We start from the raw sequence: 64,484 nt of genomic DNA on the forward strand, positions 1-64,484 counted from the left end.
AGTGTCGTCACACTGGGAAAATAAAGGGCTAGTTTCCTAACTCGGGGCGCTGATCGAAATACAGGAATGTGTACTTCAGAAGCCACATCCAAAATATATGCAACTGGTGAAGGAAGGATTTGTGGTTGCTAAGCAGAGGCTGAGCATGTTTCGTTCTGTAACTTAGGATGTTGACTTAAGTTCAGGAATGTAAGCCTGATAGAATAAGCAGAATTTTCATTGTGCGGCTCACCTGGGGGAGGGGAGTTTTCCTTGTGAAGGGAAGCCCTAGATTTCCCATTACTCCTTCCTGTTGCTGTAGGTTATTTTATTGACCTTGTACCCAAAAAGATTTTTTAAGGTTTTGGTTTTTTTTAAAAAGGACTCCCTATGCCTGGTTTGTGTGCTCCTTTGCCAAAAAAACAAAACACCTCATTACTTTACATGGATTGTGTCTGCACCATTTGAATGGTTCTATTCATAAATCAGGAAACTTTTTCTGTTGCTTCTAGGGACATTTAATGGGTTTTAATCCAACGTTTCAATCCCAGTATCAAACATAAATGAACAAATTAACTTTTCGAGCTCGTGTGCAGTTGGGAAACTCTTATATTTCACGGCTACCACTGAAACGTTTCGGTTTCTCATCACACCGGGCCCATTCTTTTTCAGAAAACCATGAGCTAACATCTCCTTTCACACCAATTCCAGTGGTTTCTGCTGCAAAATTAGGTTGAACAACGGTCAGGAGAAGGACGTGTCTATTCACTCAAGTAGGTGATGTGAGATATAATCAATTCACACTGGGAAAGCCAAAATGAGCTAATATGCGGAGTACTAAGATACTGATATCCTAATCCATAAACACTGCATTAAAACAATATTATCGAGGGCCAGTTTTGAAAGGAGAGAGAACCAAGTCTTTCTAGGTTGAACAAAGAAAAGCACGGGGATAATCTTGAGAATGCTGGTACATTTCCCTAACGCCACCTGAGCACGGTGTGCTCAGCCTTTCAGAGTTTTAAGGATAGTTTAATTCACTTTTTATTAGGAGGCCTAGAGTGACTCCTGCTGGCAAACATTCAGTTTATTCCTGCAATTACTAGTTCATTGGGTCAACTTAAAAAACAAAATGCAGGGGTCTCGAGCCTGGAAACAATTATTGCAACCATTATTCTTGTTGCTTTCAGGACGATTTTAGTCACAAAATTCCTAAGATTGTGATTATGGCAAGCTCCTTTGCTGTAAAAAGCCTCCCTTCCAACCTAAAGCGGCCCGTTTTTCTGGTTCCAAGACTTTCTTAACAGTGTCCAGAACTGAAATACCTGTTTAAGGAGCTGTGCTACTATCCAATGAATAGCCACTTCTCATTTACTTATTTTGACTCTCCAGATGCTAAAAATATATACATTAAGGCCTGTGTCACTTAACCTTCCATACTATAAACTCTTATCACATGATGTAGTCCTATAGATATAACACAACCTCCCTCTCTAGGGCTGTACTACATAGTTCTTTACGATAAAAAATCCTATCCAAAAGGTTGTATGTTAGAGTTTTGCTCAATTCAGAAGAATAAATATAAACTCAATTGAATTCTGGATTTAAAACAATGTAAGTGACAATCGGGAGAATGGAGGGAAACTATCTACCTTTGTTCAATCCTAAAAGGTCAAAACCAAATCAAAACCCGATTTATGGCACAACTAGACACCTAAACACAAATTCATAGGCCAATTTAAGAATAAATTCATAAGTAATCCAAAAATGATCACTTGTAACTCTTCCATTACTACTAACACTAGTCTGGTTAAACCACAGAACACCCTGGGAAATATGAAACGTAGGGATTACATAGTCTCACTCCAAGACCAGTTATAAAACCCAGGGATAAAACACGGCAATTCTCCCCCTCCTCGCTCTCCTTGAAGCAGAACTACCAAATGAAGGAATGCTCGTGTGTATGGTATGCATCACATGTCCACTCAAAACTGCCTGGGATTTAAACAGTATCATTCTATAAAAAGAGCTCTCCCCTTCCAAGTTTAAAGCTCTTAAGCAACAGAAGACAAAAAGGGTGTATTTTATTAAGAAAGGGTGTGACCAACTATAACTTGTATCAACAAGCTAATAAAAGTATTCACCTAAGCACATTTGTGCAGAGGAGGGTAAAGGTTGGGTTGTGATATGCACTAAGGCGTGGCCTAGGTAGTTAGTTAATGGGTGTTTTATTTTTGTGCCTTTAGAACCAGATAAACGGTTCAAACAAGGAGCTAAGCTTTGAAGTTGGAGTAAGGACCAGTCAATGGGTTGTTTTTCCCATCAAATTTATCTGTGCCTAAGGTTCGAAAAAGAGCTCACCACTAAAAAATGATAAGCTAGTTTGTCTCTGAGAATAACATATTATTCTTTTTAGACTAACAAAGTGAGACAAACATCAACTGTGTTCTACACTGAACCCAAAGCAGGATGCAGATGTGTGTGTATTAAGTCCTTTATTCAGCCTCCAAAAGGCGCTGCCTCTTTGTCACAAGTATTGTATTAAAAGCCAGTCATTCACATTTCACACTATTCTTTCTACATCTGAAAAGATCTTTTTTAAAAAACAGAACCTTTTTAAATTTCTTATAATAGATGACAGGAAGACAGACAACACCAAGATCACCTGAAGCATTTTCAAAGAGACTGGCTACTGAAAACAAGTTAGCAAAATACACTTTGGAAACTATGGAAAGTCTTGATTATAGACGGAAGGCAAAAATCAGAACTTACTACAGGAGCTATTTTCTTACGTGGACCTTGTTAAAAAAAAAAAAAAAAAAAGGTTCTGTATTTGTTCCCACATCGATGATCCAGGTACAACTAACAGCCCTATGTACATAAGCATGTTATAACACACTAATCCTTCTTGTTTTTTTCCCTGTTCTAAAACCTTTCCACTGATGAAAATGAGTTATAGCTATCTGGCCAGAATCTATCTATCTATCTAATCTCCATATCCCATATATATACACACACACATTTCATAAGAGGTACTTTGGTTCCTGAAGACAAAGTTACTTTTCGATTCAAGAACTAAATAAAACAAATTTCTTTTCATTGAAAAATAACCACTGCAGTAAATTTAATGGTACCAATCTCACTCCTTCGATACAAAGTGAGAGTTGAAGCAGCTTGAAGGGGAATGCCTATTGAAATCAGCGCATGTGAATCTGCACAGCTTTGTAACCAAATGTCTAGCATCGCAGAGGTATGAAGCCCGCCAGCTGGGGCGGCATTGTGCACCACAAAGTCGGGGTTGTAAGCCTGCGTCCTGAGCACAAACCCTGGTTCCCAAGTTGGCAGGTGCTGAAAACACAGCAAATGTCACGCTTGCAACTCACTGGATGGAAGAGCTCTGGGTAAAGTAAGCTAAAAAGAACAGAGCAACAGTTAAGACTTAGTTCATTATTACTTTTTTTTATTGCAAAGTTAATAGTAGCTATTGGTGTGAGATGCTACAAGAAAACACAAGCCATAAAAAAACAGACACTAAAAAGTTTATGCATGATAAATAAGCAAAAATAAATATAACGAAGGCTTCTCATTATCTACATTCAAAGTTACTGGCATATGTAAAACTTATCCAACCTATACCATTTTAAAACTGAGATTCAAAAGCATAATTAATTCCTGGCCTTTCCTTGATCTTTTATGATCCTGGCTAATTAGTATCACTATAACATGGTTACTCACCCATAACGTAGTTTGCCTCAGTTACTCCACCAAAAATATAACTAAAAACAAGTTCCAATATTTTCATATTGCTATACATTGAATTTAATCTAGAAAATATTTCAACGGCACACCCAGACTGAATGTGTTATTATCTTCAAATGAAAACAATTTCCATTTTTTTTTAAATATTCTTTAATGGAATTCAGATTTCATTATTTGAGATACAAGCCCAAAATTTAATTTTTCTCTTCTGTCAACTATCTGCCATATAAGTCACTGCCTCAAGAAAAATCTATTTTTAACTTGTCCCTTGTGATATGCTCAAAGCTACTGCTATCCTGCCTATCCCCATAAAAATGAAACCAAATGAATTTCATTTTCATTAGGTAGTGAGGAAACTGTTAAACTACATACAGTTTATGATTTCGCAGTTTAAACACCCAGTCTGGAGACTGAATCTTTTGAATTTGAAATATCAAGAAAAAAAACTAGTCTCGGGCTCCAATGGCTAGAATGTTTCTGGGCGCGGTATGTAAAGCACGTGCCCTACATACTACATTAGCCTGCGAGTTTCTTACCTCCCCTCAGCAGTTTGTCAACCTTCGATATTAACCAAAAGCAGAGATGTCTTATCGTACCTATTACCGTCTAAGAGGGAGTAGCCTTGCCTGTTTTGCATGGGCATACCCTGCAGCTAACCTGACACCGAAAAAAATTAATATAAAGGAGAAGCTGGCTTCCTATTTTAAATACTACTTTACAGCTCTTCTTAACATGGAACAAAAAAATAACAAAAAACTTGATCAAAACAATGTTATTTAACCATTGTACTGTTAAAGTACCTAATTTAAAGTAGTGAAGCTTCGATTATGTTCTGTCGTGACAACATACATTATCATATTGACCTCATCTCATCCGCAGAACTTTCTTAAAATGGTTCAAAGACTTAAGCCTTTGAGGTCAGCCAGCATTCCTACAGTCATACTAAGCACTCCAGGAATTGAGATATTACCACTTAACCACCAATAAAAAGGTTAAATAAACAAATCTGAAAACCAAATGTTTTCTAGACTATCATAAACAACTGATTCACTGTATTTTCCATACTAAATTGTCAGTTCCAGTACAAATGAAGGTCAAATCAGATAAACTATGTAAAGTATTACCCAACGTTACATTTTAAAATGCCATTGTGAATGACATTGTTACCGTAACTTAGAACAAGGAAAATAAACACGACTCACTGATCAAAGAAATCAAATCTAGATAACACAAGGTGGAAATCAGTGGTAAAATCTTAGCCCCCAGCTTCCTAAATCGGTAAAAGATCCAAACCCAACTCCACAACTTTCATTAACCTGACGCCAGTCATTTAGGGGACCTGCGTTCAGTTTCCTTGTCAGATGTCTCTGGAAATGCCTGGGCATTCAGACTTAATGAAGAAAGGTGGACCACAGCCTTGGCATTTGTTTTCAGTTCAAACGCACCCACATTTAATATTTTCCCCATCACATCTATCTTTACTACTAAATAATTACCAAACAGACGACGATCTTAGATTTGCGGGGAATCTTAGAGTCTGCTGAAATGCAGCATAAAGGCAATTCATGAAAATCTGGCATTGTGATTTCTGGTTCATTTCCTAAATAGAAAGGTGCTTCATGACCAGTCCGATCTAGAGACGAAGGAAGAAGCTCCACAGGACGACTTTTTGAAGAGGTTGTGAAAGGCCCCCCAGTCCAAACTTCCCCTCTCACTCACTTATCCAGCACTCCGCTCTTCACTCATCTAATCCCTCCCGGAATATACACGCCTTACAAGGAAACGAAATGCATTAACTCCGTGACACTGAGGATTAAAGTCCTGAACAATTCAATGTATTAACTCCAGTGGGAAGAAGGGTCCTCGGAGAAAAGAATATTTGTTTGGCGTTGGTGTGTGCTAGGTATCCTGCTAAAGCCGCTTTCCATTTATTTTTCTCATTTAATATTCACCCATTTACACAGAGTCTACACAATTGCTTCTATCTCCATGATATCGAACCACTTCAAATAAAAGTACTGAAGGGAAAGCAAGTTTAAAGAAGTATCTACTACACATTAGGCACTTTGCTAGCACTTTTACTATACTTAACTTCACTGAGGAGATAAGCAGGATAGGACGGAGAGGGACAAGGCTCAAGAGGGGCAGACCCAGGAACTATACTCAGCGTGGGTCTCTATGTGACTTGAGAAGGTAAAAGTCTCTAAGCACTGGGACGTTAGCGTGGTAAATCAGGTCACCTGTGAGTGTGCAGTCTGTGTTGTGTGTGGGGAAGAATTAACTTAGGGAGATCCTTCAGATCATCACAATTTTGCTTAGGCCCAACGTTGATCTCAATCTTTCTAAACATAAAATAGAAGGTGACTTAACAATTACATGTATTTTTTTGAGTTTCTTGGATAAAACATCTCTATAGTCAAATAATACCAACTGAATTATCAAATATATATCAATCAATACTCAAATCTAAAGTTTACCAATGAATGCATGACATTTTTAGATTGAAAAATACTCACGTGATTGTTCCAAGTGTTTTATTATATGTACATCTATTTTTTCATATACATGGATACCTTGGTTTAAAAGAACCATGAAGTGACCTAACAACTGATATTTAGCTAATGGAGTATTTATACTCCCCAGATATAAAGGAAACCTATTTTGTAGACCTTTCTCTAAACCTCAGATCAGTTTCAGCGGTTATTATGGACTGAATATGTCTCCTCAAAATTCATATGTTCAAGCCCTAAGCCCCAATGTGGTGGTGTGTGAAGACAGGGCTTTGGGAGGAGGTCGGGGTTAGGTGGGATGGCAAGGGTGGGTTCCTCACGATGGGATTCGTGCCCATATAGGAAGGGACACCAGAGAGGCCTACCAGAGTGCTCACTCTCTCTGCAGACTCACACGAAGGAGTCATGTGAACACAGAGATGGCAGCTACCCACGAGCCAAGACAAGAGGCCACGGAATGGAACCTACCTTGCTGGCACCTTAATCTCCAGACTTTAAAGAATAAATTTCTATAATTTAATCCACCCAGTCTACGACAGCCCAAGCTGACTAATTTACGAGTAGAGAAGAACTTGAACTATCACCCACTGCGCCCACTGCAGCAGTACATATACTGTTCCACCTACTGAATACCCTTGTTTTAGAGCAAAAAACTAAAGCCAGAAAAGGAAAGTGACTTGCCCAGGTTCCAGACACCATTTTCTCCAAAATTTAGTATGTAAAAAATACAATTTCTCTTTGATATTTATTCTATTACTTAACGGATTTTAAATACAAATTATCTCTTACTATAAAATAAAAAGAACCAAAATAAACTTCATGTTGAGAAAACAATCTGATATGGTATTTGCTGAAAATTAAATCATTAAGCAAATGGACTTCATAGCAACACAATCTTACTTCTGGATAGATTAAGTCTATCATCCAGGCAGAACCAGAGGAAGCTTCAGCTCACTAAATGAACGAACCTTCACTGGAGAAGGTAGGCTTATTTCGCAATGAGGTCCAGTATACGGAATTCCCCTCACAGTTTAATCCAGTTAATTATTTTTTAATTAAAATAATAACCACAACGATTGGCACTTCCATCTACAAAGCCCTATGGAAAATTCTGTCCTATCTCTCATAGAAATTATATTTTCAATGGTTTGACCTGACTGGCTCTCTTGATGGAATCGGAGCTTTCCTTCCCGACTTGTTATTTCCAGACAGAATAAACTGACTTGTGTGCCTTGCTTTTGACTGCTTCTCAAAAATCAGCAAATACTATTCTCATTCAAAACAACAGGAGTTTCAAAGTAAAAGCAGTTTCACTGAATCACAAATAGACCTCAAAGGTTCCACTAACAAATAACACAGCACGTAGTTTTCACTCCCAGTGTCAGGCCTTTCTTCCGAAACTTGCATACAGCTCTTTAATTCAGCCCAGTTTATTTTATTAAATACCATATTATGATTTTGCCCATTCAGATTCCAACTAGGCTTCTTGTTGAGGACATGGGAGGAAAACCTAATTATTGCTGCTTCAGTGCATCTAAATTTATTTCATTAGCAAAGTCAACAGAGTCGGGCTGGATGCTGAGGCAGGAAGGCCAGACGCGGGATGTAAACCGCTTTCCTCCACTCTCCCCCTCCCGCCGCCCCCCCTCCAAGTCCCATGGTTGGAAATCATCCCAACGTTTTACATCCTAACATTTTTTTTTAGCCAGGATGTACTAAAATTAGATGGGAACAAAGGACTGACATTTTCATATTAGAGGAGGGGTTAGGAGGAAAATGCGAAGCGGCAGCACCCACTCGCTTCCCCATTTAGCCTGCTCCTCCCGACGGCTCCCCCATCCCTGGAGCGGCAGGGGAGCTCCAACCTCCCAGTCCCAGAGACGCTTCTGTCTGCCCCAATCACAGATGATAATAAACTGCTTCATCTGTATCTTAATGAAGAATGAGAAACACAGTCCAGGGTCCCCTTATGCAACCAGAGTACTTTCATATTTCTTTCTAAGCTCCTCAGATTATATCCAGGATATGCTGACTGCTGGTTTCACGTGTAAATTTTCAGGTATTTGGGAAAACAAATGTATTACGCTAGCTTTTCTTAAAAAGCTCTTCACCAGCTAGCATGCACAATAAAGATCACTCAGTAACATACTTATCATTTCCTGATGCAGTACTAACAATACATGTTTAAAAATAGAAATACGTATTTAAAAATAAACAGAAGAATTTATCATTTCTTCAGAATGGGCCATGTGAAAAATGAAAAAAGTCAATTTTGGTTTTTTATATCTTCCTCTAATGAACTAGGCAAGAAATCTGCGAATATTTCAAGGCCCAATGGATCGCTTGGGTGTCCTCCTTGAGGCAGTATGGGCATGAGACTGTGCCCTCCGCAGCCTCTACAGCCTAGTTTTTGAAGTTCTCCACAAAATCAGGATAGTGATATATTCATGTCTTGGGAATTAGTCCTATCGTTTTAATTTGGTTTTCCTGGGCCTAACTACAGGGCCACACAGTGACAGCTCCAGATTCGGTCAGAGAAGCCCTTTCAACGACTAGTCAGTCTAACGTGCTGTGTTGTAAAGATTTTGAAAACTCAGTAAGTACCAACTCGAGCTCTTTTTTCCTGGTTACTGGAGCCCATCTTGACATCTAAGCTGGAAATGAATGATCTTTCAACAACACTCCAGGGGATTTGCTAAGGTCATATTCAATCATTCATTAGGCTTCTTACCCCTCGCTTTTCAGAGTCCCATTGCAGAGCTGATTTTATTCAGCATTTATGTAGCCTGTGGGCTTGGGTATTTGTCTGCTTAACGTTGAGTTTCATTTCTATGCCCCTAACATAGGAATCCATCAATCGACCAAAGAATTTCAAACTATTCTTTTACTTTTCTAACAAATTGCATGGTGTGTATGAAGAATAAATTAGCATTAATTTTCTTGAATTAACTGTTAATAAAACATGCTCGTGTGCTCCCCTTCTTCTAAGGACAGCTCTGTTTCCTGCCTAACCGAGAGAAATGACAAGTTTCCTAATTTTTTCCCACTATGCAATTGTCCTTCCATCTGCCATGCTCCTCGTCTCCCACAGTCAAGCCCTAGGTAACGGGCAGCCTCCTTCCAGTGAAGTGTCCCAGACAAGACGCCTTTCAGAGCCCATCAACGACCCCCGCACACAATTAGCTGAAGAGGTCACTACAGTGGGACACACGACACTTGGCCTCTTGCTCTCACAGAAAGCTGTCTCTGGAGCGCACACTCTCTAGCTCACAGTGCCTGACACAGGAAATCAAACCCAGGTCTCCCCGCAGCAGTAGGAGGCTGGCCTGGAGAACAACTGACTTTTCATATTTGTGCATTTTTTCTTTGCAGGCTACCAGACACATGCACACAAACATAAATATATAAAATAAAATTATTTAAGAGAACATGAATCAAAGTCCATTAACATAAGCAGGGATACTCGACTTCTTTGCATGTTAATTTGAGGAAAATTATTTCAAAGCCATATAAAACTTAATTACTAATATAGATTCCTTAAAAATTATGGTTTCTATTATACTCTGGATGAATATGAATTAAGGTCGACATACAGTACTGCATTACAGTACCACAGAAATTTAAAAATAAGTGAATTGAAACACACTATTCATATAAAGACTAAAAATCTTTTGGACACATTTACCTCCCTTCCCTCCCCCACCAAATAAATGGGAAACTGCACGCACATCACAGCTGAAGAAGAAAGGCAAACTCCCTGCTACTACAATGGGAGAAAAATCATTAAAGGGCAGTTTGTGCTTATTTTAAAATGGCTTTGGTCAAGCTGCCAAGAGTAGTGTCAGGTTTGATTCTCATATGCATAAATGCCAGTCCCAAAAAGCAACTCTAACTTGTGCACCTGGCTTAAAACAAAATGTTCGGAAAACTTTGTTTGTTAATTGGTGTAACCGCCCATTCAGGCCTCAAATCCCTTTGGACTTGCATACATACTTCCTACCAACAGAAGTGGCCTGCTATGCAGTAATATCATAATGAAAAGCAACAATTCTGTGCAGGCTCCAAAGAGAAATCTCGTTTGCATTTCAAACAAGTTTCCTCAAAATAAGTGTCTTTTGGTGAAATAAAATTACATTCCCAACTTCTTATCCAGAGAAAACAGCGCTCACTACATAACCTGCTACTCTTTTATAACTGCGTAATTTCTTTCACAGTTAACCACATATTCCTGTGATTTAACAAAACTAAGTTTGTTGACTTGCTTCAGTGACTTGGGGCATTTACTACTGGCCTGGTTTTTAAAGCAGAGTATTATTTGAATATACTAATTTATTGTTAGCATTTATGGACCTTCCATTTGTTCTGATTTCAACCTCCAAAAGGCAGGCTTCCAGCAGGATTAAACTGATAAGAAGAGATGACAACTCCCTTTTCCTGACCTTATCAACAGCTCCAGGATTTCTTAAAAAAAAAAAAAATCCTTCATCTTTACAAACTGAACATACCCAGGTGACAGTCGGTGACCCGAGGAGGGTCTCGACAAAGCCGAATCCAAGCTATCAGTGAATCGAACCCAATGTGTCTCAGTCTGTTAGCCTGGTGCTTTAACACAGCACATGCCTAACAACGCGCGATCCAAAAGAGCACCCACACACCAGTATCATATTCGAATTCAAGGAAGAGTTCTGTGGAAAACAACAAAGACCAGATCTCGATAAATCAGAAAACCATTTATGTTTCCATGACGTAAGATTCCATGTCTAGTTTGTAAAGTCGACACAATATTTTAAAAAGTTTAATCACACATTTTTTACTTTCTCACTTTTTACATGTTAAAAATTAAAGCTTTTCTAAAATGTTACCTGTGTTGAAAGTTTATATAAATGTCTTCAGTTATTTTGTGCAAGGCAGGCAGTAATCTTAATGGCTGATTAATGTTGATCTAAATCGAATCACCCTCCCTGCCTCCACTATGGGGCAAAAATGAAAATAAAAGCATGCCATGCCACACTTATCATTTGAGTACATTTGTCAAACGGAAATTCTGTTCATTCAGTAACCCAACAGGCCTAAAAGTTAAAAATCATCAAAAAATATATCACTTTTTAAAAAACTCATACTGTGCCTCCAGCATTAAAATATTACCCCAAATACAAAACAGCATTAAATATTAATATACCTTATCTTTTCAAAAACAGCATTAAATATTAATATACCTTATCTTTTCAAAAACTGTTTCTCTTACTAATTAGCTCCTAACTAGAACATCTTGGTCCCCATATCCCTTGGGGCTCACACAGATATATATGGGTGTAGATATAGATATAACTTATACCACCCTTTCACAGAAGAATGACACAATTCAGTTCCGGAGTAGACAAGTCTTCTAAGACAAGCAGGGAGATGGTGAAAGAACGCAGGGTGGCCCACTGTCCTCACAGTCCTCAGATCGACACCATCGCAAGGGGCTGCAGTGCTCCTAACGACTGCCCCACTCCTCTACCAGGATTTCCTAAATGCCAGTTGTAGTTCTGATTGAACTATAAAAGCCATAAATGCACACTCAGCATCTGGGAGGCAGATTATCTAGGGGAAGAGAATGGGCTTTAGAGTCAGACCCAGAGAAAAATCCTGGTTTCATCCTGTCCTAGCTGTTCGATACGCAAAAACAGGAGTAAGCCATGCATACCTGGAGAGGGTACTGGGAGGATCAGTAAGACAGTGTCACTGGACATAACACTAACGTTAACAGTATCTCTCAGTTGTCTTTCTTTCTACTTTATTTATCCTCATGGTGTGTAAACTGCCATCAGCCACAAAATACAAGCTCAATTATTTGTCGACTGATATATTTATCTGATTCTGTTTAATTATTTACAAAGTTGGAGGATTTTCTCACATATTAAATAATTTTTTTAAAATAACCACCACTGAACCAAAAATAGCATGCTTATTATGTTTCATAAATGCTCTAATAAAACACTAAGAAAGTCATTTTGCTTATTATTCTGACCCTGGGATAGTTTGGTCAAATCTTAATAAAGAGCTATATCCAATTCAATTTTACCAAGGCATAAAAATGAGGAATACATGCTTTCTGTAAATTCATTTACTGCTTTAAAGTTTTCCACTGTTCAGCAGTTACAGGAAATTTTTTAACCAAAAAGAAAAATATTTACATTTCAAATACAAAAGAAAATTTAAATTACTCCTGGTTGATCTCTAGAACCCCACCACTTACATGCTCGTGACCATTTTTACCAGCCCTTTGTCTCAACACGTGCTTCCTGTGTACTTACTAAGCATCTATTTGCACTTGCATTTTCCGTGTCAGGTGCACTTTGATGTAGAGCTGCTTTAAAAAGCTAACTGAATGTGTCCAAGGAGAAGCCTCACGTTTTCTGGAAAACCAACGCCGCCACACTGCTCCCGGATCCACCTCCGAAGCTGAATGTGGGTGTTGGCAGCTCTTCGAGAAGTTCAAATCCTGTCAGACAAAATTAAAATACTCTTATTAGAGATTAGATCTCACTGTTAAGAAACATTGTATTAACAATATACTTTTGAACCCTTTATAAAACTATGTGATTCCAAACTCTGATTTGTGACTGAATTCTATTTTTCAATTCTACTGTACTTGCACATAATGTGTGCACCCCAAAACACTGTGAACTGAACAAGAAACAGACAAGACCAAAAACGAACTGCAGAAAAGAGGCCTTCTTTCCATCCATGCCCCGTTTCCTCCCCGCCCCGTTTACCACCTCTGCACCCCTGCACCTCCTTGGGCCTCCTCCACCAGCTCGTTGGTGGGAAGCGGCCATCATGTTCCCACCAGGTACCAGGCACTGCTGAGGGCTTTGTATGCAGCAACGCCGCTGACCCCATCACATACGAAAGCACTTAATACAGAAAGGTTAATAACGCGGAAGTAACAATAAATCTGTAAAATGAAAAGTTCTGGAGATGGCTGGTGGTGACGGTTGCACAACAATGTGAATGTACTTAAAGCCACAGAACTGTGCACTAAAAAATGATTAGATGGAAAATTTGATGGTATGTATATTTTACCACAATAAAAGAATTTGTAACCAAAGAGCAAAACTCAAACTGAACTAATGAAGGATCTGGGAAGACAAGGAACTAGTAACCTTCAAAGTAAAATAGTGTGGTTTAAAAATAAATAAATAACTTGTATTCGAAAGTCCTGGGTTCAAGTCCCAGCTCTACCACTTACTAGGTGAAAGATATGCCAGTCAAGTGACCTTAACCAGGATCCTCAGTTCCTACACAAGGATGTTACAGATACCAATGCCCCATCTAACTTACAGCAATTCTGTAAAGATCAAAATGAGATAATGTGGCGTTTTCCTAAACTATAAAATAAAATGGAAATGTTTTATTATTTTGTTTTAAAAAATAAGATAAGGCTAGAAGGTCACCGTTATTAACCATGTTTCCCACAGTAATGGACTTTTAGTTTGGGAATTTTTTTTCCTTTAGGGGGTGTCTACATTTTCTAACTTTCTATGCTTTGAGCTTGAGGCTCAAATAACTCTTGTAAACAGAAAAAACTGTTAAAAGGGATATGTATTATTTCATCACTTGGTCTTTCATACTTTCATTATACATTCTAATTCATATTCTTAATCAAACCACTAAATCTTAACAAATAACTAAATGCTAACTGTTCATTAAAAACTGATCATAGAAAAGTTTTCCAAAAGAAAGGTCTTTTAATAACACAATATATTTTAACCTGAAAAATGGAGCCATTGTGGTGGGTACATGGGTACAACACCCATATTTGTTTCTGAAATTTTACTTATGCTTAAAATATGTCATCACAAAAATTTTCAAGAGAAAATGAAACTGTGAATTTTCTACTACTAATTTTTTAACTCCCTGGACTACCTCTACAGAACTGAAATTATTACATTTCAACAGATAATACACTAAAATATTAAAAATGGTTGTATTCCAGAGATAAGATAACAAATGATTTTAATTATTTTAATCTCTATGCTTATGTGTTGGGGTTGACATTTTTCAATATTTTTCATAATGAATCTGGATTACTTTTGCAGTAAAATAGGATTTGGCAGTTTAATTCAGTAGTTGTAAGAAAGTCAAGTTCCTTGGACGTCAAATGAGAACACCCTAATATCTGGCAAATGTTTCAAGTAATCCTCACCAAAACATATGACAACACAAAATGTTTATACAAAAGGGGCTATAAAGGAAAAGTGCAAGCTTCATTTCAACAGTTTCACGAATACTTATGTTTCAGACAAGGAAAGAAGCAATGAACCTTAACAGATTGGTGAAGTGAGCTTTATTCTATGCAAAAGAGACCATGGAAGCCAATCTTGAGACGATAGTGACAAGACCCTCAGCAGGGATGCGTGGCAGTGTACTCTGTCAGCGTCCTGTGCCTAACTCCAAAAACCACTCTAAGAGAGGCATGCCTCAAAGTATCCTAGTGTATGGAATTATTTCTTTACCATTCCTTGCCGTAACTTTTCACTTATTTAAATTGTTTTAAGCTCTAAAACTGAACATGAGTCAAAGAATTTACTCAGTAGTTCTCAGACACAGACACATTTTTAAGCACTCTTTACCAGGCTAAAGTCTGTTCTTCATTATCAAAGACAGACAAATATGTTTTTGTCTGGTGGTTCCAGGAGTAAGAGAGAACACCTGTATTTAAAAACCAGGAAAGGAACTTGCTCTATGCAGTGCAACTCTGAGCATTTATTAAAAGTGTCAAGCTTCAGGAAGAAGGAAAGACTATTGACATGGGGCCTCGACAGTTCTAAAGGAAACAAATTTAACATGGAAGATAATAAAATTAATGGCATGAAATAAAAGACAATAAATCACATATAATTCCAGTTTTCCAGAGGCAACAGTAATGAAGCCCCAGGCTCCCATTTCAAGCCTCAAACTCTTCAGGTTTTACATTCTGTAACCTGCCAAAGCCACTGCATGCACACAAAAGGGCGTGTGTTAAGGGTTCTCCCTCCTACTGCCTGGTCCCTTATTACCAGCAAAAAAACAAACTAAGATAAAATATATGCAGTATGGTTATAAATTCATTTCCCATCAGCTTGCGACAAGTGAAGTTCAAAATTTAACCACAAATTTAGTACCATATCATTTATCAACACTCCACCCTGAAAATTCCTCTCAGTCCTTTAAATAACTTAATCCTAATCTGAAAAGGATTCTAAGGAAAAAACAAGCAAATATCTAGTTATAAATTCTCAAAATACTTTCCCAGAAATGCCTGTACACTGCACAAATAAACTGGCAGGTAGAATGTTCCTTAAAACATGCGAGGAACAGTATGGCAAAGAACTCAAACTATGTGTGTACAGATTATCGATTCTCAATTCTCACAAATTCCTCACTGTGTAGACACAGCACCTATTATATTTTACTCATGGCACAGAAGAGGATCCTGTCTTGGCACCAAAAATCTTGAAAAAGGTAGAGATTTCCTCAAGAATAGAATTTCTATTATCGAGCCCCTACATTTTGTTTTTGTGCAGTGAATCGTTCCATATACACTGAAAAGACAAATCCTAAATATCTAAATGACCACTAGCAAGATGAAGTATCTATAAAATTAAAATTCTCGGGAGCGGCTCCATAGCGTAGCAGTTAGCATGTCTGCTTTACACGCAGAAGGTCCTGGGTTCGTGCCCCAGGTGGAGCCACGGGCCAGGCCCCGGGTGCGCCAGGCCCCGAGTGCGCCGGATGCATGCCGCAAGCGTGGGGGGAGAGACGCCCCGCCTTCAGAGATCCAGCTCTTAAAAAAAAGAGACAGCAACATCCATAGGTCATGGGTGGAAGTAGGAGGGGATTAAAGAGGGGGAAAATAATTAAAATTCTCATCCTATAAGACTTTAAAAAATACTACTTTCACATTTGCATTATTACTGGTTACTACTATTACTGATTACTAGTATATACTGTGCACTAAAGTCAAAAGCACAATATATGCATTTTCTTTGTTTGATTCTCTAATAGATTATACAGTTTAAATGAACTTAATTTTTATAGACTCATAAATTTTAGTACTTAACTGCCAGGATTTCTTGGAAATTTTTAAAAAGGAATTTGGATCTCAACCAATATTATTTCTTTGAGCTTTGCATATACAGTAAAAAGTATTACAAAGGATATTAATAGAGATGAAAAGCAGACAATTCCTACAAACAGGAAAGTAAAACACTACATAACACCAAGAAAAAAATACCTACTTAAGTGCATTAAACCTGAGGTAGGTGCACATTTAAACAACATATAGCCAGTTACCTTCACTGAATTCATCTAGCAACTCCTCCTTGGTCCAATTACATGAGGTTATTAGAAAAAAGCCTTTCACATTCAACACCCTGGAGAGAGATTTCACATACTGCTTCCTCTTCTCAGCTGCCCCGTCAGGATTAAGGCTTATGGCATCAAATGTCCCTTTGTCAATGCAAACATGAAATCCAGACAGCTTTGTGGAAAGATTCAAAAAGTCTTCTACCTATATTAAAAATCAATGTCTATGTGAGAACAATTAACACACGATCTTTACTGAATTTAAGCGACAATCTGTAAAAAGTTATAGATAAAAGGAGCCATTCATTACGATGGCATTTTACATGTAATAAACATATTTTCAACTTTATAGCTAATTTTATGTGCTTCATTCCAAGATCATTAAAGCTAAGATTAGTAAGACTGACAGAGTTTCCTGGACATTCCAAATCTCTACAAATTAGGAAACAAATCAAAGCCAGGTGTGCTGCCTAACAATACCGGCACGTAACAGAGCTCACAGGCCTGGCTTATGGAAAAGTTCTTTCTGTCAAAAAGCAGAGTATTTGATCTATTCTTAAAAACGGCAAAAATTATCTGGAACTCAAACGGGTCACTGGAAATTAGATGATTCTCACCTGACATTACTCGTTGTGTGATCTGAATAAATGAGGCGGATAACAGTTCTTTTGCATTGACTCAGCAGCTTACAAAGCGACTGATGTAATGAATGAGAAATCAAAGACTGTTTACACTGCAATTACTTAACTTTATAAATATCATTCACTTTAGAATTTAGAAAGTCATACATCAGCATCTCATTCATTTTTCTTTTTTCACGCATTTTCAATAACCTACTGATAACATTATAACAATCTGAAATAGTTCGCTGCCTCAATTTCATAAAAGTCAAAATAATTTGCCAATAATATTAATTCTGAAACGCTACCTTGAGAAAGTACACAATTAGCTGATGATTATTCACATGAACTTAATAAAGTAACCGTAAACAGTGTATTATCTGAAAATCTCTCATCGAGGTGGCTCTTACATTCACATCCACTGGAACGTGTGTTTCCCCCTTCCCCACACCCTAGTACTCATCACACCGGAAGTAAATCATGCCTACCGCTCTCAAGAGCATAGTTTGGAAGAGTTCCTATCCTAAAAGCCTGTGTGAAAGTACACATTTATTCAACAAATATTTTGTAGACACCTATTATATGCAGGGACTTTTCAGGCTCCAATAATATAACGGCAATATAACAGTTGTATCGTGTATTCTCTAAAGGGAGAAGCAAATAATAAATCAGCTAAACAAATAATCTCAGATAAAGTGCTATGAAGAAAATAAAAACAGAATAATGAAGACAGTGACTGGGAAGAGAAAAGTCTTAGAAAGGTAATCAGAAAAGGCCTACGACGGTAACGTCTGAGCAGAGATCTGACAGATGAGGATGGCCAAACAGGCTAAGATCTGAGGCGAGACTGACTGCTTCATGCTGAGAACAGCACAGAGACTGGAGAACAACAGGCTTGACGTGTGTCAGGGACAGAAAGCAAGCCGTGTAACTGCAGCGTTCGTGACAGAGAGGGCGAGAGGAAAGCAACGAAGGCTCCGTAAGGCTGGGTGGGTTCAGATTCCACTCTGGATGCAGTGCGGAAGCCCTTGGAGGCAGGTGAGCAAGGTAGTCCCAGGAGCTGATTCACATTTTAAAAGAGAGAAGTCTGACTGCCCTGTGGTAATGGACGTGGGAGTGGGAAGAGTGGGAATGGGAGGCCAAGTAAGAGGCTACTGCAGCTGTCTAGGCAGGAAAGGGTGGTGGCTTGGACTTGGGAGGTAGTAGTGATATCAAGGAATGATCATGTTCCTCCTATGCTTTCAAAATAAAACCAACACAAATGGATATAAGATTTAAAGGAAAGAGAAGGATCAAGGATGACTTCTTGGGTTTGGGTGAATGTCACTGGTGAATGAATGGTGATCTCATTAACAGACATGGGGAATAGGTGGGAGATGAGGGTTTAAGGAGGAAACCGGGAGTTTCATTTTGGATTGAGAGACTATCAGCTATCTAAGGGGAACTATATAAAAACTATATAAAATATAGTTTTATAAAGTATATATTAATTTGCTGACATCTATATAAATTGCTGACAAACTATATAAAATATAGTTTTTATATAAATCTAGAGGAGGAGAAGCCTAAGCTAGAAATATAAATGCAAGAGACATCATCTCCTTACAGATCACAAAAATAAACTAATTTATCACTTTAGGCATTTACAACTTTTTGATTTAGTTAACCCAAAGTTAGTTATTATTTGTGGTATTATCACTTCAGGCATTTACAACTTTTTGATCTAGTTAACCCAAAGTTAGCTATTATTTGTATCTGTCTGCATCACCAGAGGCAGGTGGAGGAAATGAACACACTTACACAAGCCTAAGAAAAAAAATAATAACTTCTCCAAGCTGACAAGACACAAAATTTTAATAGTTACCTAAAAATGTTTCATTTTGGATTACTTATGATTGATCCTTAGTTTGTATGAGTTCAGATGATGTCAGCAAATTAATATATACTTTAGAAACATTTAAACTTTATAACTTATATTAGAAATAAAAGTGTTATAGTAATGTAAATAAGTTACCTTCAATTTAATGTTAGATAAACCTTCTTTCTCTATAATACTTCCAGAAAGCTGTATTGCAGAAGGAGAGTAATCGATTCCAGTAATATTAGAAAAACCAAATTTTGCCTAGAGACAGAGAATTTTATATTTTAGTTTTAAAAAGTTTTAATATACTGTTTTGCCTATGAAATAAAATATCCCTTTAGGACTGGGGCTGTTTCACTTTTTTTTAATAGATCAAGTAACATATACCATCCAATAATCACAACCTTAAATTTTATTGCAGAATCACAATAGAAACTAAAAGTTTAAATTTATATAATGTGACAATTCACTGCTTTTATAATTGATTTCTTTTTCAAAAGGAAATTCATTTTCTCAAAGATGAGAATACTTATATGCATAATATTTCTGCCCTCAAGCAGAAAAATGTAGTATTAACTGCTGATGTTGATATGCTAATTCACACAAAAATCTGTCATAAATTTTACTTAACACAATTAAGTTATATGAATAAATTAAATGTATATGTAATAAGTTCCTGATTTAACATTTTTCCTTCAATAATTAAGGATGCAACTCTCCAACAGCCATATGATTATCAATCTCCTTACATATGCTAAGTATTTTTGTTTTTGAAGTAATTTCATACATTCCAAGAGATATTTAAAAATAAAACCTGTGAGGTAGGTTAAGCAGGTATTAATGCCCCTAAAGGGTTAAAGGAAGCTCACTGGACTTAAGAGCTTTGAGACTGAAGCTGCAGTCCCAGCCATTCACTAGTCATGGGAACGTAAGGGTGTGCGGTCCCCGTGGCAAAGCACGATGGCTTCTGTTCTTCACCCTGACCCCTAACTATGCTGTACATCTCAGACGAATCAGGCTCAAGGTAATCTCAAAGGAATTCTAAAGAAGAAAAGAAGCTGCAACGCACAGCATAGCCTGAAATTCTCTTCCTGCTCTTTACGATGTACCTAATGATTACTTCCTTCAAAATTTAACCTACTCCGACTCCATCAAGACTTACCCAGACTTTTCAGCCCTGTGACTGACTCCTAATCTAAAGTCAAGTAACATATCAATTATTTCCATAAAGCATTTTGTTCCCTTTGATTATCTGTAATCTTAAGGTCTAATATCTCTTCTTTGATGCCAACTTCCTACTCTTCCAAGCTGTTTCCATATACTCTAAGGTCTTCATTTTTTTCACCTTTTCCCCTTAATTCCTTCTTTATCAGACCTAGAACACAGGATGATTCTATTAATTGACTCTTACCAATTCTCTCTTCTCCCATGTTTATTCTTCTAATAGAACTTATAAAAATCATATGTAGATATTTTAGGTTTATAGAACAATCATCCAAAGCCTCAAAATATCTCCCAATATCTTTCATGTTTAATTTCTGGCACTCAGTGAAAAATAAAAAGACATTCAAGGAAACAATAAATAACCAAAAACTAAGGGGAAAACCTGAAATTAGAAAAAGACCCACAGAAGATCCAAACAATAATAAACAGATTTTTAAAACAACTGAAATGAATAACAATTTGGAGGATTTGGCAGAGAATTGAAAACTATAACAAAGACCCAAACAAATAACATAAATGAAAAATGCAATAATTAAAGAAAGTGAAAGGTGGACTTGATAACAGATTAGACATAGAAATAAAAAAGAGTAAATTGGAAGAAAGGTCAGAAGAAAATAACTCTGTTAAGCACAGAATGATGAAAAGATAGAAAATCAAAAACAGTAAAAACATAAAAGACATAATACGGCACAAAGTATAATATCTAACACATATAACACGAATCTTAGAAGAGAAAATGAGAATGGGGCAGAAGAGAAAATTGTATAATGCTAGAATTTTCTAGTACCAATGAAGGACCCCAACATAGATTCAAGAAGTACTGTAGGGCTAAGGCATGAAAGAAACAAAACCAGTAAAGTATAATAGATCTGATGAAATCAAAACCAGAAAAATCTCAAAAGCATCCAGGGAGTAGGAATGAAGAGTGAGGAATACAGGGTGAGAAATTACCTACGAAAGACCAACAATATGACTGACAACTAGCCATGAGTCATAAAGAATGAAAGCCAAGGACAGTGAAAGAAAAAGTCCAATCTAAAATTATATACCCGGCAAAAAAATACATATTTATGCATCAAAAATGTGGATGATCACTGAAAAAGTACTCACTACAAGCAATGGTCATTAAAAAAAAGATGGACAACCTTTCGTTGTGTGCCACATAGTCAAATATATACCTCCACTTATTAAGTATACTTGTTTAAAAAAAATCGAATAAAACTCACGATCAGAGCACTCATTTTCTTTAAAAAAAAAAAAAAACAGCATAAATATTTTAGGCTTTGCAGCCCTAGAGTCCCTGTCATAACTACTCAGTTCTGCCACTGCAGCACATACACAGCCACAGGTATTATGTAAATGTGTGTGGCTGTATGCCAATAAATATTTATAAAAACAGGGGAAACCCAGATTTGACTCACAAACTGTAGTTTACTGACCCTTATTCTAGATCTAACTTCCAACCTACAGAAAATACAAGGAAAACATGTTAAATGATACTATAGAGGTTAGATGACCTAATTTAGGACTAATATACTGCCTTCTACCACAAATAAATCACAAAGGTAAATAAAGAAAATATGTGAGAGAACTTAAAAGAGCCTTAAGAGATTATTGACCAATATATGGATTCAATAGCAGAATGAAAATGACCTAAGAAAAGTCTGTGAACTTGAAGACATATCGGTAGAAACTATCAAACCTGAACAACAAAAAGGAAAATAGGAAAAAATGAACAGAGCCTCTGGGACCTATGGAATACAAAAAGGTCTAACTTTGATACATAAGACTACCAAAAAGAAAGAAGAGTGTGGTACAGAAAATATTTTTAAAGAAACGAAGTTTTAAAATATCCTAAATTTGACAAAAGACATGAGTTCTCAGATTCGAAAAGCTCGGTGAACCCCAAACAGGATAAGCACATGGAAATTTAAGCAGCAGTACATCATAAGCAAATTGCTAAAAACTAAGACACAGGAAAAATCTTGAAAGCATTCAGAAAAATGGTGCATTACCTATAGAAACACAACAGTTCAAATGACTGCAGATTTCTTATCAGAAATCATGGATGTCAGAAAGAAGTGATATAACATATTTAAAGTACTGAAAGAAAAGAACAGTTAAGAACTCTATATTCTGCAAAAACACCTCCTAGGAATAAAGGCGAAATAAAGACATTGTCAGATGAAGAAATACTAAGAAAATTTATTGCCAAGAAAACCTCTCAAAAATAATTCCTAAAGAAAGTTATTTACACAGAACAGAAATAACACCAAAACAAACAAGCTTAAAAGATAAGGGAGGAAGGAAGAGCAGCAAAAGTAAACATCTGCGTAAATACAATTAACTATTATTTTCCTCCTGAGTTCTTTAAAATATGTTTAATGCTTAAAAGGAAAAATTATAGCATTATCCAGATAGATTTTCAATGTCCAGAAAGGTAATATTTCAGATAACTGCAATATAAAGTGGGGAAGATAAAAAAAACCCACACGTGGTAAGGTTTTCTACATTCCACTTGAAACAGTAAAGCATTGCTTCTAAGTAGACTGTGAAAAGAATGTTTATTGTAATCTGCACAGCAAACAATAAAAAAGCCATATGTAAATATACTCAAATCTTTACAGCAATCACTAAAAAAGCTATAAAAATACATATATAGAAATAGATATGTCTAAAATGGAATAATAAAAAATGTTCAAATAAAACAAAAGAAGCAAGAAAGGAGAAAAGGAATAAAAAACTGAGCTAATAAAGAGAAAGTAAATAATAAAATGGTAAATAAACCTAAATCAACCTATTTATAGTTACATTGAATGTAAATGTTCAAAATGCACCAATTAAAAGGTAGAGATTGTAAGAATGGATAAAAACATGACCCAACTGTATGCTAACCACAAGAAATTCACTTCAAATATAATAATACAGGCAGGTTAAAAGTAAAAAATGGAAAAAGGTATATCATACAAAAACTAATACAAAAATTGAACTTTACCCCTACTTGGATGGCTGTAATCAAAAAGACAGATAATGCAAAGTGTTCGTAAGAATATGGAGACACGGGAAATCTCCTACTGTACTGGTAAAAATGTATGATGGTACAGACACCATGAAAACAGCCTAGCAGTTCCTCAAAACATTAAACATAGGCAACCATATGACCCGAGGTATATACCCAAGAGAAATGAAAACATAAATCTACACAAAACCTTGTATATGAATTTTCACAGCAGCATTTTTCATAACAGCCCAAAATTAGAAACCTAAATGTCCACTGATGAACAGATAAACAAAATGTGGTATAGCCACGCAATGGAATATTTGACCAAAAAAAAGGTATGAAGTACTGGTCACATGCTATAACATGGAAGAACTTTGAGAACATTGTTAAGTGAAGGAAGCCAGACTCGACAGGCTACCTACTGTATGATTCTATTTATATGAAATGTTCAGAAGAGACAATACAATAAACGAAAACTACAGACCAATATCCCCCAAGAACTTAGCTGTTAAAAGTTCTCAACAAAATATTAACAAATTGAATCCAGCAATGTATAAAAAAGACCAAATGGAGCTTATTTCAGGAATGCAATGCTGGTTCAATAACTAAAATCAATCTATATAACCCACTATCTATATACTGATAGCCAAAAAGAGAAAAAGCTCATGATTATATTCCTTGATGTAAAAATATTTTTTTTAATTTACAAAATTCAACATCCATTCTAGAAATAGAAGGGAAATATTTCAACCTGATAAAGGGCATCTAAAAAAAATCCTACAGCTAACATCATACTTCAATGGTGAAAAATTGAAGAGTTATCCCCTAAACTCAGAACAAGGCAGAAATGCCCTGTCATCACTCCTAGTCAAACACTGTATTGGAAGACCTAGTTTAATTAGACAAGAAAAAGAAATAAAAGGCATACAAATTGGAAAGGAAGAAACAAAACTGCCCCTATTCACAAATGACATGTTTACATAAGGAAATTCACCAAAACACCCATAGAACTAATAAAACAGGATACGAGGGCAACATACAAAAAGCAACTATATTTCTAGCAATAAGCAATTAGAAATCAAACTTCACAAAGCAATATCAATTAAAATACTACCCTCTCCAAATGTGTGTGTGTGTGTGTGTGTGTGTACATATATATATATATATATATATATATATATATATATATATATATATATATGTATAAGTCTAAAAAAATGTACAGGATATGTACACTGAAAACTAAAAAATGCTGATCAAAGAAATCACGAAACACCTAAATAAATGAAGAGACACATCGTGTTCATGAACTGAAGCACTGAAGATAGTAAAGGTGTCGATTCTCCTCAAATTATAGATTTAGCTCAATTCTAATCAAATTTTCAGCATGCATTCTTTTGTAGATATATACAAATTGATTCTAGAATTTATTTGAAAAAGGAAATAAAAAAGCTAAAACAACATTTGAAAAAGAATAAAGTTGGAAGAATCACACTACCTAACTTTAAGATTCACTAAAAAGCTACATTAGTCAAAACAACATGATGTTGGCAAAAGGACATCAATAAAACAGAACAGAGAGTCCAGAAATAGATTCACACAAATATAGCCAACTGATTTTTGACAAAGGTGAAAAGGCAATTCAATGAAAAAAGGACAGTCTTTTCTTCAATAAATGGTACTGGAACAAATGGACATCTATACGCAAACAAATAAATAAATAAATCTCAACCTAAACCTCTTATTTTATACAAAAATTAATTCAAAAAGAATCATAAATCCAAATGTAAAAAGTAAAACTTTCTAACTTTTAGGGGGAAAAAAGAAAAGGGATAAGACGAGTTGTTAGACATGACACCAAAAGCACAATCCATAAAAGAAAAACTCAATAAACTGACTTCATCAAAATGATGAACTTTTGCTCTAAACTTTACTTTTCATCTGTTAAGAGGATGAAAAGAGAAGCTACAGACTGAGAGAAAACATTTGCAATCACACATCAGAGAAAGATTTGTATTCAAGAAATATAAAGAACATTCGAAATTCAACAGTAAGAAAACACACAATTCAATCCAAAAATAAGCAAAAGACAAACAGAAATTTCACCAAAGATCTACGAGTAGCAATTAAGTACATGAAAATACATTCAACATCATTAGCCAGAGGGAAAATACAAAAACCAGGATTAGATGCCATTATTTACGTATCAGAAAAATATTGACAATTCCAAGTGTCAGCAAGCATACAGACCAACTAGAACTACCATAAACATTGCTCATGTATGTAAAATGGTACATCCATTCAGAAAAATAGCTGGAAAGTTTTTAATAAAGTTGAAAATATATTTACACTAGATAAACATGTTCACACAAAAAAATTTTGTGAACATGATTATAGCAGTTTTATTCATAATTGCCAAAATTAACAACCCAACATCTTTCAACAGGAAATGGATAAACAAACTGATAGAGCCATACAGCAGAATGCTTCTCAGCAATAAGGAATGGCTATTAATACAAGCAAAAATATGGATGAATCGCAAAAAGCATATGCTGAGCAAAAGCAGGCAGTCTCAAAAGGTTATGTACTGCATGATCCTGTTTTATATAACAGTCTCAAAAACACAAAACTAGTGTAGTGACAGAGAACTGATCAATGGCTACCTGGTGGAAAAGGTGTGGCCACATAGAATGGCATAAGAGTTTTCCAGATGGAACTATTCTACATCTTGTGATGATGATTATATGAATGTCAGCATGTGTAAAATTCATAAAACTGTAATAAAAGGGTCAATTTTACATGTTAATTTTTGAAAGTTGAACAAGAAATTATGAATAACTTCATGCCAATAAAATTTTAAAATTTAGATAAATGGATAAATTTCTTAAAAAATACAAAACTGACTCAAACCCTACAAAAAAATCTCCACATCCAGAGGCTATCTCCATGAAGTCTTCCAAACATTTTAAGGAAGAAACAAAGGCAATTTACACAAATTCTCCCAAAGAATAAAAAAAGACACACTTCCCATATCATTATATGAGGCCAGCATAAACATTATATGAAAACCTTACATGAAAATTGCAAGTAAGGAAAATTACTGGCAAATCTCTCATGAAGCTATACAAATCCTAAGAAAATATTATCAACTCAAATCTAACAACACATGAAAAGGATAACACACCACGATCAAACTTGGTTTATTTCAGGAATGGAAGTTGGTCACTAAAATTATCTCAACAAAAATGTCAACTAAAAAAATTTAGGTCTACGGCCAAGCCTGTCTGATCTCGGAAGCTAAGCAGGGTCAGGCCTGGTTAGTACTTGGATGGGAGACCACCTAGGGAGACCAGGAGCTATAGGCATAAAAAACAAAAAATAAAGGATTATAAGATGACAAGGTCCTTGAAATCTGTGAGGTCAACCAAGGGCTGCCTCGCCTAAAAAAAAAAGAAAAATTTTAGATGCCCCCAAAATCAATGAATTTGACATTAACAGAAACAAGAAGAAAAATCATCTGATCATCTCAATGTATAGCAAAGAAAGCAACTAATCAAATTCCACACTCATTTATGATTAAAACCTCAACTAGGAATACAAAGGAACACACACAATCTGATAGACTATAAACCTACAGCTTACATAATATTTTATGGTGAAATATTAATAGCTTTACTTGTATAACAGGCAATGTTACAAGGCTATCAGCCTTCATGATTTCTATTCAACATCGTACACAGCATTTTAAGAAATAAGATATTGAGATTGGAATAGAAGAAATAAAATTATTTACACATGGCATTATTGTATACACTAAAAAATCCAAAAAAAAATCTATGACTTATTCGAACTAATATATGAATTACTAGACATAAGATCATTATAAAAATTTGTTGTACTTCTATATACTAGATCATTATAAAAATTTGTTGTACTTCTATATACTAGCAGTAAATAGCAAATGCTACCCCAAGCCTTTGTTGTACTTCTATATACTAGCAGTAAACTACTTAAAAATGAAATTTTAAAAGCATAACAATACCAATTATAACAACAAAAATACAAACATCTAGGAATCAATCTACGAAAAGATATAAGATCTCTACAGAGGAAATTATAAAATATTAGAGAGAAAGTGAAGAATAACACGTCACATTCATGAATTCAGAGACTCAATACTGAAAAGATGTAAATCCTCCTCAAACTGATTTGTAAATTCAATGCAATCCTAATCAAAATCCCAGGAGAGTTTTTTTCCTGAAAAGTGATAGGAGTCTAAAATTTAAATAAGTACACAAAGAGCTAAGTAACACCACCAAGTAAGCAGTAGGAAATATCAAAGTTGGAGAACTTACATTAACCAAATATGAAAACTTATAAAGCTGCAGTAATTAGGACAATATGGCACAGGCATAAGGTTAAAAAAAAAAAAACCCAAAGGAACAGAACAGCAGAACCAGAAACAAACCTGAATATACACCATTACTTGACAGGACAGAGGTACAATGGGGGGAAAGGATATTTCAATAGCTGGTGCTGGGTTATCTGGATATTCATAGGGAAAAAATAAACATCAACCTTTACCACACAACACACACAACAATTAATTGAGTCCTAAATGTGAAAAAGAAAACAATAAAGCTTCTAGAACACATAGGAAAGTATCTTTATGACTCTGGGGAGGCAAAGATACTCAAAAAGCACTAATCATTTCTTTAAAATGATATGTTAAACTTTAATAAAATTAAAAACTTCTATTCATCAAAAGATAACATTTCAAAAGTTAAAAGGCAAGCCACAGACTAGATCGAGGTATTTGCAATTAAAAGATCATATATACAGAAATATAAAAAACTACGATAAACCAGTAAGAAAAAGACAGGCAACCCAATTTTTTAAATGGGCAAAAAAACTTAAACGCTTCACCAAAAAGAATAGTCAAGTAGCCAAAAAACATATGACAATGTGCTCAAGATTTTCAGTCACCAAAGAAATGAGAATAAAACCACAAGACACTACTGCACACCTACCGAAATCACTGAAACTGCATATACTGAAAAGACCAGGTGTTGGCAAGGATGTAGAGCAACTGGAATTCTCACACTGTCAGCAGGAGTGCGGACTAGAAGAACCGTTTTGGAAAACTGTTAGGCTGTGGGAAAACAGCCCAAATGTCTATCAACAGGAGAATGAATGAATGTATGAGTGAATAACTCAATAAATAAGAAAACTGTGGTTATTTTCACATAGTATGGTACCATTCCACAATTAAATGAAGCAATCTAGTGCTACACACAACATGAATAAACATCAATAAACCTCACAAATCCATGTTCACCCAAAGAAGCCAGATGGAAGAGAAAAAGAGCACGCGCAACGATACCATGATATCATTTACATCAAGTCAAAAGCAGGCAAAACTCAACATAATGGAGAAAGGATACTCTTTCAACAAATGACAAATGGAACAATTTGACATTTATATGCAAAAAAAAGAAAAAAGGAATTCAACCAGTATGTCAAACCTTACACAAAAATTAACTCAGAACAAATTATAGATCTAAATATAAAAAGTAAAACTTTAAAACTTTCAAAGAAAACACAGGAGCAGATCTATGTGACCCTGGCTTAGGCAGAGTTCTTTTACTGTAACAACAAAAGCACAATCTGTATGAGAAAAAATTCATAAATTCGACTTCATCAAAATCAAGAACTGCTCTTCAGAAGACACTGTTGACTGAAAAAACAAGGCAAAGGATAGGAGAAAACATTTACAAATCATATATCTAACAAAGAACTTATACCCAGAATACAGAAAGAATCCTCCAATCTTAACAATAAGTAAACAACCCAATCTAAAAATAGGCAAAAGATTTGAATACACATTTCCCAAAAGATATATAGATGACAAGTAAGCCCATGAAAAGTGCTCAAGATCATTAGTAATCAAGGAAATATTAATTAAAACCACAATGAGAAACAAGTACAGCCAATATCAAAAACAGCTTAACATACGATGAGAGAAGTCATAACAGTGGCTACCTTTAGAAGGGAAGGAGTGGCAGGGGGCACGAAGGGACTTCTGTGGTGCTAACAATGTTCTCTTTTTTGATCAGGTTGATGAGTGACACAGGTGTTTATTCTGTGAAAGCTATGTATACTCTTATGACCTGCTCACTTTTCAATATGTATATTATAATTCATTTAATAAGTTCACATTAAAAAAGAGAAAAACTTCCCATAAGCAACTCCATATCTAGGTGGCTTCACCAGTTAATTCTACCAAACATTTAAGGGGAAAAAAAAAAACAACACACCAATTGTCCACAAACTGTCAAAAAACAGGTTCTCTTTTAATGATGCCAGCTTAACCTGATATCGAAACCCGACAAGGCCGCTACAAGAAAGAAAAAATGTGGTATGATCTCTCTTATGGACAAAGTTGCAAAATTCCTAAACAAAATATTAACAAACTGAATCCAGTAATACATATGTTGGGTTTATCCAGGAATATATTTAACATTGAAAATGACCAATGTAATTCATCAACATGAACAGACTAAATGAGAAATTTATATAATTATCTTGATAAAAAAAATATTTGATAACAAGAAGTGCTGGCCCCACTTCTTTTCGGCATTCTACGGGAGGTCCTAAGCAGTGTAACACGGGTGGGGGAAAGTTAAGAAGGATTGGAAAGGAAGAAATAAAACTGTCATTTTGCAGTGTGCATATAAATATACGTAAAAAATCTAAAAGAATCTACAGTTAAACTACGTCTCAAAGGATAAATCATTATCATTAGCCTCTACAAGTAAACTACTAAAATGCAAAAGAAACTATGGGTAAAAAGCAGAATGAATAAATAAAACTGTGGTATAATCGTATAAAGGAATCTCATACAGCAATGGAAATGAATGAACTACTGCAACAACTTGAGCGAATCTCGCAGAATGCTGAAAGACACTAAAAGAACACACAGTGAAGACTTCTACTTACCTATTCAAAAACAGATAAATCTATGTTAAAATTCCCTGTGGTTACTGGTGAGAGGATAGTGGTCACCTTTAGACAGGACGGAGGAAGTCATTCAGAGAGAACTGGTAGAGTTCAAGTGGAGCTTTAAGAATCTTTAATATTCCTGTTGACCAATTACATAGGTGTGTTCCCTCTGATAATTGGGCCACACTCTTTTGATCTGTTCACTTTAATGTACATATGCTATATACCTCCATGTTTCAAAAAGTTTATTACACATTTTTCTAATCTTATTCCACTGCTTGACACCTTTGCATGGCTCCCCATGGCCTAAAAGTAATGTCTTCAATTCTAAGGCATGGCATACTATGATGTAGCTTCTACTTTTAAGCTAATCCTTGCCTGTCTACCCCACACATGTACTTGACATTCTAATTTACCAAAGTATTCACAGGCCCGGCACATGCCATCCCCCTTCAAACCTTCACACCTTCAGGTAGTTTCCACTGTCTGAAATTCTCCCCCTCTTCACACTCCCCGCCACACTCCCCACACTCTGCTCCTGCAATTTCCACCTAACTTGGATATTAGCACCTTTAACTCTTCCCCAAAGTTAATCACTGACTTCTGTAATCAATATATCTATTATTGTACACATCAAGCTATGCCGTTAATTGCTTATTTATATGCCAGTACATCCTCTTATACTATGAACAACTCAAGCACAAGGTCTCAATTTTCATGTTGCCAGTGCCTAGCATGAGGCTTGGCACATGGTAGTCACTCAATAAATTTTAAGGTTATGAAAATATACCTATAAATTAAGAAAGTAAAACCATCTAGGCTGAAGCCTAAGTCTCATACTTCCTATACAGCACATAACACAGCAATAAACACATTATAGGCACACAACAGTGATAGTATAGCCAGTTATAGAACCTGTACCAAAACTCAACTCCATGGGTAAAATACTCTTTTCAAACCTAAGGTATATATGTCCTACTGGAAGTGCAAAAGTCATTTTCCTTTTATACATATAGATTTCTCCAGTTTTGAGATAGAATAAATCAATAGAAATTACCTAGCCAAAATCTTTAGGAAAGAACTGAAGCCCAGAAAAAATAAGTGGTTTGCTCAAGGTCAAGGCTATAACAGGAAGGCCAAGACTAGGACTCAGATCCCCTGGCCTCTCACTTAGTTTTTTCTCACAATCCATGCAGCCTCCCTTTCATACCATGCGACTTTTCAAGTAAATGGTAGGGCTGCTTTACTACTTTAGATGGTTAGTATACTCAACTGCAAATTTTTTTAATTTCATTTTAAAATCTGACTTTAACACATGAATACTAAAAGTACCAACAAGTTCAACCAGGAAAACACCATTTCCAGTTCCAATATCAAGCACTGAAGCATCCAACGGAATCTTGTGTTTCTGCATCCACCTTATTAGTCGATTCATACTCTCTTCTCCAAACCTATTAAAAACAAAGAATCAGTCAATCAAGTAACAGAGGAATATAGAGCAAAGATTACAGCCATATTTCTTTTAAGCAGATTATTCAATATGCTCGATCACATCTTTTTTGAAAGTAAGAATATCTGACTGCTTAAGCTTCATCTTTACTACTATTTAGGAAAAAACACATCCCAAAATAAAATGAATAGGTAAAGTTGATATATTACTCATTAATGTTATTCTACATCAGCATTAACACTTATACATATTGGTGACTCAAATTTTTATTGCTTATTAAAAATTTTTTAAGTTTTTAAAAGTTATAGGATGAGAGTAATTTTCCAATACAATCATCAAATTTAAATCTGGGTCATTAAAAAACAAAAAAGAGATTCTTTAAATCTACCCACTAAAGCCAGAATTAATCCAAGGTTCCCAAGATGCTCAGGTCGTCTTTCTTTGGGATGAGCACTTAAAAGAAACACAGACACACGCACACACACGATCTTCTGAATCATAATTCTAGCATTTTGTGTAACTCACCAGATTTCTCCTCTATCTCCATATTCCTGGAAAGTGCGCAGTTCTCTCTCATAGACAGCATCCCAACTACATAAATGATCAAATGCAAAGCAAGATTCTTTAATTAAACTGTATTATGAATTAAATGTATGTTTCTAATATGTTAGAGATATTTATGACAGACGTTTAAAACATCAGTGTTATTAATAAGTGCACATAACTCAATCTCTTAACAGTTTTATGTTAAAAAAATGAAAGACATAGACAAGCAGAATAAATTTACACGTATAAAGCACTTAGAACAATACCTAACACCTAAAAATGCTATATTTTAGCTTAAAAATTACAAAAGAGTTTTGTTCAAGTATTCCTTAGTTCAAAACACAAGTTTAAAACTTGACTGTACAGGCATAGTGTAATACATACAGCACTTTTCAGTTTAAAATGTGCAGAAACAAAGATTTTCTACGAATACAGTGGTTACCGACAATGGAACTCAGCAAAGATAAGCGCTAATTAAAGGTTAAGTTTTCAAATTTGCTCCTTTTAAATCCAGCTTCCCCCATCTTTTGCCTTCTCTTCATTCATCTTCCACTTCATCTCCCTAGAATCCCTGCTCCCTCTCACCCCTCCAAGCTACCTCTCATCCTTACCTTTCCCCACGTTAATCGCCCATCTATTAATTCATAATTACTGAACATCTGTTTTAGGTCAGATCACTTTCTCCTACCGCAAGATGCCCCACTACCTCCTCGCTCCCTCTTCAGGTCATCCTACATCCCACCCCTCCCAGGTCCCACATCCCTATTCTCGTCCCTTTAGCTTTTCCAGCAGCCTGGCCAACAGTTCTTCCCTCTTCCCCTTCCTCCCCCCCGCCCCCTTACCCTCGCCCACCAGCCTTGTTCGTCAGCCCTGCCCTCGCCCCCTTCCCCCAAGCATGCCCTTCAGGTTCAACACTCCTAAAAGGCCTCCCCAAGATCTTCAGAGCGCGTCCCGAAAGCCTCGAGCCCCTTAGATATCACACCTTTGAATTGCCTCTTAACCGCCCCCCGGGAGGCCCCTCGGAATTCCACCCCTCCAAAGCCCCTTATCCTCGGCCGAGACTGCCCTTTAAGCTTCCTTCTGCCACGCCCCCGAGGTTCCCCCCAGCATCCGGGACCCCCAAGGCTACATCCCTTCATCTCCTACACCCGGGCCCAGTCCGAGCAGCGCCGCTCACCCCGCCCTGCCCTGCGCCACACTCACTGCTCTTGGGTCCCCAACGCCGACGGGGCGAAGCCATCCCCTCCGGGACTGACCGCCCCGGACCGCGCCGCGACCCCTGCGGCGTCGCCGCCGGACGCGTCCGCGCTCATCCCGCTCCGCGCCCCGGACGGCCGTTGGACTGCCATAGAGACGTGGCACGGACAGAGCGGACGTGCAGCCTGGCGCCTCTAGGCAACGGGAGGCCGCTCTCTCTACTGCTCCCCGCCCGCGCGGGTTCTGGGCTCCGCCTTGGTACCAAGTCCGGGATTCCTAACCTAGGCATGGGCCGGGCTGGACTTCGCCTCTCTCCTATCCTCCCTCCAGCCATCATCAGATGCACGCACTCCTAGAGGTGCCCGCCTAAGCGCCACTGTGTGTGGGGACCTATTTGTAAGGGATTATTCAAGGTATTTCACTTTGGAAAAAAGACTGGCAGAAAAAAAGACAGCTAACACTGCTCAACCCAAACACACAAATCACCTGACCTCTCCACATTGCGAGCAGATCTGAGCAGCATTACTTGGCTGCCGCCTAATTCCATTTGTGGCCGGGATCCCGCCTTGAAAATAACATTCTGGCCTCTTCTGACTTGACGTCACTAGGTGGACATGGAAATTACGCCCAGAGAAATGAATGTCCTACGACCCCACTCCCCACCCCAAAATACACCAATTACAGGGATCAGAGTGTTGTGGAAGAGGGCTAAGTGAGAGTCCAGATGCCCGGATGCCTGACTCAGCTCTGCCCCTCACCGGGCACCCGGCCCTGTCCAAAACTCCTAACCTCTGTGTGCGTCAGTTTCCTCACCTATAGGGCGCCCGAAACGGATGGTGGCTTGTTCTACGGGATTGCTCCCAAACAGTGAGCCCGAAATTCCTCTGCCTCTTGGTCTGACTGCAATTGGTAGTTCTGCAATATAATGGAAGAGATCTTGAGCACCAAAGGTCTTGAGGAGTGGAGGGGTTCTGTAGCAGCAACGAAATACTGGTGGCCCAATGTCCTAGGCAAGGATCTCAAAGGCTTCTAGCGAGGCTGCGTTCCAACCAAAAGGAATGTTTCCTAGGCCACGTTTCTGTTGACTCACAGACAGGAGCCCAGTAACAAATCCCTAGAGGTTAGCAGCAACAACAGTTGCCTTTCCAGCTCCCAGAAATCCTTGTTAGGACCGAATATAAATCTCCTCCTACACAAGATGTTCCAGGATCTTCAGGCAAACCACTGGTGATAGAATACAGTAAAAGACAGATGGGAGTTCATGTGTACAGTGATTAAAGAACCCAAGAAAGAGCGTAAGTAACCTTATTACAGAGTAATAAAACTACCAGATGCCACTGCCAATTGGTGCTGCTCGGGGCGAATGGTTGTTTTCATCTTTTCTAGACTCTGGAGGCTAGAGAAAGGAAGCTTGAATGTGACTGAGTGGGACTTAAAAAGTTTTAGGTTATAATTAAGAAGCACCCATGAAAGATAAGGCTGTCTGCAATCTGATATCTTGCCAACACTTAAGTTGTTTTTGCCATGTGTGATGAATGCTGAAAACACTTGTTGGTATTGAGCCCTGGAAAAACCCACAGCTTATATAGAGTTCCTTCTCTGGCTCCAGGATTACTCTGGCTGTTTAGTCCTGAAGGCTGCTGGGACACCACCTCTGATCACCCAGGGTAACAAGATTCTTGGTCAGGGGGAAAGAAGCTCAATCTTAGCAGAGCTGGCCATCACCTGGGAGAAGCTAGAATGTGCCAAGGATCACAGTCCCTCCCACCGGTGCCCCTTAGATGAGGCTGTAAGTACTCTAGCCCTGTAAGTACTCTAAGTTGCCTGTCTTGTCCTCACTCTGCCATTTCCTGCAGCCTGAAATTCTGCTCACCTGCAACTTTTCTGAAACTGCTTTCAAGAACTTTCAACTACTTCCCAGTTGGCAAAACAAGGGTTAAGTTCCAGCCTTAACCTCCCTTGATCTTCTGTAGCTGTCAGTGCCACTTAGCATACCCTTCTTGAAACTGCTTTTTCCTCCCAGTACCACCTGCTGTTAAGCGAGCCTTTAGAAAAGGGAGCTAGGCACCCAACTCAAGTTGGATTGCCAAGTTTTGAGCCCTGGCCTCATCATGTGTGAATATGAGCAAGTTCCTTAACTTCTCAGGGACTCAGTTTGCCCATCCTTATAACAAGGATGATAATAGGGCCTATGGCATAGGGCGGCTGTAGAGATTAAATGAGATAATTCCTGTAAAATCCTACGTGCCTGATGTATAGATGTTCAATAAAGGCTAGGTCAGTTTCTTCGACCATAAAATGAAGTTTAAAATGGGTCCACTTCAGAGGGTTGTTAGGCAGATTAAATAAGTTAATACACTGCACATGTAAAGAGCTTCGAACAGACCCCGACATAAATCTGTGTTCAGTAAATGTTAACAATCGTTCTTATTTGTGACTTCCAATTCATCCTCTACCTTCAGCTCCAGACTTCTTTCGCAGCTGCCTAGATGTTCCTTGTTATATTAAACTCAACCTGTTCAAAACCAAACTGTCTTGCATGTCCTTCTCCCACTGCCCCCGTGCTTCCAAACCCTCTCTTCCCTGTGTCCTGTATTCAATTGGTCCCTGACCATCCTACCATCACGCAAAGCAGAGCATCATTCTTGTCCTTCCCTCACCCTCCCCACACAGCTCTGCCTAGTCTCCCCTTGGTCTCTGGACTCAGCCTCCAAATATTTTGATGTATTTTGAAAACTGATGATCAATGTGAGGTGTCAAGAATGATTCCAAGGTTGTTCTGCATAACTGTCAGAAAACAGATCTGTTTGCTGAGCTTGTAAAGAGTGTGGTAGGATTTTTGTGGAAGTTCAAGGGCCCAGTTTTGAAATGGAAAGATTGAACAAATCAAAGAATAATGATTAGAAAGGGTAGTTCCTTCCTGGAGTTTCTTTTCCTAACTTTTCCAGAGTTTATTTTCACTTTTACTTATTATTTTTTCCCTCTTTCAGTTATTGTTCATTAAATTTGTATTCTTTTGTACCCAGAATCCATTCGCTTCTTACCACCTACACTACTATCACCATTTCTTTTCTAACCACTCCCAAAACACTGTCCATCATCCCACGTCTGGGGAATTGTAATACCGCTTCCTCTCTCCTCTGGCACTATATACTTGACATTACAACCAAAATGTCACATGGAGTTTGAAATCATGTTACTTCTACATCAAACCCAAAACCATACAATTGCTCGAACCATCTCCCTCCCTCCTTTCACTCTTGAGCATGGCCGATGTTGGCTTTTAACACTAATAGTTTTATATGCAAAAAGAAAAAATGGTTTGCGCAACTATAAAAGTTATACAGAAGAGGCAATGTCTGGGGTGTGCTGAGTGCGAGACCCACGGGAGGATGCAGTGTGGGAATCGTTCTGATCGCCTCAACCTGCACTTCTCAGCCCTCCTTGAGGGGCGCTCGGGCACGCGGGCCTCGCCCTCGGAGGACTTCATTTCCCAGGATGCCAGTGAGCGGGGCCGGCCGGAAGGCTGCGTGCCCTCCGCGGGGCATGATGGGGGAGTTGGAGATTTCCATCATGGCGGCTTCCATTTCGGGCTACACCTTCAGCGCTGTGTGTTTCCACAGCGCCAACAGCAACGCCGACCACGTAGGTGCCGGGCCCCCCGCCGTGGCTGCTGGGGCCTCCAGCTTCCGTATCGGGCCAAGCCGGGATCACTCGCGGCTCGCCCCCTCGGGCTCCCGGGCCGGCCCGAGGGTCTAGTGACCCGGGCTGCTCCCGCCCCTGGCGAGCTCCTGCTGCCCGGGACTCTTTCGTTCCCCGGATGGGCTCCCTCATTCGGTGCCTTCTGCCACCCTACCGTCCTGGGACAGCAGTCTCCGGTTTAGCAAAGCTGTCCCTGCCGGCTGCTGGCAGTGTCAGGAGTCGCTTAGTGGAAACCGAGCGCCTGCCCCTCCCTGGGTGTCAGGCTTCTAGACTTGAGAGGGGAGCCCGGGGTCGGGAAGGAGCCGAGGCACCCAGCCCCACCCGCTCGTCTTACAGGTTGTCGTGGGGTGCGACGAGGGAAACCATGGCTGTCACTATTCATACTTGTTAGATATGATCGTGTGTTTTCTTCGCTTCTACTGAAAATGGAGAATTTAAACAGGAGTGGTAGGTGTAGGGTCTACTTGCCTTAAAGTTGTATGTTTAGTTCTTTGGCGAATGTTCTGAGACCGCGGAACTAAGTCACAGTGAAATAGGGAAGTGACAGGCCTACGTATGAGTGATCGGAAATGAATAGGCTTTGGAGCCCACAGAGGGAGCAGAGCCTGTCTGCTTCAGTGTCTTTATTTTTCGGATTGTCTTTTAATGTCCCTGGCCTCTGAATGGAAATTCTTTCTGAAACTAGGTAAATTTTTTTTAATCTTTAAGCGCGTGATTAATTGGGGATTATTTTAAATGATGTTAATAGTGATTTATCTCATTCATTGTGTGTGTGTGTGTGTGTGTGTGTGTGTGTGCGTGTGTGTGTGTGGTGGGGGTGTTGTGTCATTACAAAGCAAAATAATACCCTGCAGAAGAAGGAACTGGATTTGGTTTGATGTCAGCAATCCATTAATAAAAACATTTCATAGAGAGGTGATTCCATTAGTAAATTGGATAGCATTAATGTACCTTTCTTCTCTTCAGTGCTGATGATAGAGATTAATGATAATATACGCAACATGGGTTTTTCCAGAGGCAGCTCCTGTCTCTGGACACTTAAGGCCTTTGATACTGCAGCCAGCTATTTAATAATGTAATGAAGTTCCACATATAGGTGGTTTGCGACACTCCTAGTGTCCGTGGGAGTATTGAATATGGTTTAAATAATGCTTCTTAATCTCTCTAACTTTTGGAGTGCCTGATAATATCACAGTTTATGTATAAGACAAGATTATTGTAAGAAGTTACCTGTTGAAAAGTGGTTGGTTTTTCTACAACTTGCAGTGAGATGGCCATGATGCTTGGATTGTTACAAATTTAATTCAAGAGCTCTCTGTTTACTATCTGTGCTGTGCCAGATATGGTGCTAGACTTCATGGAAATTTTCACCAATGACAGTAGTTTGTAACTGTATTGTATAAAAACCATACATGTTTATATTAACCTTGCCACAATTATATATGTGGAATACTTTAAAGTAATTTCAATTGTATTTCAATTTTATATATTTTAAAGTTGAAGAACCAAGAATTTGCCTTTTTAGTTCATTCTGGTTTTGTCCAGGCAAAAAATTAGTTTAATAGAGCTGGGGTTAGCAAACTTTTTCTATAAAGCGCTACATAAATATTTTAGGCTTTGAGGGCCATGTGCTCCCTGTAGCAACTACTCAACTCTACTGTTGTAGGGAGAAAGCAGCCACAGACAATAAATAAATTAGGGTGACTGTGTTCAATAAACTTTATGCACATTAAAATTTGAATTTTACATGTAAAATTTTCACACTATGAAATATTTCTATTTTAATTTTTTTCAACCATTCAAGAGTGTAGAAAGCGTTCATTCTTAGTTCGTGGGCTGTACAATAAAAAGCGTTAGGCTGGTTTTAGCCCAAACACTGTAGTTTGCCTACCCTTGGTATAAAGTAACAGTGGCTCAAATAATCCCAGACCAGTAGATAAATAAGCGTTCGTTTTATACTTGGCTTTAGAATGTCTTGACGTCACTGTTGATTTTTTCAAACTGAGGACTGCGATAGAGTTGCCAGGTAAAATAGAGGACACTCAGTTAAATTTGAATTTCAGATGAATAATAATTTTTTAGTATATTATTACATTAAAAATTGTTATTTGTGTGAAATTCAGATTTAACTGGGTGTCTTGTATTTTTATTTGCTAAATCCAGCCATTCTAGACTGGAACGCTAGGAATCTTAAAGTCTTAGGTACTGTAGGAACTTTAATTTTTTTTCCACTTTGATTAAAATAATTTTTTTAACCTATTACAAAGTTTCTCTTTTGTAGTGAGAACTCATAACTGAAACACTTTTATAAGATAAACAAGCTTCTTTAGTCAGTGTTTCTCAAACTAGTAGTCAGAGATGCTCCTTCAGGCCTGAGAGAATTTTTTTCTAAGGGGATCTCTATATTACTCAATTTCGAGAAATGCCCTGTAATGGTGATTTGGGATTTTAGGAGACTCCACTCCCCTAATCCAGTACAAAACTGTGCTATAAAAGCATCTGTCTCTCCTTCCTCACCCCCTCACATTCTCTCTTTAAACGGGAATGTTGTTAAACTTCTTTAATTGATTTGAATGATCAACCGAAAGTAGAAAGGTGTATAGTACAGTGCGTTGTTTCAGCCAGTTTATTCAAGCAGTATTTACTGAGCACCTTCTATGTGTTAGACATTGTGCTAGGTGCTGAGATATAGCAATGAACGAGCATGAAGTTCCTGCTCTTAGTGGGGGATAGGCCTTTATTTATTTATATAAATATGTAATGTGGCATTTAGTGAGAAGACTAAGAAGAGAGAGAATGCAAGGTAAAGGGGCCAGAGTGCCTGGCAGATGCTATTTCCATTGCATTGACCAGGGAAGCAAAGAATCTAACGAAGGGAAGGAGTAAGCCATGTGGGTATCTGGGAATGGAGGTTCCAGGACAGCCTATGTGTTTACCCTCTGCAGGGAAGCTATTTTGACATTTAGGGTCCATGTTCTCCAACTGCTTATGGTGAACATGACAGCAAGTATCAAATAGTAGGTTATATGCTGAGTAATCCAGAATTGATTTTGGTAGCATATGTTCTCCAAAGGTGTAAATAAACTGACCTCTGCATTTATTAGAGAAAACCTTTCACGTGCATGATAGGTTTTATTTGCTGAGATTCTAATTTCCCACACCAGCCTATACAAGAGCAGTTCATTGTGCATTGTGTTAACTTCTTTATCCTTTTATCATTAGTAGTGGTTTTGTTCGTTTATTTGTTTGGGTTTTTTTTGCAGCGTTTTTTAAACAATGAAATTGTATGCTGTTTCAAGAAAAGAAGCGTGGAATATTTCTGCTTCCTGAGCTTTTTTGACATTGGTTATTATACTTAGTAGCATTAAGATGATGAATTCACTCTGCTCGTTTTTACTTTAACAAAAAACAGGGAAGACTTGAAAGGATTAAGATAATATCTCATCTTGTATGGAAGCCTTTTTTCAAACAGATTAATAGATCTCAGATTATTTTAGTCTTGTTGGTTTATGGAATAGTAGTTTACATGGCAAGCGTATTTGTATCATTGTTAAAATTATTATAAAATTCCTCTTAATTCCAGTGAAAGTCATCAGTACTCTTAGTCTGCAACTCTTCTTTCTTACCTTCAGGAAGGGTTTCTGCTGGGAGAGGTGAGACAAGAGGAAACGTTTAGCATCAGTGACTCACAAATTAGCAACACAGAATTTCTACAAGTAATTGGTAAGTTTATCACTGACCTTAGAAACGCTTTTTTGTATATATACTGTTTGTTTGTTCTTCGGCCCTTAACCAATTTTAATCTAAAGGATTAGAGTACATAGACAACCACTAAAATCACAATGCAAATTGTTTGCACTAAGACATGATCTGAAATGTTTGTATCAGTCATTGTAAACATATAGCGAATCGCGGTAGGTTTACGTATTCTATAAAGCTCTCCTTTATCTACTAATTCATGTGACTTTTACTGAATTGCTATGTGCTGTTGCACTTGATGGTCTCTTCAAAACCACTGTGAACCTCAAGGTTGCAAAGTAGGCTGTCCCCGTTGTCAGTGTCACCTCATACCGTACTGAAAGGATGTGTTACGCTGCTGCTGCTTGGAGGGGTCTGGCAAAGATGTTCACTCTTGTTTACGTGAGATATTTGCTAAATCTGTACAGCCTTCTGAGGAGTAAACTGAATAGTCGATTTGGGGGAGATTATGGGGGAGACAAAGGACTGTCCACAGATGCGCTTACCCGCTTCGGATCAGCCTTCTTTTCATAAACAGGGGTCATAGTCCTTTCAGCCGCACGTCGAGCACGTCACCAGGTAGCATATCCTGATTCTCAAAACACAGCGAGGGACATTCGTTTGTTTTTGCAGCCAGCAGTTATTGAAGTGGGAGGCATGTGCTAGGCAGTGCGGGGAACATCCAGGTACAGCCCTGCCTTCCAGGAGTGCGGGGAGAATGAGACAGGTGCACACACAAACACCAGACTGTGCGCGATGAGTCTGTGAGGGAGGGACAAAGGAAGTCCAGGAGTCGGAATGAAAGTCCGCCAGTGGGTGAAACCAGTAAAGACATCATGAAGGAGGTGAGCTCAGGGCCAGTGGGCGGTGCATCTGGAGGAACACAGCAAGGAGCGCATCAAACATCCCAGGGATCTGGCCTGTTTCTGTGACTAAAATACAGTTTATGTGATGGAGAGTGGTTTGAAATACTGCTGGAAGGTCAGGTCATGTTGGGGCCAAGTCATCACTTTCAAGTCTGTTCTGATAGCCTGGGACATGAATTGGGAGGCTAGGGTGAGGCTTGAGGTGGGGCTAGGACTGGGAGAAAACGATCAAAACTGTAAAGCCCACTAGCACAATACCGACTTGTTAAATAAAGACTTGATACATAGGGTGCAGCTGTTCTCTCATCGAGGTGGTGTTTTGTTGTTGTTTTTGGGGGGGTTTTTTTGCTTAATTCTTTAAAATCTTAAAATAGAGAATTTGGTTTCATTGGACATCTATGTAATTACTTATTGTTTGCAGTTAGGTTTTCAAAATTAATTTGATAGATGAAGGTTAAAATGCCAGATGTAGTTAACTGACAGCAAGCCATCAAGAAAGAGCACTCTTCTATGGCATGATCACAAAAATAGCATTTCTGATGAATATTCTAGCTATTTTTAAAGAAATACAATGCTAAAGTAATTCCAATTTTACAGCATACTGTACTGATTCTTTGATTCATAAACCTTTTGGTTCTTGCAGTAAATGCCAGTTTCCGTGTATTGTAGATATGAAGAAGTACCAATCAATAGAATTCCAGTTAATACAGTGCCACGACAACCACCTTTTGCTGTGCAACCTTTAATTCATTAGCTACATTCAGTTCATTGTTTGAAAGGATTATGGATCTTATGGTCAAAGTGTTTACTAGTATTGTCTTAAGTATATTTGTTATTGTAATATTTTTATTTTAAAAATAAATACATATCATGGATTAAAGACTTAAATGCAAGACCTAAAACCATAAAAATCCTAGAAGAAAACATAGTAAACTCTTTGACATCGCTTTTAGGAATATCTTTTTGGATATGTCTCCTCGGGCAAGGGCAACAAAAGAAAAAATAAATGGGACTGTATTAAACTAGAAAGTTTTTGAACAGCAAAGGAAACCATCAGCAAAATGAAAAGGCAACCTGTTGCATGGGAGAGGTATTTGCTAATGATATATCTGATGAAGGGTTAATACCCACAGTACATAAAGGATTCATAACAACTCAACATCAAAAAAACCAACAATCCAATTAAATGAGCAAAGGACTTGAATAGACATGTCCCCAAAGTAGACATACAGATGGCCAACAGACACATGGAAAGGTGCTTAACATTACTAATTATCAGGAAAATGCAAATCAAAACCACATGAGATATCACCTCACACCTGTCAGAATGGCTATCCTGAACAAGGCAGCAAACAGCAGTGTTGGCAAAGATGTGGAGAAAAGAGAACCCTCGTGCACTGTTGGTGGGATTGCAAATTGGTGCAGCCACTATGGAAAACAGTACAGAGATTCCTCAGAAAATTAAAAATAGAATTACCTTAGGATCCAGCAATTACATTTCTGGTTATTTATCTAAGAAAAATGAAAACACTAAATCGAAAAGATATATGCACCCCTATGGTGATTGCAGCATTGTTTGCAACAGCCAAGATATGGAAGCAACCTAAGTGTCCATCAGTAGATGAATAATAGAAGTGTGTGTGTGTGTGTGTGTGTGTGTGTGTGTGTGTGTGAGAGAGAGAGAGAGAGAGAGAGAGAGAGAGAGAAGGAATATTACTTGGCCATAAAAAAGGAATGAAATGTCATTTGCAACAACATGGGTGGACCTAGAGAGTATTAAGTGGAATAAGTTGGACAGAAAGAGACAAATACTGTATGGTTTCACTTAGATGTAGAATATTTTTTGAAAATGAACAAACAAAATGAAACAAATAGACTCATTGTTGTTTGATGGTTGCCAGGGAGTGAAGGGGTAGAGAAGATGGGCAGAAAAGGGGAAGGAATTAAGTATAAGCTTCCAGTTATAAAATGAGTCGTGAGGTTGTAATATACAGCATAGGGAATAGAGTCAATATTGTAATGACTATACACTGACAGATGGCTACTAGACTTATTATGGTGGTCACTTCGTAAGGTGTATAATAAATGTTGAATCCGTGTTGTACACCTGAAACTAATATAATGTGCGTCAACTATAGTTAAAAAATAAATAAATCCATATTAGAAAATGTAAACCAAGGACTCTGAAAAACCTGGATTAAAAGGCCAAACATAAGGCGAAGTGCCAGATGTAGTGTGAAGAAACTCTCTGGCCTAGCTTACGCTCCAGAATAAGATGTTTTAGATTAAACTGACCAAATTTATTATTTATTGAGGATATCTGACTCCATGCACAGACAGCTTTACCTGACTCTATACAATAAGGGGGACTTTATAGAGAATATCACATTGCGAACATGAAGTATCTGTGTCTTGTTTTGCGTACATATCAATTGTAAAAGCTGTGCTAACTCACTTGAAGCAGAGCCATCCGTCCTCCGCTCTAGGGAGGAGATGCTAGAAGGATCCTGGGTTAATGAGATGATGTAGCAGCAGTTACTGGAAAGGAGGGAAGGGGGAGGAGAGGAACCGCTCAACTCACCCAGCGGGAGAAGCATGGAGAGAGATGAGCAAGACCAGCAGTACCTCTCAGTGGGGAGCTGTAAGGAGTGTGTGCAGAGACCCTGGATGTACACATGAAGAAGATTCGACCGCGTGCTTGAGCGGTGGAGGCGTGGGCAACTCCAGGACTGCAGACGGGGCTGCCCTGCCTCTGCCTGCTCCCAAAGGTCCACCTGTCAGCTGAGATGCCCGCCAACTTCATTCCTATCTGCAGCTTTGTCATGTTAGAGAACGTCACCCTGTTTTCTCCATGGAGTCCTTAGTTAGATATTGCAAAAAATCTCATATGAAAAAGCTTTAACTTCTTTAGGAAATACTGCATGATGTCTAGAGCGTATCTGTGGTATGCTTCTAATCCAGGTTGTAAATCATGAAAGAAGTTTGCTGGGGCGGCTTGATGACGGGAGGTGTATTCAGAGTTCAGAATTTACTCTAGAGATTTTGTTAAGCAATATATTCTTTCCTTTAAAGTAGAGATGTGTTTTTTCTTTTCCCTGAACTCTAGGTAATGTTTTTGCTACATTCTAATTACTAAAATACCTCCTAAATAACTTATGAAGGAATACTGTATCATTTTTGGTGATAAAAGAAGGAACTGTTTCTAGATGAGGTTTTATTTGTATCACTATGTCAGCAGCTGTGCCAGGCAAATGAACTTTTCTTTCCTGTGGAAGCATTGCATCTGTGCCCGTGTTTTGGCAGCATTAACAGCAGTACAGATGCTAATTGGCCCATGCCTTTTAGGGTTGTGGTTTCATTTTAATTGAGTTAAAATTGTAGCCTGTAACTCTGGGCTGCGACACTTTAAACAGCAGGTAATGAGTTGCTGTCCAGGAGAATGTTATTAATAGAACTGAATGGCTAATTAGTCTCATGGTCTTATAATGCGACCCAGACCCTAAGCCCCCTGACGAGCTTGAAGAAATTGTTCACTCTGGTTAATCACCAAGTGCAATCTTTTCAGAAACGGTTAGGATCTACCTTATAAATAATGGTTTCCCTCAATGCTGGCCATCTTCGAAAGGGTTAATAGACTTTCAGAGTTTCCTTCTTTCCCCTTCAAACCACCTGGCCCAAGTTGTCATGAGTCGTTAGTAGGTTATTGATGTCAGGGTGGTTAGGGCCCTCTCCCCAAGCTGTCCTCACAGCTTTTATCCACCTTGATTAAATGCTTCCAGCCAGTGGTTACTTTTTCCTCTTACACTTTGTTTAAATAGGTAGGATTGATAAGGGCACACAATAGCTACATGTTCCTGAATAAAAGCTTTCAGATGTGGGCTCACCAGACAAGGACAGATGGAAATAGGACTCTTGTTCTCCAGTTTACTTTGTTCTGAGAATGTGTACCTGAGTCGAAGTGTGAAGAAGGCACACTGCCTTCATGTGTACACAGCACCTACTCGGGAGAGGAAAACTATCTTTTATGATCTAAGATTTTGATAAAAAAATAAAAAATAAAAATAATAAAATCCTGGGCTATTTTATAGTTGCTTGTATTTCACGTGGTTAACTAAGATGTATTTTCTCTTATTACAGAAATCCATAACCATCAGCCTTGTTCAAAACTTTTTAGGTAAGCCACATCCTTCTTTGTAGCTTTTAGTTATTAAAAGATTAATTGATTGAAAACTAGTGAATTTAGGCCTGTAGCTGATTGTGGCTTAAAGGGGCATCCAAAATCACTTCTTTATTGAGGGCCTGTGTGCATGCGGCACTGTTAGGGTGGGAACAGGGGAGGTGTGAGTCCCCGATACTTGCGGCCGAGTAGACATCTCGGCCACGGTGATTTGGAATGGACGCCTTCCCACTATCCTCCCTAGCAAGGGCTCTTCAACCACAGGGAAGGAAGGGTCACATGGAGAGGCAATAGTTTAAGGGTGTTTCTTAAGAGGAATTATAAATGTTCAGTATTCAGCTTTAAAATGTAAGGAAAGAGAACGTAAAACTTTCTTTTTGTGTTTAAGTTAATATATACCAGTTGCTTATTATGACCAGCTAAAGGACAGAAAGAAAAAAATGGGAGGAGAGACATTCAGAAGGGAGAAAGCAAATGACAGAGACACGTGGAGATATGGAGGTGAGAGAGAAAAAGGCCACTATTTCCACCACCCAGGCCTTCGCCTTCCGTCTTAGCTCCAGACCTCTCCAAACCCTTTACCTTGTGGCTGGTGTGACGATGTTAGCTCTGTGTGTCTTGAAACCCGCTGAGGCCCTGTTCTGCCCTCCCAGAAGCCAGACCAGTACTTTCCTTGCAGTGCTGCCCACACCGGTTCAAGTCAGCATTCCTGGTCAGCACTTCCTTCTTGAAACACCTGCCAGCTCCTCGCTCCTGGCTGTCCCTGCTGTGTGTTCCCTGCAGTTTTCACCTTGACCACTCACCCCTTCTCAGCTGGCACAAACACCCAGCCTCCTGCACCCAAGAGCTGCCGGGGACTTGTATCATATTCACTACCCTCCCCGACACACACACACCACTAGCCTCTGATTATTGCAGAGGATTGTCATCATGGAAGATGACTACCTGTGGATAAGGCCTCAAAGTAGCCAAGAACCTCATCTCTTTTAAATTTACACAGAACCGAAAGAAGAATGGGAAGACAAACAACCAGCGGTTCATTTGGGGAGACCCTCAGAGCACATGAAATGATTCAGTCCCCAGTCCTCACAGTGCCTCTGTCTGGTCCATTAAAGTGTCCGATTTGGCCCTCACTGTCCAGAGCTTTGCCAAGTGTCCTTGCCTTGCCCTTCTGAGGAATTCTATAAAACACTGTCAGCAAAGTCATATCAGAAAAAGAATTTAAGTTTAAATCATAGGCTGGTAATTCTTAGAGCTAAAAGAAACCTTAGAAATCATCTGTCTACTCCAAACTCTTTATTTTGCAAAAAAGGACATGTAGGCCAGACAGGTTAAGTGACTTGCTCACGGTCATACAGTGAGAGCTGGAGCTGGTATCTCCTGACTCCTGGTTCAGTGTTTTTATTGTATCCTGAACTCCTTCCTGCCTCATAAAGCCTGGGCTTGTGATGGCGAGGAGGGGAGGAAGGGTGGCATTCCTAAAATCGTGACCGCACGTCATTATGCCTGGACTGCTCACCACCGGATCCTGGTTAGATTGGTCTGTTTTAGGGCTGAGTGCTTTCAGTTTGAAGCTGGCCAGACCTGGCTTCAAACCTGCCTCTTTTATCTACCAGCTCTGTGATTTGGGGAAGCTGCTTAACTTTAGTGTCTTTACCTACAAAAATGGAAATCAAACTGGTTGACTTTTTTGGGCTGAACTAATACCTCCTGCACTGAGGCAAGAATGAAGTGAAGTCACGTGACAAAACATGCCCCTGAGTTTTTTGTTAGGCATTCAACAAATATTCATCTCCCTTCATCATCTCTCAGAAAATGAGTTCCTGTGTTCTATTTTTTCATAAGTAATTCATACTTAGAAACAAGGAAAAGATGTCACAGGTGTTTGAAACTATGTATTTTATAATTACTTGCTATCAGCACCTAATACCCTTTGAATGTAACAGTCTCTTGAGTATTCTTTGATGCCAAAGATGCCTTACATCAGTAAAGCATTTAGATTGATTTCTCTTTATATACCTATTAAAATAAACAATTATACCTTTACTACCAATTTTTGGGGTTAGATGACCCATAGACACATGTAGCTAAGCATATCCATGTCACGATACCATGTAACTTTAATACAATTTTTTCTCTTTAACAAAACAGTTTTTATGACTATGCAAGCAAAGTTAATGAAGAGAGTTTGGACAGGATTCTTAAGGATCGGAGAAAGGTATGTTCTGTTTGTTGCCCATTCTGATCTGAAATTGCTCCTTATCTCATCGCCCAAGCTTAAAACCAGAAAGGAATATAAATGGAACAATGCGATTCTTTGTTAATATATGAGAGTTCTGTTACCTTGAGTAGATTCTAAAGGGAAATTGCAGGTGTGAGACAAGATTTACAATATAGCAATAGAAAAAAATTAGATATTTATAATATTCCATTACGTAAAAATCAGAAGAAAAAAATGAACTAACACAAAAATTAACAATAGTTGAATTGACTCTGGGTGGTTCTACTTTGTGATTTTAAAAACAATTTTGTAAATATTTAATACATATGCATTAATTTAACAATTTTTACTTCAGTACGTAAATTCCAGAAAAATAGATCGGTCATCAAACCATCACTTGAGGAAAAAAAGTACCAATAAAAGTTTTCAGCTTTTCAAACAGAAAACAAAATGCCTTTGTTTAGAAGCAAGTATCGTAAAACTGCTTTTACAAGATTACCTGTGGATGAAAAGGAGCGTGGCAGTGTGAGACGTGGTCCCTAAGGTGTCTGCGGAGGGGCCTCAGGGTTAGAGTGCAGTGTTCGGGACCATCTCACTCTCGTACCTCTGTCGGATGGAAAGGCAGAGAGAAAAGCGGGTAGGATGACAGGAAGAACGGGCAGTGTGGGGCGTAGGTCGGAAGAAAGGACAGAAGGCTGTGTGTGTTTTAACAAACTCAGGAGGTTCTCTGCGTGGCAAGGTCAGACCAGCTGCCCACCTCCGTCCCCTCCTGGGAGCTAGAGCAGCCGCGAGCATTGTGGGCCAGCTCTTATGTTTCAGCGACTTGCCCAGAACCATTCGTTCTGGGATCTCTGAACAGTCTATCCTTCCTCTCCCGGTGACCGCCATCCTCCTCTTCCCATTTATTTTCACAGTTTAGGTAATGAATCTTTATTGTACTTTCTTAAACTAAAATTTGGTGCATGAAAATTCTTATTGGAGCACAGTTTTCTAGAGGACTCACTACACACAGTTTTCTAGAGAACTCACTTCATATTAAAAGTACCAGAAAGCATTTTTTTTTTGAAATAGATTAAAAACTTTAAAGTGAAAAAAATGAGTACAGACTATCAAGGGGAAATTCTCTCTCTCACACACATCCACAAATGGCTAAGAAATAAATGAAAAGATGTTTAACTTCCATCAGGAAAGGCAGAGTGAAACGATGTGACGCTATATTTTTGCCCATTAGATTGGCAAAGTGTACTCGGATTGCCGACATCTGGTGTTGGCCAGGCTGTGGGAAGCGGTTGGTGAGATGTAAGTCGGTGCAGACATTTAGGAGAAGAGTTTTGCTACAACAGAATTTTAAATATGCAGTGCCACCTCTAGGAATCAGGCCCAAGGAAATAATAATGACATCTGGGCACAAAGATATGAAAAACTGGCATTATTGGCCACTTCAGCTCTGTGCCAGGCTGTGTTCTAAGCATTTTCCAGGTAGTGACACATTTAATCCTTGCAACAGCTCTAAAGTAAACATTGCTGGTACTGTCGCACATTTTACAGTCGAGGCAGCTCACATTAAGTAACTTGCTTAAGGCCACCAGCAAGTAACGGTGGAGTCAAGGCTTAAACCTAGCAGTCTGACCTCTTAATCCAGTGTACAGGGATATTTGTTGCAACTTTGCTTAATAGTGAGAGTCTTGAAACCAATCTAAGTGTCCACCAGTGGGGAATGAGTAAGTACATTATGCCGTTACCTCCATACTATGAGAAATGAAGCAGCCACTAAAAGGAATGAGAGAGGTCCTCGTATCATGACATAGCGATCTCTAATGTTGAATGAAAAAACGAAGTATTATAATGTGGGCCTATTTTATGTAAAAAGAAAAGTCTGAATGAGTGTTTAAATATATAGAAAAAGAGCTGGAAGGAAGTCAACCAAACAAAAGTGGATGCTTTGGGAAAGGGCATGCTGCTGATGAAGGGAGACTCGATTTGGTGGGTTTTTTTCAATTGTATTTTATAATTGAAAAGAAATGGAGAAAAAGACTCCACTACGTTAACTACTGTGTAGTTTTTTTCAGTAGTAGATAGGGATACATCTCCGAATTAATTTGAGGATTTAAAATTAGATTTGTTTTGCTGACACAGGAGACATAGGAGAGCAATCGTAGGTTGTTATCTGGAGTTAACTTTGCTTTTCCTGGGGTAAAGATTCTCAAAAAAGTTAAAAGTTGGTCTGCAGTTTTGATTTTATAGGATTTTGTGCTAAAACAAATGTTTATATTTTCCTTTGCAATTAAAAGTATGAAGTTTTTGTTTTAATTTACTTGGAAATTATGTTTTATTTTCCATGGTATTCGTTAAGAATAGGAACTATATTTTATATTTCAATATATTTCCTTTGGCAACTTATACATAATATAAACTCTTTGAGGATTTTTTCCCAGAAATCTAAATTTCCAGTACAAAAGCAAAGATGATGTATAATCTTTAGATGACTGAAAAGCATTATAGTTGATTCTAGTTTGGGTTTTTTTTCCCCAGGAAAGGTACAAAATTGTGTCTTTACCTCAAAAGGATTATTGTACTACCTAAAAAGGTGCATTTGAAATGTTAGACTTAAAAATACATGTGTACTTCAAACAGTACCTGGCATACAGAAAATATTTTAATTATTATCAACTCTTGAGAAAGTGATGATGGGAACTTTTCAAAGATTAATTCTTTGCTAGGCAGGCTTCAAATCTAATGTTTAATTGAAAATTGTAAGAATTGAATGAAAACTTAGTAAGTTGAACTCATATAAAATAGTAATTTAAAAAGTTCTCTGAGTCCTACAATTATCCATTAGAAAACATAAGCTAATGAAGATTTTTGTCACAGTAGCATCTAGTACATAAAATATAAAGAAATAGCTTTACTAAAAAAGTATGACTCTCAAATATAACATTGCTAAAACATTTTTAAAAATATACGTTAGGTTTAAAATAGAGGCTAATGTTTTCGATATGAAAATCCCCCAGTAGGTACAATGTGGCTGCTTGCTGAATTACTGCTTTGGCAGAATCCACATTGTGTTTAGAAATTGACACAGCCTCGGGTTTGGGGCTAAGGCCAAAAAAGCAAGTGAGAGGAGGATTTACACCTTCTGGAAGCATCTGCTGTGAAATAGATAATGGTAAACAGAACTGCCACCGTAATTTTATCGTAAGGCCAAAAAGAACACAACCTAAAAATGACGAACGTACCCAGTATTGGGGATCATTGCTTTGGCTCCAGAAAATGTAAGTGAATGCTTAGCATAGAGAGCAGGGAGGAACATCTTTGTGAAAAATTATCTGAAACTTCAGCAGAGATGAGGTTTTAGGGAAAGATATCCATAATTTTTCATCATGGCCCAAGCATAGCTATCAAAAATGTGCTTTTTAGCATCAGTGACCTAGTTTTTAGTAGCTTTACAACTAGCTCATTAGCTATAAAAATCTAAAAGGTAGACTCATAGGTGTCACAAATGTGATAAGAATGATGGGGGCATCCTCTTTAGTAAATATCAAATAAATAAGGTGATTACTATCAGTTGATATCTAAAATAAATTTATAAGCCTCCTTGCTTCTTAGAAAATACAATGGAATAAAACAATTGAAATCAGCATACGTGAAAAGCATCCAGTAGCCACTTGCAAGAGTCTGTTAGCGTGTGTTTCATAACAATGGCCAGTGTGCGGAGCACTGCTCAGCCTTCGCAGGGACACAGACGGGGTACGGGACACAGACGGGGTACAGGACACAGACGGGGTACGAGACACAGACGGGGTACGGGACAGGCCCATGCTACGGAGGTGCTCCCTCCCATGTCAAGCGCAGAGTCTTGAGACGTCAAATTTAACACGTTGTGTTCTCAGACACCAGGAGCTCTAACCAGTTGATAGTTTTTCTTATCCATTTCTTTTTTAAGGAAAACTATTTCTCACTTTTTATGACCACCATTTTGTGACTAATGTGGAATTTGTTTTACAGTGGAAAAAAGCGGGCTCCATATTTTGGCCGTCACTCATTAGCTTTGTGACTTTGGACAAAACATCCCTTTTATAGGATTTATAGTGTCAGTAATGTTTGGGTTTTCTTTTTATTTAAAGAATATCAGAGTTAATTGTTTTGCTACAGTTGGAAGTCACGCTTTATGTTCAGGCGTACCCCTTGAGGGCAGGCACTCTTTCTCCCTTGTAGTTCCTTGCAGTGAAACGAACTCAGTGGAGAAAACGCTGCTCACATCCCAGGGTGTCGCGATAATCAGTGAAAACAACGTAACGCTGTTAGCTGGGGGCCGGGCACAGGGACTCCCTTCCTTCCTAAGGTGCCAAAACATAATCTGAATCTACTGGTAATTTTAACAGTTTAACAATTTTATCACTAACAATTTTAAACTACCTTCACTTCTTAAAACAGGACTTTCACTGAAAGAGTTTATTTCAAAGAAAGAAGCTATATGGTTATTCTTCTAATAAAGAATCATCTCTACAACGGAGATTTGCAAATTTTAGTATGTGCAAGAAAAAACTCAAGGGACTTATCTTTAAAGTCCTGGCTCTACCTTTAGAAGTTCTGATTCTGCAGGTTCAGGTGGGGCCAGGAGCTTCTTAGCAAGCTTCCAGATGTCCCTTAGGCCATCTGTCATCCAGATGTCCAGCAGACCACATTATGAGAACTATTCTTCCAGAAAACATATCAGTTTAGTTCACTCAGCCAACTTAGGTAACCTGTAGTTAGGACTGACGAAGCTAAACTATAAAAAACGTATTTTTTGAGGTATAATTGCCACACAGTAGACTGCACATTTATAGTGTACACTTTGATAAGTTTTGATGTACCTATACCCCCATGAAACCATCATCATCGTCATCATAAGATAATGACCCTGTCTGTCACTGCAAAGTCTCCTGTCCCTTTTTCTAATCCCTCCTTCTCGCCCCTCCCTGGTTAACCACTGATTTGCTTTTTGTCACTATAGTTTAGTTTCCATTTTCTAGAATTTTACATAAATAGAATCTTCTGCACATCACTTTGTTTTTTGGTCTGGTCTCTTTCACTCAGCATAATTATTCTGAAATTCATCTGCATTGTTGTTTATCCCTTTTTATTACTGAGGAGGAGTCCAGTGTGTGGCCCACCACAGCTTGTTTACTCATTTGCCTGTTGATGGACATTTGGGTTGTTCTCAGTTGTGAGCTATTGCACATAAGCTGCCATGAACAGTTGTGTACCCGTGTTTGTATAAATACCTTCAGAACGAAGTTTGTAAGATTTCATGCAACTTTTAATACTTTTTTCCTTTAGAAAGTTATTGGGTGGTACAGATTCCGGCGAAACACGCAGCAGCAGATGTCGTACAGAGAGCAGGTCCTCCATAAGCAGCTCACCCGCATTCTGGGGGTGCCTGACCTCGTCTTCCTTCTCTTCAGCTTCATCTCCACCGCCAACAATTCCACTCATGCTTTAGAATACGTTCTCTTTAGACCAAATCGAAGGTAAAGAAAGCATTGCCACCAACCTCACATAAACAGGAAAGATGTTGGTAAAAGTAGTTGAGATATATGACTTTGAAAATGTGTTTCGTCTACGGCCATGCCACCCTGAACAAATCAGATCCCGTCTGATCTCGGAAGCTAAGCAGGGTCGGGCCTGGTTAGTACTTGGATGAGAGGCCACCTAGGAAGACCAGATGCTGTAGTGTAAAAAATAAAAAATAAGAGATTGTAAGCTGACAAGGTCCTTGCAATCTGTGAGGTCAAGCAAGAGTGCCTTGCCTAAAAAAAAAAAAAAAAAAAGAAAGAAAATGTGTTTCATAACCTCTTTAAAGAAAAGCTTTTATAATTCACTTTTAGCTAGTTTTCTTTGTAGTTAGGGAAGGTATTTTCCTGTCAGTTAGTTGAATAAATTAAAATTGTTTTTGAATCAAGAAGCATTAGCAAGACATCTTAATTATACATAAATTCTTACAGGAAATAAACAGTTGGGAATCATCATTTGCTTCACCGTAATCCGTTATGGAGAAATACAGTTTTATTGCTCTAGAAGTCTGATTGTAATTTTAAAACAGATTTCAAAGACAAAATTGTAAAATTGATCCACCTACTGGTTAATTAGGGTTTTGCATTGTGAACTTGTTAAAGCAAAAAAAAAAAAACCTGTGATTGTGGTAAACAACAGAAAGGTCTCCCTCCGGACGTTCACTTGCAGTGGAATAAATTAAATTGACATTCGTGAAAGTCACTATTCATTGTTAAATAGCCATTTGCAAGATTTCGTTAATTAATCAGTAGGTATTGAGCACTTACAACTGTCTTAGTACTCAGCCACTGTAGGGTGCAGAAGGTGTATAAGACATGGCCTCTGCCATCAAAGAGTTTACGGTCGAGTTTCTACTTTAAGGAAAGGGCAAAAAGCTGCTAATTCCTGCGTCCCTGGGTTGTCTGTGGAAGTAGGTGCTCCGTGCGGCCTTCTGTTAGTTCACCAGTGCAGACTCGGCCTCCTGTGGCCAAGACTCGTCCTCAGGCAGAGCAGTGCCGTTAACGTGATCCCTTCAATCTTCCCCGCAGGTTTAATCAAAGGATATCCCTTGCTATTCCCAACCTAGGCAATACCAGCCAGCAAGAGTATAAAATGTCTTCAGTGCCAAATACTTCTCAGAGTTATGCCAAAGTTATTAAAGAGCATGGGTAAGTGGCAAGGTAAAATCAAAAGTTTTTGTCATTAATATTTAAAAGGTTTATGGAGAAATGTGAAGTTTAGTATGACTGACCTTGAAAAATGTAGTGAGATAATTCCCTAGACCATCACTATATGTCAGAATTTTATTCTTATTGAAAACATAGTTTACTTTAACATTACTTTTTTTTTTTATCATTTGCCACAATTTTTTTTGTAATTGATATGAAAGTTTGGATAGAGTATGTGTATTTCTGAGGTTCTAATAGTTAACTGGAAAATAGATAGCTTTTTATTGTTTTTGCCGTCTTAGTCACATGGGTTCTCTTTTATCTCTCTTTTATAATTCTAGTGGTGTGGGCGTTATTGTTGAGACATTGTCACCTTGGAATTGCAGCATTTAAGTATTAGGTGAAGGTAGAAGTAATAGGAAACTGACTTTCAGATTTATAGCAGTTCTGATAACTGTGACTTTTTTCTTCTGTCTTTTAGTACTGACTTTTTTGACAAGGATGGAGTAATGAAAGACATCAGAGCCATTTATCAGGTTTATAATGCACTTCAGGAGAAAGTGCAGGTAACTAATTTATTTCCTAGTTTTCATCTTATTTGTATTGCCCAAATGCTTTTAATTCTACGTTAATTTTTAATAATCTCCCAACTGACAAATGAATTGTGGTCCACAAGTCAGAATGTACTTTCCCAAAGTAATATCAGATGTGTAGAATAGTTATTCATGGCCTGCAAAAGCCTGTCTCATTTTGTGCCTGAAGTACAGTATTAACATTACTATCCTAAGTACTTGTGACCCCATTTATAGCAGTGTTTTTTCTAGGGAAATGTATCCGAGTTTAAAGAAGTGTTGCTAAGAACACAGCTATCTCAGCTGTCTGCTAAGTAGAGACTCCATCAAAAGGCAGCCAACCCCGGCAGCCCTGCTTCCTGCCTTCCAGTGCCCTCACTTTGCCCCCGGGGCCTCCATCGAGGGGGAGGATCCCAGTGGAGCCCGTTCATTCTTCGTCATTCACGCAGCAAATATTTATGGAAGCATCTCCTACAAGCCAGACACTGAGCTAGGTGCTAACAATACTTTCCCACATTATTTTCATCATCCCTGATGCATTCTTAGGAGTAATTTGCTCTAAAACCCTAAGAACAAAAGAGGCTTTGAGGACAAGGAGGAACGTGGTGGAGCTGAAGAAGCCCTCCCGGGCCTGGAGAAAGCTTCGCTTTGAGGAAGAAGGCCCCGAGGAGTAGAGGGAAGAGTGAAGGCAGCCACTGAGAAAGAGGAAAGCAGCCTGCGGTCAGGCTGGGGCAAAAGAAGAAAGCATCCGACAGGCAATTTCCAGTGTCAGTGTCCAAATTAGGGTCATGGTATGCGTAGCACTATCGGGAACTTTATTCAGGCTCACTGGTGACCGGCTTGCTTCTGGAGGTTTCTGGTATTTCTCCTATGGAAGGAATGTGCGGTGAAATACAGCTTTTTGTCCTGAATTCCTGACCATGCTCTTTTTAGACTATCAGCACTGTCCATCGGGCTTCTAAGTGGCCATTACACATTTCACTACCAATTGAATCAGGCCTGCTCTCAAAACACCGTCACGTAGAGTGCCTGATACGCGTGGTTAGAGTACACAGACGTAATCTCAAATACTTATCTTTTATTAAAGCTTGACACTAAGACTTTCTTTTTCAGCTCTCCCTAATTATTGATATTTTCTGTGAATTAATCTTTTTGTGTCATGTGAGTCGTGATTTCTGGTTATAAATTAAACTCGAAAGCATCTCATTCCTGTCTTTTGTTTGTCCTCTGTATGTTAGACTGGTATCAAAAATTCTCTTCATTTCAATAAAAATGAATAACCCAGGGAAAATACAAATCTTTCCCATCGTATACTTATTTTTCAGGAATTCATAAGCTAAATAGCATAATCATCTTAACAAAATTAAGAAAGCAAGCCAGAGAATAAGAACAGTACTTGTCTGTTGGACCTTCGTAGCTTTGTTCTACCTGACATGCCTACTTTTTTAACTCGATAATGTAATCAGTGCTGTAGTTATGGAATGCCTGCTGCTTGGGTTCGAAACTGATTGTTCTTGTTGTCGTTTTTTCCTCAGGCAGTGTGTGCAGATGTAGAAAAGAGTGAGCGTGTTGTTGAATCTTGTCAGGCAGAAGTGAACAAATTAAGAAGACAAATCACTCAGAGGAAAAATGAAAAGGAACAAGAAAGAAGTGAGTTTCTTATTAATTTCACCATTCAGTATCAGAGAAATGTCTGGTTTTAAACATCAGATTATACAGTGAGTTACATGAACCCTTCTGTGCTCATTGAGCCTCAAGTTAGGCCATTTGGGATCAGCATCCGCTGGTCTTCCAGCTTCCAGAAAAGAAGTACTGTTTCTTGGTATCCTTCTCAAGTCTCTGAAACTGAAAGAAAAAGACCAACAGTAGAAAGGCTGAAGCAAGTTGGAAGAAATCTTAGGACGCGATTGATGCAGACCGGTGCCTGTGTTGATTGCCGGGATCTGTTTGCAGTGCATGTGATGTTTCTCACGGAGTCACCTCTGGCCCACCTTGCACGTAGGGCTGGGGCCTGTGTTCACACAGCCACGTAAAGGCACCACTTAAAATGGTTTTAACTTTATATTTGATGCATTGCCAGGGTCACAACAAAGGCTTTAAATGTCTGTTTATTGGTAGCCGTGAAGGAATGGATGCCATTAAGGTAAGGAACCAGCTGGTTGAATGAGAATTAGGCCCAAGAATCTGTTAATTCCAGCATGGCAACAGGCATGTTTGCTATAATGCCACCAGATTTAACATTAGTAAGTAAAATTTATAAAATGTATGGCACATGATATCAAGTGTAAAAGAGAGAAAGGTGTAGCAAAGCTTTTCTAAATTAATAAGAATATTTGCAGATAAATTTAAATGTAATTTATATTCCCAGGTAAGTGACATCTTGTTCATTTCTACTGTTATAGTTTTCTAGAAATAAAAAGAAATGCAGACAGAGATTTATGCACAGGAATGTTAATCACAACTTTATAATTCTAAAATCTTGGAAAGAACTTATTAGAATAGTTGAATAAACAACAACAGAATAGTTGAATACATTTTGGTATATCTATGTGGTGGCATATCGTACAGCCATCGAAGTGACTTTTTAATGACATGGGATAAAGCCCAACGTATAATCTTAAATGAAAACCCTAAGATATAAAACATGATCTCAGCTATGTTTTAAAACCATAAGTGTGTATATATATATACACACACACATACATGCACACACACACAAAACATACAAGGTTGGATAATAAAAAGTGGAGTTCCAGAAAGAAGTGGGGGCCTGATACCTAAGGTTTATGTTTTCTTTTTTAACCCCAAATCTTATGCTCTTTTCACGAAAATTCTGTTATTGGGGTGATAGAGTTATTGGCTATTTTGATTTTTTTAATTCTTTTCTAAGTTTTATAAGAGTATGTAAATGTACTTCAAAAAACTTAGAGGCTGTAGACTCATAGATATGGGGCTGCTTCAGAGCATTTATAAAAACATGGTGAAATTATGGCCTAGTACCTGGAAAAACTGGCCACCTGACAGAGGGCTCCTAAACTTTTAAGGAGAAAGAGGTGTATCCATGTATTGTGACAGGTAGGTAGTTGTAAAGAAGTACGTTTTTCAACGTGATGTTTGTCAAGGTAAAACCCCACGTTCCAGTGGCTGCCGAGGGCCATGAGGAATGTTTATTTTACCCTTCCGTCCTCACCGTATTTGAGCACAGTCAGCAGCCAGTGAGGGAAATACCGCAAGATTTGGAGTTAAAAGACTTGCACTTTGAGTATCAGGCCCCCCTCTAGCCATTCCCTTCCTGAAGTCACTTAATCTGTTGGAACTCTGATTTCTTTGCCTACGTAATGGAAACAATAATTAATGACAATAATACTTCCGGAGGCTGTTTTGAGGCTTAAATGAATTAACTATAGAAAAATATTTCGTAAATTATGAAGTACTCCGCAAATGTAAAGCAATTAGTAGTCATAATCAGTTTCACCACTTTGTTGCTATTTTCCAGAATATTCAGATTGACTGTTTAATGCATTGAGATGCATGGCAGGAAAAATATAGGGAGTGTTACAGTTTTCTTCTTTTTTTCACCCAGGATCGCAGCAGGCGATGATAAGCAGACAGGTGCCAACCGAAAGTCTGGAGCCAGTGTTCAGTCCTCGGATGCCCTATTCTGGGTTTGCAGCTGAAGGTAGAAGTACACTTGGAGATGCAGAAGCCTCTGACCCTCCTCCCCCTTATTCCGATTTTCACCCAAACAATCAAGAAAGTACTTTGAGCCATTCTCGCATGGAAACTAGTGTCTTTATGCCTCGACCTCAAGCCGTGGGCTCTTCCAATTATGCTTCCAGCAGTGCCGGACTGAAGTACCCTGGGAGTGGAGCAGCCCTCCCTCCTTCCCAAAGAGCAGCTGGAGACAGCGCGGAGGGGTCCGACGACAGTGATTACGAAAATCTGATCGACCCCGCAGAGCCCACTCACAGCGAATACTCACATTCAAGGGATTCTCGGCCCGTGACACATCCCGACGGGGGCTCCAGGAACACTCAGACCTCTCAGATCTAATGGAAGGAACTCTCCGCTTAGCCCTGTTTTCTTAATGGCTTATTGAGAGAGTTTTTTGAGGACTTCTTCTCGGGGGAGAACTGCTTTCTTGGACCCCTGGGCTCCCAGGAGAGTCCTTGGGCACAGAACTTGTAGGGGCCTTGCACCCATGGGCCTCACCTGCGGACGCGGTGGGCAGGTGTCACGACAAAATCATTAAGATAATCAAATTGTCCTAATTCTGGTGCGATTCATGGATGTACTGGTAAATTTAGGCAAAGTGAAACTTAATCAAAGTAGTTTCTGTTCTTTAAAATAAATTGGAAATTAGAGACTAAGCACAATTAGTCTATAAATGTTCTATAAATCAAAAACTTACCTCTTGCACTATCATGCCTTGAAATTTACTTTTTCAAAGGGAAACAAGTTTAGGAGCAGCCTTCAAAGAACCTTCTTTCTATGATGAGCCAAATTCATCTTTGCCAGAAGAGAAATTTTGATAATTCCAAGAAATCTGATTGGAACAAATTGGATATACCTTCTCTTGTCTGCATGACTTTGTGAGATCAAAAGAGAGGGCTTTGTTTCCACTTTTTTCTACTAGCCTGATACGTATTGTCACTTAAAATGGTTGCCTTTAAACAAAATGTAGAATACTAATTACCAGTAAGTAATCATCCAAATAAGTATGTCATAAAATAAATTACTTATTTTTCTTTTGTGGAATTACAGTGACTGCTATGTTGCACTAGCCACATTTATGGTCTCTGTTCTGGAGTCTTAAATGAAGGACACACAGCAGCAGGTAACAGAAACCAGTTATGTTCCAGACCTGCGTTTCATGACGAAGACTCCAGACACAGTGGATTTAGCTGAGTTCAGACGTTAAGGGACATAACTCATACAGATCTTCTGACAGGTCCTAGTGTTAGTTTTATTTGTGGAGGAAAGACATTTAATAAGCTGTTTGAGAATCTTGGTTAATAAAGATTCATTTTACATCTGAATAACCATACTTCTTTTAAGTTGGCATTTGGAAGATAATTGTGGAATGTGTAGAGACTTCCTGTTGGGATGCACTTATATTTTTATTTAATTACTGCTTGTTTTCTAGTTTTGCCCAGAATGTGTGAAACCACTAAAGACATTCATGAGCTTTTTAGGCTCTTGGTTAGGAAATGACAAAACCCACTGTTTATGTTGAGGTCAGCCCGCGGAGTCAGTGCTTTGAAAAATCAGGAAGTTGTCAAAGAGGCTTAAAATCCAGGTTCTGGAAAAGTAGTTTCATTTTACAGGAGAGTTTACTCACTGAGCTCCAGTTCCGATGCTAAATTAGACAGCATGATACGGACTGAAAAATGAGACGCGGAAGCTGCCATCCTTCCCGACGCGCTCCGTGGGGTCTGTCCTACCGCTCTCTTCGTCCTGTCGGCCGTACACCACTGCCGTTTGGTCGGAGTGTTGCAGGCCGCTTCATCTGCAAACGCGTTCCAGTTGTCAGCGACCTACTAACAGCTTCAGCACCAGGATGGATTTGATTTTGTTTTGCGTGCCATTGCCATCTCCTCTGTTCATGTTTTGACATTCAGGAATATATTTTTATTTTTATGCCATACTGAAACCTACAATGTATATCTGACAAAGCAGTTAAATGTGACAATAAAAACTTATTTAATCATGGTACCACTGTTTTCATGTCTGTCTCAACACCTGACAAGGTCTTGCCTCGTTTCCTTCCTTCGGGCAGTTCTTAACAGACTTCATACCGTTTTTTAAAGGGCATTAAAACTCATCTCCATGTAGATTTTTTTTTTTTCAGACTGGTTTCAGGGGAAATCCAAAAACACAGCTTCCTGAAATGTTACCACTGGTTTCAAAAAGAATGTGTTGCGTGTCAAGTTACTAAGGGAATTGAGTGTCAATGGAGAATAAAATGGAATTTTTCCAAGTTCCCAAAAGATATCTTTCACATAAGACCCTCTGAGATTGAAAGTGATTCAAGACTGGAAAAGGAGAATTCGGTGCTCTGAGAGTGCCTTGGGACTCATGGAATTGCCTCGGCTCAAGGATCTGCTGGCGAACGTGTATTCCAGATTCTGCGGGAGCTGTTCCCGTTAAGTGACGTGTTCCGAAAGCCAAGGTGGTATTCTGTTTTCGGCAGGACTTTAAAACTTGGATCGTAGCCTTTTAAGATTCTACTCTCCATCTCTAACTGTTTAGAAGGCTGGATTCTTTTAACTTAGAAGTCTGGAAGTGCTTAATTACATGTTGTAATTGGTTTTTCTGGAGAAGGATCAAAACAAAAATGGAAACCTCATCCGCAAACATTCAGACCCTAAGGATATGTATTTTCAAATTCCAGACACAGTGGGGGGCAGTAACAATAACTGCTTTAATAAAAAAGATTTCAACCCACTGTCTTGTGAATGCATATTTTAAGGAGGTAAAAAAAAATCTCAAGGAATGTTAAAGAGTATAATAGAAGTAATGGTTATTAACTATTCTGGTTTGCCTTGACTGTGGGCTTCAGTTAGTTGCTGAAAGATCTTCGCTCTTTTACAAGGTTCTGCTTCATCCTTTCCCACAACAAACCTTAATTCTGCTAGACAGGGAGCCTGAAGGCAATTGGTTCTGCAAATGTGGTGCTAATAAATAATGGAAAATGTTTCCTTTTCAACTTTATGACAAACAGATTTGGGAAAAGATCTGGGACTTAGCTAACTCTCTTTCTGCAGTGATTTCTTGTGGTTCCCTAAATAAGGCAGGAGAGTCAACACAGAGGATACGTCCAAATTGGGCTACTCTGGGGTGGCTCTGACCCCCAGCGACTGGAGGATGGGCACCCGCTGGCAGTGAGGACCTGGAACAGAAACAGGAAGTTGTCCTCTCGACTGCCAGAGGCTACCCGTGATCCAGAATGTCGTACTTAGAAATGGCCTTCTATTTGTGCAGAGACTTAGCAAAAGGAAGTCCATTACAGCATTTTTCTAATAGCTCCCCCCGCCTCCCCCAAAAAAGGAAATTAATGCTCATGACAGCAAAATGGTTAAATTTTGGTACACTCAGAGAAGAAACAGTCTGCAGCCATTAAAAATACCCAAAAGACTTCTCAACAGGGAAAGATGGTTTCTAGATACTAAATGAGGAAAGCCAGGTTTTCAAATAGTATGTAAGGTATGATCTGATTTTTTTTTTTTGGTGGGGCGGAATTTTATGTAATTTTGCTGTCGACAGAAAACAATCCGGAAAGATACCAAAGTGTTAAAAGCATTGTCCCTGGATCTTGGCAATGTGGGTGATTTTTTTTCATCCTTATCTGCATTTTCTAATTTCTCTGCAATAAGGATTGGTATAATAAGAACGGGTAGGGGACTGGCTACGTGAATTATCATGTGCACATCTAGAGGAGATTCCGGGAACATTTATGATTCTCTGGGTCTCTTCCCCAACACACTTCCAGCTTTTCAGATTCGTAACCAGTGGGAGAGCAGCCTTGATGCTGCTCGCTCCCCTGCATGAATTTTTATCTCATTTCCAAACAAAATCACGTACTTAACGTTTTGTTTTGCACTGATACCGATTATTTTCCCTAATCTAGAGCCAATTCAACTTTTCGTAGTTTGGAATCCGTTTCCTAAATTTCCAAGAAGCACTTAAAAAATGCCTTCTGAGATTGAAAGTGATTCAAGACTGGAGCAGTTATTTATGATATTTTTCTCAGGCAAATGTGCTTACTACAACATGGATTTTTGGAGTCAAACTGTAAGAATGATTTCCTCGATCTTGCAGGTAGCTGCAAGATTTGTGCGTGCTGCTTGCTGTTGTCCTTTGGTGTGGTGTCCTTCCTGCTTGGGGAGCCTAGTAATTATATTAATTACTAGGAAGTATAGACTTGATAGGCCAATCCACACACAAACAAGTCCAGAAGGTGTTTGATTCCAAAGCAAATACATGCTTGCTTGAAACGTTTGCTGTGACCAACCAGTCATGGGCACTGCGTGGGGGAGCTGCAGGCTCATTAATCTTGAGTGACTAGAAACATGTGGTTTTGCTGTACTAAAATGTGGATCATTCAAAAGACCATTCAGACAGTTTTGGGGTGTGGGTATATGGGAGGAATTCGAGGACAATAACCACTTTCTAGAAATGCTAAGTCCAGGGAATGTCCCTGACACAAGCGAGATGGGAAGTTAAGAGAGATTTTATGCAACTTGAATCTTTAAAAAGCTCATCTCAGTCTGTCACAATCCTACTCATTGTTTAAAGCCTGGCTTAAGTGTCACCTCCTTTAGGAAACTTTTCTGACTAACCTGGGAGGACCGTGCAGCCTGAGTGCCTTGCTCAGACCTCTGTCCGATGCCTTGCCCTTATCTCGATTAGCACTCAGCACGTTACATAGAGCTGTTGTTAATATGTCTGACTCCTCAGGAGGATGCCACGCCCTCAAGAGCAGGAAAAGGATGGAGGCATCTCCGAATTTCTGGCACCAGCATGGGCTTGCCATAGAATGGGCATCTAGAAGTATTTGCTACTTGAAGGTTGAATGAAAGTAGACACCCGAATAAAACTGCCCCGTAGATAGACTTGTTCCTAAAAAATTAAGTGATAAGACAAAGATTATCATCTGGGGAGGTTTCTAGTTTGACAGAGTAGTCTGAACCACTCTTTGTACTGAAAACCTTGCTAAACAGCTTCTTACCTAGGCCTGCTGCATAAGAAATGATGCAGTTCACAAGGACAGGCGTGAAGTCAGCATAGTGTAGAGGCAGGACAGGTGCTCGAGAGTCCGGTTTCTACTCAGGCCCCACTCTGCCCTGAATTGGCTGCGCGGTCTCAAGAAGTCTCAGGACCTCCATTTGCTTATCTGTAAAATGGGCTCGAGAATGATGCTGCTTGTCCTATAAGGTGGTTGAGGGAATTGCCGGGGAATGTGAAAATACCTTGGTAAACTGTAAAGCACCACAGTAGCGGTTACCTTACAGCTGGCC

At 38.5% G+C, this 64,484-nt stretch overlaps 2 protein-coding genes and 1 pseudogene across 8 annotated transcripts; 2 read left to right on the plus strand and 1 right to left on the minus strand.

The window, feature by feature from the left end:
* Positions 1-2,457: 2,457 nt before the first annotated feature.
* Positions 2,458-33,652, minus strand: EEF1AKMT2 (EEF1A lysine methyltransferase 2). 7 transcript variants are annotated; one of them, XR_002781629.1, is made up of 7 exons: positions 33,491-33,649; positions 32,267-32,332; positions 31,628-31,742; positions 19,218-19,325; positions 16,572-16,788; positions 12,548-12,735; positions 2,458-3,390 (listed from the first exon to the last, which is right to left on the minus strand). XR_002781629.1 is itself a non-coding variant. In XM_011365460.2 (6 exons), exons 1-6 carry the CDS (start codon positions 33,634-33,636, stop codon positions 12,641-12,643), a joined length of 747 nt encoding a protein of 248 aa, XP_011363762.1. In that variant the 5' UTR covers positions 33,637-33,649; the 3' UTR covers positions 12,096-12,640. The 7 variants fall into 7 exon arrangements, 5 of the variants coding, with proteins under 5 accessions (XP_011363762.1, XP_011363763.1, XP_023389547.1 ...); XR_002781628.1 differs by lacking the exon at positions 2,458-3,390 and adding an exon at positions 11,478-11,834; XM_011365460.2 differs by lacking the exon at positions 2,458-3,390 and having other exon boundaries at positions 12,096-12,735.
* Positions 33,653-37,013: 3,361 nt separating this feature from the next.
* Positions 37,014-61,911, plus strand: ABRAXAS2 (abraxas 2, BRISC complex subunit). Its single transcript, XM_011365465.2, has 9 exons — positions 37,014-37,129; positions 40,819-40,909; positions 45,928-45,964; positions 48,119-48,185; positions 53,511-53,701; positions 54,773-54,892; positions 55,374-55,458; positions 57,000-57,114; positions 59,048-61,911. Exons 1-9 carry the CDS (start codon positions 37,031-37,033, stop codon positions 59,515-59,517), a joined length of 1,275 nt encoding a protein of 424 aa, XP_011363767.1. The 5' UTR covers positions 37,014-37,030; the 3' UTR covers positions 59,518-61,911.
* LOC111743331 lies at positions 53,789-53,907 on the plus strand (annotated as a pseudogene).
* Positions 61,912-64,484: the final 2,573 nt, after the last annotated feature.

This window comes from Pteropus vampyrus, unplaced genomic scaffold, assembly GCF_000151845.1.
Source record: "Pteropus vampyrus isolate Shadow unplaced genomic scaffold, Pvam_2.0 Scaffold111, whole genome shotgun sequence".
NCBI lineage: Eukaryota > Metazoa > Chordata > Mammalia > Chiroptera > Pteropodidae > Pteropus > Pteropus vampyrus.

Coding starts and splice junctions, on each gene's coding strand:
- EEF1AKMT2 (XM_011365460.2), bottom strand. CDS start 33,636: ATGGCAGTCCAACGGCCGTCCGGGGCGCGGAGCGGGATGAGCGCGGAC. Junction 32,333..33,490: donor GCGTTGGGGACCCAAGAGCA/GTGAGTGTGGCG, acceptor TCATTTATGTAG/TTGGGATGCTGTCTATGAGA. Junction 19,326..31,627: donor GTGTTTTCCTGGTTGAACTT/GTTGGTACTTTT, acceptor CTCTGTCTCTAG/GCAAAATTTGGTTTTTCTAA.
- ABRAXAS2 (XM_011365465.2), top strand. CDS start 37,031: ATGATGGGGGAGTTGGAGATTTCCATCATGGCGGCTTCCATTTCGGGC. Junction 54,893..55,373: donor AAAGTTATTAAAGAGCATGG/GTAAGTGGCAAG, acceptor TCTGTCTTTTAG/TACTGACTTTTTTGACAAGG. Junction 57,115..59,047: donor TGAAAAGGAACAAGAAAGAA/GTGAGTTTCTTA, acceptor TTTTTCACCCAG/GATCGCAGCAGGCGATGATA.